We start from the raw sequence: 72,089 nt of genomic DNA on the forward strand, positions 1-72,089 counted from the left end.
GACGAAAAATACCCCTTAGCGGACGATTTTGAGACGTTGTCTATCAGAACTTTTCTTGTAGTGCATTGCCGTGCGTGATTGTTTGACTAGTTGAAGTTATCAAGAATCTTCATCCGTGCATAGTGCTTAATTCTATATACTTATCCTATGCCTTTTATTGTGAAGTTGATCCTTACTATCATTGTCAATACTCCACCGGAAATTATTTCCAATATACTCATTGTCTTTGACAATTGATAACCTTGTATGTGGTTGAATTTTTTGGATCATCTTCACCTTGGATTGTTTCTTACTTCCTTATTTTATTTCCAAGAAATCTTTATAGCTCCCATATGTTTTCCTTGTCCCTTTGAAAAATATTTTGATAAATCCCCTTGATTCATATCAAGTGTTTGTTTTGGAATACATACCTTTTCCTTACGGTACATTGTGCCATTGTGAAAAGTGTAGTGGGTTTGGTTTATTTGTTCGAACCTTGCTCCTTTGGGAGTTTTGCTATCTCATTCCTTCTTCTATGCGTTATTTGGTGAATGAGATAAATCTTTGAGCATGTTTGCTTTATTTCATCCTCTATGCTCAATGGTTTCTTCTTAGTTCGTTTGTTGAACTTTGTTGAACAAATCTTTTGTGATTTGCTTCTTTGATATAAGTTGGACAACAAAAATTTTTTGTGACACCTTTATGCCTTATTCAATTCATTTGGTGTTTTGTCCAAAGTATACCTTTCTTGGATCTTTAAAAGTCTTTGTGCGTGCTTATATGTAATTTATTTATATTTATAGCATGCTTTCTTTCTTCGATCCATTATATAGGGTATACTCCATCAAATCCTAACCGGCTAAGATGTGCATGAAATTCAAATTTCATCTATAAATATGCACATATTTATATGGAGTGTGTCCTATGTATTGTGGTTAGTCTAACCATTTTGGACCCAATAAGTTTGGGGACCAAGATGTACTTGAATAAGGTTTTAGGTACATTGGAGATGCAATGGAGGCTCGTCTCATCTATAAGGAAGGTGTTGTCACCATATGATAATTGGAGTCAAGCTAGGATGATCGATGAAATCTTATCTACTACATCATGCCATTGCTATCTCGGTAACAAGTATCTTATTCATGCACTCTCATATAGCATCCAACCTCTTGTAGGTTGTATCTTGGCATGAAATTATTTATTTCGAAAATATTGCGGTTCTTGAAAAACCCTTTTAAAGTAAAACTTCTTATTGAACATTTGAGTAATTTGAGAAGATGCATATGATAGGTTATATATATATATATCATATTTTATGATTCACCTATCACAAATATGCCCTCTAGCAATTTATTGCATATCAATTCCTCAAAGAGCTCTTGTGTGCAATATTGATGAATTTGTGAAATAAATCCGTATTTGTGATACTTGTTGCCTTTCTCAAAACACTCCAACTAGCTTTACTTCCCTTATTGTTAGTTGTGATGTTTTTGAGATTTAACTTGGTTGAAGTTCATTCATATACCATAAGTGAAAATTGGAGCCATAGGCTATATATGCTTCTTAAGCAAACATCCTTTGGTATATTTTATGACTTCATCTTGGATATCTTGTCTTATCTATTTTGTTAACCTCTTGTGTGTGCATGTTTCTTTGTGGATCCCTTTGTCCACTTTAGAAACTCATATACATAAGAGCGTTAATCCATCACCTTGATATCCTTGTTCTTTGCCGACCATCTTTTACCCCTTTGTTTTTAGTGGGTTGGTAAAGAAGATTTATGAATGCTTAGTTTATTTATTTTCTTCATGCACTCATATCTCGTAATTGTTGGACTAAAGTTGTTCTTGATAAGCATATTCTCTTTATCTTAGTTGTGTTCTAAATGATATATAGGGAGTGAGGATTCCATGTTTGTGCATATTGTATTCAAATGCAAACATTATAAATTGTGCACGAACCTTGGGGAGCTTTCTTATTTTATTTAGAGCACTATATCTCTCTTATCATGATATCTTTGTTTGTCCAATTGGATCTTTGATTGCTTGCTTTATTTGTTGAAGCTCACTTCACTATGTTATCTTTATGCAATCTTTGATCCTCAATATAGTTTGACTTCCTTCAAGTATTCGTCATTGGATATGTGCACTTGTTTCCACTCAAATTATGAAAAGTGCACACTTTGGGGAGGAACTCACATTATATTGGCCTTCTAAATTTTTCACCCATTTTGACAATCGATGCCAATGGGGGAGAAGTTTAGAGGGTTTAAGGGAATGATTTTATACTTAAGTTTGGTTTGTGCTTAAGTATTTTGTCCTCTCATGCATTCCATATTTATATGTCTTTCATGGTTGTATATATATAGTAGAAACTATCCCAAAGGTTAATCTTGACAATATATGCAATGAATTCATGTTCATCACATCTCCTGCATTTCTTGTAGTTGTGTGAGTAGAGCCGGTTTTGATATGGGCTAGTAGCTTTGTGTTACTTGACCATATCAAATACAACCTCTTGTATACAACTTATTCTCGGATAAGTTGCGTACTTGTTTCTAATATTCATTATATAAACCCTCTTATTGTGGTTGTCATCAATTACCAAAATGGGGGAGATTGTAAGGGTACATTGCCCCTATGTGTGTTTTGGTAATTAATGACAACCCCTATGGACTAATGTTTTCATTGAGCTTATATGAAGGAATATTCCATATGTACTACTTGTATTCCATGTGTTGGATTCAAGTATGGATGCCATGAAGATAAAGGTATACTTTGTGTATTGGCATCAAGATCATCGGTTTGAAGATATATATGTGATATGATCAAGAAGAAGAAATGAAGATGGAGTTCTGTTATCACCAGATTTTGGACAAATCCAGAGGTGGGCCGTAAGGGAGATGGGCTTGGAAGACTACACGTGAAAGATCTCTGAAGCGGCCTTGCACGGAGAATTTGGGCTAGTTTGCCCGTGTATCTTTAATTATAGTAGATTATGTTTTAGATCAAGATTAGAGTTTGTATCGTGCACGGTGGGATATTCCCACGTTAGAAAGTCCCCTGGACTATAAATATGTATCTAGGGTTTATGGAATAAACAACTCACGTTCAACCCAAAACAAACCAATCTCGGCGCATCGCCAACTCCTTCATCTCGAGGGTTTCAATCAGGTAAGCGACATGCTGCCTAGATCGCATCTTGCGATCTAGGCAGCACAAGCTCCACGTTGTTCACGCGTTGCTCGTACTGAAGCGTCTTTGATGGCGAGCAACGTAGTTATCATAGATGTGTTAGGGTTAGCATAGTTCTTCGTATAACATGCTTACGTAGTGCAACCCTTGCATGTCTAGCCGCCCTCACGCCTATCTCGGGTGTGGGGGCGGCACCCTGCTTGTTCATCATCTAGTAGATCTGATCCGTTACGATTGCTCCTTGCTCTGCAAGGATTAGTTTAATATCTGCAATAGTTAGGCCTTACAAAGGGGTGGAGGATCCAGCGGCACGTAGGGTGGCGTTCGCAAGGCCTAAACAGGATGTTCCGAGGATCAACGTCATGTTGGTTTTTAGGCCTTGTTTAGGATCGGCTTATGAGCACCGTGCGTGGCCGCGAGGCCCAACCTGGAGTAGGATGATCCGATTATGCGGTGAAAACCCTAAATCGTCGTAGATCTCATTAGCTATATCTTGATCAAGCAGGATCACCAAGTATTCGTGCACCCCGTACGAATCATGGGTGAATCGGCTCTTTGAGCCAATTCACAGGATAACCTGAGAGCCGATCGAGGCTCGCATTTAATGTTTACGTGTATGCCATGCAGGAACTAAGCGAGGCATCCCCATCACCTTCCTGACCAGGTATAGGTCAGGTGGCACGCCCTTGCACTTCGCATCGCCGCGTGTGACCAGAAGAGCATTGCGGGCCGTCGCTCGGAGGGGTCTCAGCCAGCCGCAGCTCTAGGCTCTTCCCGGCTCTCCACTGTGTTGACAGGCCGCTGCCCGCCGGTGGGTTTTGGCAGTCAACACATTCTGGCACGCCCGGTGGGACAATCGTCTACATCAACCACATCGCCATCTACATCTGAGATGGCGGCGGACGGCACGCCGCCACCTACGAGGAGCTGCTCGACGAGCTCAAGAAGAGATATGACGAGATCAAGGTCACCCTCGGCTTCGACCTCATCGGCTCTTTCGTAGAACCCGTTCCCATGGCATCAGATGGAAGGGATTCTCACCGCAAGGTGCACTCGATGGGATAGATCTCTCTGCCCCGTCGGAGGAACGCACCAGGGGCCTACGGCAAGAGATCAACTACTTGGTGGCTCACTCACTACACCGCCACTCTGAAAACTTGGTCAACGTGTTGGAGCGTCTCGCTCTGCGCGTGATCCAGGAGATCATGAGCCACCAGTACTCGCCGTCAGGACCAGCTCTCGGGACGCATCAAGGAGAGTTGCCACTCCAGTCCCGTCCACCGCTGCCATATGCGTTGGCAGCACCACCTGAAGTGCCGGCTACACCGGCATTCGTCGTCTACAAGATTGGTGGTGACCCTAGTGACTACCAGTTCTTGACTGAGGCGCCTAAGGAGATCCCTCAAGGATACGCGTGCACGTATGTGCCAGATTGTGGCAACTGGGCACTCTCGAACCAGGCCACAACATCAGGGACTCCGGCGAAAACAGGAGAAACGTCAGCAACAGAGCTTGAAAAGCAGACGTGGCTAGCTAAGTACGCCACCCCGACGAAACTCCAGAGCCCAGCTCCTGCAGTTGGCTCAGAGCTGGAAAAGCAAACATGGCTGGCTAAGTACGCCACCCCGGCGAATCTTCAGAGTGCAACTTCTGCAGCACGACGGATCAGATCGGTACCATCTTGAGAGACCAGTTCGGCATGGTGCCGAAAAGAAGGGCAATCGGCTATTCCAAGCCGTACCCCGACGAGTACGAGATGATCCCGCTGCCACCTAAATATCGGCTCCTCGACTTCTCCAAATTCAGTGGATCAGATGGCTCCAGCTCCATCGAGCACATCGGCCGATATTTGGCGCAACTAGGACCGGCTTCAGTGTCGGATCAGCTACGCGTGAGGCTCTTTTCACAGTCCCTCACGGGATCGGCTTTTGGATGGTACACCTCTCTGCCAGCGAACTCCAACCAGTCTAGGAAGCAATTGGAAGAACAATTCCATACGCAATACCATTCGAAGCTTCCGAGTCTAGCATTGCCGATCTAGCACAACTACGTCGAAGCGCGGAGAAACGGTAACGAGTACATCCAGCGCTTCAGGAATCTTAGGAACCGATGTTATTCGGTTCGTATAACTGAAAAGGAAGCGATCGAGTTGGCGTAGCCGGCCTTGCAACACAGCTCAAGGACATGGCCTCCCAAGCAGATTATCCCTGTTGGCGCACATGGTTCAGAAACTATCAGCATATGAACAGCGCCACCTGCACTGTACCAAGACAAGTTCAAGCGTGCAGATAGTCATGGTCGATACAGAGGAAGGTGAAGTGCTGCGGGAGACCAAGAAGTAGCGATGGCTGAGTGGACTCGGGGAGGAACCCCGTGTCCTGCAAATGGGTAAAGCCACTGTGGCCGCCAGGGGATTTGATTTTGACGTGACCAAGACTGAACAAATCTTCGACCTCCTGCTCAAGGAGAAACAGCTTGACGATTCTGAAGGTCTCAAGTTCCCCACGGCGCAAGAGCTAAACGGAAAGCCGTCGCAAATTCCACAACTCGCTTTCCCATGCCACCAACGACTGCAGGGTGTGGCGTCAGCACATCCAAGCGGCGATAGAGAAGGGGCGTCTAATTTTCAACCAGTACGCCATGAAGGTCGACACCCAACCCTTCCCCGCCGTTAACATGGTAGAGGTCATCTACCCCGAGGGCTGCCAGCCAGGTCCCACGTTCAGCATCAACATGGTAGGACCTGGGAACCACTCTGGCAAAGATGGAGATGAGGGCAGCTGCTCTCATAGCAAGGACACAGAGGAGGCCGCTCCACGCGATCGGCTCCATCATGATGGCAAGCGCTACGTCACAGAGGGAGAAGTGAAGAATATAAGATATCAACGACCTCTCTCTGACCACCTCCTCAACAAATATGTGAGTCAGTATGACCAACGCCGACGGTCCAACTATGATGATGAAGGAGATCGTCTGGCTAGAGAAGCCAGAAGACATCGTCGGCAGGATCGCGATGAGGAGGAGCACGAGCGCCGTGCCACGGACAAGTCAAGGGAGCAAGATGACAACGCCAGACACTGGGACTGCCCTTTCTTCAGACACTGCTGGGATTCAGGAATGAGCCGATTGCCCACAATCGGCAATTGCCCAGAATGCAACAAGAAGAAGAAGGAGGCAGCCAACGTGTCTGTGTTCGAGCGCTTAGGGCCTCTCCCGCCACAAAGCAAACGCGCTGAGTCAACTCGTTGGGCAGATCTTGAGGATTCCGAAGACGAGGGACCAGAAGAAGAAGACAGGTACCACCGTCCAAGGTGGTGCCCTGACGGACTCAGCCGTTCACAAAAACGCAGGGTTCAGCGGCTGCGCGGCCTGGAGGAAGCCGAAAGGTTATACCTGCATACACTAAGGAAGGCACGGCCGGATCTGGCTGCAAAGGTTCAGCAAGCCCTGGATGAAGAGGGTCGTCCACGGAGAATGGAGTGGCGTCCCAAGCAAAAGAAAGCCGATGATGAAACATCGGCTGGCACAAACATGGTGCTCGTCTTGCCGACAGAGCTTAGTGCTCCACGATTATACGATGCACTCAAGGTGGACGACAGCAGGCGCGTCAAGTCAGAGGTTGGGTTGGTTTTATCCAGCCTAACCGAATAGCAAGATTAAACCAATGAGCAAACCGGGTGAGGCTGATCCTTGTGATCGGCCCCAAAAAATTTATGGAGGGACATTACAAAACCTTCATCGAACAAGCAATGTGGAGGCCGATTCCGGCAATCGGCCAAAGTTATTTTTTGCACATATTCTGCTTGTGTTCAGCAACGATCTACTGGGCAGCGGCCACGTCGGCAGATGAAAGTCAGCATGAATCTTTGCGAAGCCGATGTGCAAGTGCAGTGCCCTGACTAACCATGAAAGCCGATATCTGCAGTCATTTGGCAGATTCGGCTCGGGGGGCATATAGTCAGATGAACATATGCAAATAAAACATGTGCAGACATGCGTGCAGTGGAATATTGGGGGCCGATTAAGAAAAATCGGCCAAATAAAACGTGCAGTGGAATATTGGGGGCCGATTAAGAAAAATCGGCCAAATAAAAAAAAAATTCGCACGAAGCAAAGCCGATGTGCGGCCATCGACTCTAGTACGGACCAAGACCAAAACCAAGACCTACTGGCTATCGCAAGATGTGCTTAAGGCTCACGTTTTCGCTAGGATGGTTTTCAGTTTGGTGTTTCATCTACAACATCGGCGTTCAGTGAAGGGGAGCTGATCAATGACATGTACATCCTCGCCGGTATTCTCGCCTTGATTAAGGCTTGTGGGGCGGCTCACCCTAGAAAGATCTTTGCCCTGAAGAGCCGATCTGGCCAGAATCGGCTGGTTCTGTGTTCTAACTGAGAAGCCAGTGGCAGCTCGCCCCGAAAGTTCTTGGCCCTGGGGACCCAATTTGGTTGGAATCGGCTGGTTCTACATCACAGTTACCCTGAAGAGTGGTGCCTTTGGTATAGGAGTGCCAGTCTCACCATCCAAGCTGATTCAGCGACAGTCCCAGGGTCCTTTTGAAGCTTATCAGGAACCAATGCGTCGCCAACAGTCATTGAGCTTTGTTTTAGTTAACAGCCGACGAAGTCAGAAGAGGTGAGGCTCGGGGGGCAGCAAGCTTGGTGGATGCTCTATTCAGGGGCTGATGGGGATACCATCGGCTAGACCTTTATGGCGACCTTCTTCACAAAATGATGAGCGTTCAAGGAAGATTAGTTGGTCTGGTTGGAAGAATTCAAAGGCGTTCCAGGAGACTCTATTTTGCCCACCAGATCTCAAGATCATCAGTGAAGAATCAATGGATAGTAAAATGTGGAGGCCGGTACACGAAATCGGCCAGTAAAAAAAAAAGTTTTTGAAACAGCCGCTGCACAGACATCGACTTTAGAGTTGCAAATGTTGTGGTCAGATATCAAGTTGCAGTCTGAATCGAGGAGTGTTTGCTTAGATATCTGTCCGATTTGGGATTTAAGTTCGGCCTTATGGGCGTGTGAGGGTGAAAAGCCGATACGTTGCTATTGGTTCTTGGTGCATTGACCTGTTTTGGCAGTCGGAGGATTCGATATTGAACCAATGGAGAATCACATTGAAAGAACAATTTTCATTGATTCGAAGAGGGATTTTTACAAGGAAGAGCCGATGGCTCTCAAAAGATCATCCGATGCCTAATGCACTACTACTACTAGCCCTATGCTACTCCCTGATCTAAGGGCCATCGCCGCCCTCGTCGTCGCCATCGTGGCTGCCGTCGGCGCTGCTGCCGATGGGCTCCTCGTCGCTGTTGATGAAGCCGCCGGTAGGGGCTTCATCTTCCTCGTCATCGTCGTCGTCATCCGACCAGGCCCAGCCGCGGAAGCGCTTGGCCGGCGGGTATCCCGCGGAGGAGGAATCGTCTTCCGACTCCTCCGCTTCTTCTTCCTCCTCGTCGGAGGAGAGGACTGCCTCCCATGGGAAGAGGTCGTCGTCGCCCGCCGGTACCAGCTCCCCGTCAACGAGGAACTGGAGGTCCCCCTCCCCTTCGGTGAGGGGTTCGTCATCTTCCGATTCGAGGGAGAAGTCCCAGTCCCGCGCGTCCCAATACTCTGGGGCACGGGCCTCGTAGATGGCCATCAGATTGACCTCCTGCTCGGGCTTGCTGGAGGAGGAGGACTGGAAGGACAGGCTGGAGGAGGAAGAGGAATCCATGGTAGGCCAAGAAGGGTTTTTTGTTTGCCGAAGGCTACTGCGGAACAGGAGGATGAAGAAGCAAACCGCTCGACGCGGTTAAAAATAAAGGGGACGGGGAGGTTTAATGCTGTGGTGATTTCCGAGGAGGTGGTGCCAAAAATGTCAAATCGTGCAGCGAAGTTGGGAAGGTAAATTGTCATGATGAAAACTGCTGCGACGGTTTTGCTCTGCCACGACATGACCCGACGAAAGAGAAGCGTAATGATTTTGGAAATGTCATTTCCAAAACCAGGGGGGCATGTGTTATCACCAGATTTTGGACAAATCCAGAGGTGGGCCGTAAGGGAGATGGGCTTGGAAGACTACACGTGAAAGATCTCTGAAGCGGCCTTGCACGGAGAATTTGGGCTAGTTTGCCCGTGTATCTTTAATTATAGTAGATTATGTTTTAGATCAAGATTAGAGTTTGTATCGTGCACGGTGGGATATTCCCACGTTAGAAAGTCCCCTGGACTATAAATATGTATCTAGGGTTTATGGAATAAACAACTCACGTTCAACCCAAAACAAACCAATCTCGGCGCATCGCCAACTCCTTCATCTCGAGGGTTTCAATCAGGTAAGCGACATGCTTCCTAGATCGCATCTTGCGATCTAGGCAGCACAAGCTCCACGTTGTTCACGCGTTGCTCGTACTGAAGCGTCTTTGATGGCGAGCAACGTAGTTATCATAGATGTGTTAGGGTTAGCATAGTTCTTCGTATAACATGCTTACGTAGTGCAACCCTTGCATGTCTAGCCGCCCTCACGCCTATCTCGGGTGTGGGGGCGGCACCCTGCTTGTTCATCATCTAGTAGATCTGATCCGTTACGATTGCTCCTTGCTCTGCAAGGATTAGTTTAATATCTGCAATAGTTAGGCCTTACAAAGGGGTGGAGGATCCAGCGGCACGTAGGGTGGCGTTCGCAAGGCCTAAACAGGATGTTCCGAGGATCAACGTCATGTTGGTTTTTAGGCCTTGTTTAGGATCGGCTTATGAGCACCGTGCGTGGCCGCGAGGCCCAACCTGGAGTAGGATGATCCGATTATGCGGTGAAAACCCTAAATCGTCGTAGATCTCATTAGCTATATCTTGATCAAGCAGGATCACCAAGTATTCGTGCACCCCGTACGAATCATGGGTGAATCGGCTCTTTGAGCCGATTCACAGGATAACCTGAGAGCCGATCGAGGCTCGCATTTAATGTTTACGTGTATGCCATGCAGGAACTAAGCGAGGCATCCCCATCACCTTCCTGACCAGGTATAGGTCAGGTGGCACGCCCTTGCACTTCGCATCGCCGCGTGTGACCAGAAGAGCATTGCGGGCCGTCGCTCGGAGGGGTCTCAGCCAGCCGCAGCTCTAGGCTCTTCCCGGCTCTCCACTGTGTTGACAGGCCGCTGCCCGCCGGTGGGTTTTGGCAGTCAACAAGTTCTTATGTGAAACTCAATATTAGCCATGCTCTATCTTAAGTGAGTATGAGAAGATACAAGGTTGAGTTGGGCGAGTTCAAGATGAGCATCTTGAGTGGATCATATGCTTGAAGCTTGCCGTCTATTTGGTGATAATGGACATGTGAAGATATGCATCAATGGAGCTTTCCCATCATAGTGTATGGGGGAGCATTTGTGAGTCTTCACTAAGCAACATTGATCAAGTGAGGCATTCCGGTTTGAGTAGAGCTTGAAGAGTTATCATCAAGATCAAGCGGGATGCGCAAGGCAAAGGTATGGCCTTGCTAGGTTTTCCTTTTACTGGTCTCAAGGTGGTTGTTGGGAGACCGGATTATAGGATAGATAGCCGCACTATCAAGAGTGGCTTTCGGTTGGGTAACTTGATCACATCGTCTTAGGGAGCTCAACCCTTTGCATACTTTGCATATCCTTATTGCTTCTTGGTGTTTCTATGTGTAAGGTTCTTGAGCTTGTTGCTAGCGTTACAACAAGCCCAAGTTCATCGAAAACGGAGTTCGCATGCATCTTTTATTGCGTTTTCGAGGTTGGGTGATTTTATCAGTTATTCATGATATAAGGTTCTACCTTTTATATTTATGATAAAATCCCCTCCTACAGATTCTTGTGTTTTCACTTTCCATAGGATAGCATTTGTTCTTATCTCTCAAACAAAATTGGTTTCATTCGAATCGGAGTTCGGGAGCATTTGTTATTAAAGAAAAGGTAAAAGAAGAAAAAGAAAAGGGCAGGGGCCAGCCGGCCGACCGGCCCAGCCACCGGTCCACCCGGTCCACCACCGGGCGCCAACCGGCCCGGGCCAGGTGCCGGCCCACCCGGCCGAAACCGGCCCAGGCGCTTAACGCCGACCGGACGGCATTCTGGGCCTCTCCCGTCCTGGTCCGGCCCAGGGTCCGGTAGCCTACCGGGCTGCCGGCGTCGGCCCCGGCCAGGCCGGCCTCCCACCGCCGGGCTTCCTTCGCCTCGCGCGCCCAGCCCAGCTCCCCGCGCGTCCGGGCCTTATCCGCCGCACAGCGCGGCGCGCGCCCCGCCCAGCTGCAGGTCCGGCTGGGCCGGACCCCAGACTGGCCTGTCCAGCCTCAGCTCCGGTCAACCGGCTGGGGCATTTTCTCAGCCCGTTTTTCTTGCTATTTGCTCTGTTTTTTCCCCCAACGGTTCTATTTCCCCCTTAGCTATAAATACCCTTCTTCCACCTTGAGCTAGGGTAGTTCTTCCCCTTTCTTCACCTCCATTGTTGCTCTTGGTAGAACTTGCTCTCCCCTTTGATTCCTCCAACCATTCTTGCTCATTCTTGAGGATTTGAGAGAGGAGATCTAGATCTACACTTCCACCAATCCATTTCTTCTCTAAGTGAGGGAATCTCTTGGGATCTAGATCTTGGAGTCTTTGGTTGACTTTCCCCTTTGTTCTTCCTCTCCAATCTCATCCTAGCATTCGTTGCTTTGGTGGGATTTGAGTGTGAAGGACTTGAACACCTCTAGTGTTCTTGCTTTGCATCATTGCATAGTGTTGAGCTCTCTACCACGATTAGTTCGAGTGAGAGACCGTGAGCTTGTTACTCTTGGAGGGAGACCTCCTAGTTGGCTTGGTGATTGGTGCTCCGGTGATCTCTTCAAGAAGATTGTGAAGAGGCCCGGGCTTCTCCTTCGTGGAGCTTGTGAAGTGGTTGTGGAGCTTGCCATCTCCGGAGCGGAGGAAAAGCTAACCATAAGGAAATGGCCATTATCCTTCGTGGGTGTGGTTCGGAGAATAGGGTGAGCCTTCGTGGCGCGGGGAATCCTTCGTGGGACCTCCACTCCTCCAAACGTGACATACCTTCTTGCAAAGGAAGGGAACACGGGAATACATCCTCGTCTCCGCGTGCCTCGGTTATTTTTATACCCGAGCTCTCTTTCCTTGTGATAGCAATTGTGCTTGAAGTACATATATCTTGCTATCACTTGTGCTACATATACCTTGTGCCTATCTTGCTTAGCTCTAGTTGCTATTGTTACACTTAGTTGAGCTTAGCATATTTAGGGTTTGTGCTTGTAAACTAAACGATAGTTTAATTCTGCATTATTACAAGACAAATCCGCAAGAGTTTGTAATTGCCTATTCACCCCCCTCTAGGCGACATCTCGATCTTTCAGTAGGCTCTATCATGTATGCCATGATGTGTACCAGACCGGATATCGCAAATGATGTTAGTTTGACCAGCAGATATCAAAGTGATCCAGGAATGGAACACTGGACAGCGGTCAAGAATATCCCGAAGTACTTGAAAAGGACTAAGGATATGTTTCTTTGTTATGGAGGTGACCAAGAGCTCGATGTAACCAGTTGCACCGATGCTAGTTGGAACACTGATCCAGATGACTCTAAGTATCAGTCTGGGTACGTGTTTATATTGAATGGTGCTGCATTAAGCTGGATGAGTGCCAAGCAGAGCGTGCTGGCGAAATCTTCCACTGAATCAGAATACATAGTGGCTTCGAAGGCTTCATCGGAAGCGATATGGATGAAGAGGTTCATTACTGAGCTTGGTGTGGTTCCTAGTGCATTGGACCCATTGACCATCTATTGTGATAACATGGGTGCCATAGCCAATGCGCAAGAGCCAAGGTCACACAAGAAGCTGAAGCATATCGCTACGTTTTCGTGTGATTCGCGAGTATGTCCAAGATGGTGACATAAAGATTTGCAAAGTACACACATATCTAAATGTGGCAGATCCGATGACTAAAGCTCTCCCTAGAGCAAAGCATGACCTAGACCAGAATGCCATGGGTGTTATGTACCTTACCATGTAATCTAGATTATTGACTCTAGTGCAAGTGGGAGACTATTGGAGATATGCCCAAGAGGCAATAATAAAGCGGTTATTATTATATCTTTGTGTTTATGATAAATGTTTGCATCCCATGCTATAATTTTATTAACCGGAAATATTAATACCCGTGTGTTATGTAAACAGAAAAGAGTCCCTAGTAAGCCTCTTGTAAAACTAGCTTGTTGATTAACATATGATCATGGTTTCCTGATCATGAACATTGGATGTTATTAATAACAAGGTTATGTCATTGGGTGAATGATATAATGGACACACACCCAAATAAGCTTAGCATAAGATCAAGTCATTAAGTTCATCTTGCTATAAGCTTTCGATACATAGTAGCCCAGTACTTCGACCATGAGATCATGTAAATCACTTACACCGGATGAGTAATTTGATTACATCAAACGCCACTGCGTAAATGGGTGGTTATAAAGATGGGATTTAGTATTGGGAAAGTATGAGTTGAGGCATATGGATCAAGAGTGGGATTTGTCCATCCCGATGACGGATAGATATACTCTCGGCCCTCTCAGTGGAATGTCATCTAATTAGCTTGCAAGCATGTGACACGTTCACAAGAGATGACATACCATGGTGCGAGTAAAGAGTACTTGTCGGTAACGAGGTTGAATGAAGTATGGAGATACCGATGATCAAACCTCGGACAAGTAAAGTATCGCGCGACAAAGGGAATCAGTATCGTATGTTATGGTTCAATCGATCACTAAGTTATCGCTAAATGTGTGGGATCCATTATGGATCACCAGGTCCCGCTGTTGGTTATTGATCGGAGAGGAGTCTCGATCATGTCCGCATAGTTCACGAACTGTAGGGTGACGCGCTTAAGGTTTGATGCCGTATAAGTAGAGTCAGAATATGAGATGCAGACCGAATGTTTTTCGGAGTCTCGGATGGGATTCAGGACATCACGAGGAGGTTCGGAATGGTCTGGAGAATAAGATTCATATAAGGAAAGTTAATTTCTAGGGTTCGGAAAAAGTTTGGGATTTTCCGGTGGAAGAACGAGAAGGTTCCGGAGGGTCCCCTAGTGGGCCCACGACCCTAGGAGGGGCCCATGGGCCAGGCGCACCAAGCCCTCAAGGCCCAGGCCGACCACCCCTTTAGGGTTTCCCCAAAACCCTAGTGGGGGGTGACTTGGGGGGAAGATTTCTCCCCCCCTCTCTTTGGCCGCCGGCCACAAGGCTTGGAGGAGGGGCGAAGCAAACCCTGGCCAGCCTCCCCACTATATAAAGAGGGGACGGGGCAGGGGGCGCAGCCCTCCATCAATCCCTAACCCTAGCCGCCCCTCTCCCTCCACCGCAATCTGCTCCGGCTTAGGCGAAGCCCTTCAGAAACATCTCCTCCACCACCACCACGTCGTCGTGCTGCTGGGATTCTGAGGGGATCTACCACACCTCCGTTACCCGCTGGAACGGGGAGAGGAAGGACTTCATCGACACTGTACACACGACCGAGTACGGAAGTGTTGTCGGATTGCAGCACCGGACAATCTAGTTGGCTCTTCTAGATTGGATCTTTGTTTTGTTCTTGTTCGCGGTAGAATATTTTTGTTTTCCATGCAACGAACCCATCAAATCTGCATATAACCAATAATGTGTCCCACAAACGTGTAAAATATTAATTTCAAATACTTTATATTTTAAGCTACAAAAAAAGACAAAAGTGCTGATATGAGTAGTCATTTTCAAATCTCCAAAAACATGTCAAATTTTGTTATTTTTGTTTAGCATAAAGTAAAAAGAATTTTGGTTTGAGATTTTCATGATTGTGAGATGTATCACCGAAAATCTACAGAATTATTTTTTAGATTTTTTTATAACTGATAAACATTTTTTTTATTTTTTTTAAATGGCGAGAGCACTGGAGCTCGAAAGCCAAAAGCAATTTTCGGGATAGATGATAGAATCTATGATAACATATATTTAATTGTAAAAAGCATCCCAAGCTTTGGTGGAAGCACATTGCAGAGAAAAATAGACTGATATAGGAAAGACAGATGACAAAATTCGTGGTAAGTTATATTTCATAATAAAAAAAGCAGTTTATAAGTTAACAACTGAAACGAAACCTACATAATACAATATGAAAAGCTATACTATGTCTTCCCTCACTCAACTTTATCACCACAATGGTGCTAGCAGGAGATGAATGACGATGCAGCCGGAGGTATGAACCACACCGAGCTAACACTCTATGTTTACGACTCACCCTTGTACAAAAGTCGTATGTCAAGAAACATTTAAGAACAAATTGAGAAGAATAGAGAGTATTGCTATGTTATATCTTCCAATTTTACACATATAATCATTCAAATGAAAATAAGCATAAAATAGAAAATAACTACGTTGAGTATCCATTAGCGGTGGTCTAGGATGATGCAAACCTCTCTGTTGGGTTCAATAGCCTTGATCCTCACTAGGTGCATAAACCACTCTCAATTATTGTTGGAAAATGGCTAAGAACCTTTGCTCCACTTGGGGTAGAGCCATGCTACTAAGTTTGGCTCCACCTAAGATTGTGTCGTGCTTCTAACCTTAGCTCCACCAAAAAACAGAGTCATGCTACTGAGTTTGGTTGCACCTAATTAAGGCGCCAAGGCGGTGCCGTGCTTCTCTGCTTGGCTCCACCTTGGACGGAGCCATGCTACTGAGCATGACTCCGTCTGATGCGTAGCCAAATAAAGTTATTTTGTGAAATATTTTCAGAAACAAATTATTTTATGAGAACCTTCCGGATATTGGTTAGTTTTGTCAAAATTTGACAAATCAACAAATCCCACGGGCAGTTTTAAAAATCCCGTCCTGCCCTCGGGAGCTGGTGCATTGACTCCTCAGTCGCGTCAAATAGTTTTGGAGCCCGGTTTTAAAGACGCGGCTCGGATGCTTCAAACCTAGAACTGAAGGTGGGCTGAACATAATCTGTCTTACGTATTCTCTAATTGAGTCATTTTTCATAGAGTGCACAATTGTTATCATTTGGTTGGCCTCAGGAAAAAAAGATATTTGTTTCTGAATTGCAAAACAGATAGATGTTGCATCGTCCTCTTCGCGAGCCGGCAAGTCTTGTTTTCTTGTTGTCCAGAGCCCAGCTATGAGCTGTACAAGTACAACCGCAGATAGGATATGATACGCCTTGACTGCTCAGTCGCGTCAACACGGGCGTGGACGCCAAAGTCGCGCACCAAGAGAGCCCCGACCATTTTTTTTACCCTAGCCGATACCTTCACCGCAACGAAACCGAAATTTCCACGAAGCACAGGTAGGTCACGATCTGCTGATCGTATCGAATAGCACTGAGCAGACACGCTAGTGGGCGCCTCCATCAGCTGATCAGCCATGTACGCCGGTGTCGCGTCGACCAGCGACGAGCTTCAGGCGACCCGCGAGGCGTCGAGGCGCCGGCTGCGCGTCCGCGCGAGCGCCGCCCGTGCGCAGCCGACGCCGCTGGCCGACGTGCTGCGGGAGCACGCGCTGGTGCACCTCACGCCGGCGGCCGCCGCGCGCCTCCGCCTCGTGCACCCGTCCTGGGCGCGCCGGATCTCCTCCCCGATCTTCGCCGTGGCGCACGCGGCCGCCCCGCGCCGGTTGTCGGGGCTCTTCGTCCCCTCGGCCGGCTTCCTCCCGTTCGACGGGGCAGACGACGCCGTGCCGTCCCCGTCGCTCTCCTTCGCGCCCGCCTCATCCGACGTCACGGTGCTCTCCTCGTCGCACGGGGTCGCGTGCTGCTTCTCCCCCGCCGACGACGCGCTCTTCGTGTGCAACCCGGCCACCGCGTCCTGGTCCGCCGTCCCGTCCCCGCCGTGCCGGACCTGGCCGCGCCCCGCCGTCGTCGTGCTCTTCGACGCGACCCCGTACAACTTCCGCGGCGACTATGCGCTCGTATGCGCCGCTGAGTGCGATCCGGGATCCGGCGCCTACTGCTTTCAGGTGTTCACGTCCGGGACGGGCTCGTGGCAGTTCGCCGACGCGGTGGCGCCCGCCGAAGGGCTCGTCGCGGCGTCGGGCGTGGCGGCTGGAGGGACGGCATGGTGGCGGACGAGCGTCGGCACTGCCGTGGGGTACTGCCCGGAGACGGGTCGCGTGGAGGTGGTACTCTGCCCAGGTGACAGCGCCAAATGGGAGATCGGGTCGGCCGGCGGCAAGCTCCACTGCGCGGTACGCGATGGTGACGGCGTCGCCGTGTACCAGCTTGGCGAGCACGGGTGCTGGGAGGTGGCAGCCGCGTGGGTGCCAGTCGAGGAGCTGCTGCCGCGTTCGCAGATAAAGCCGGCGCAGCACGAGAACGCAGAGGGCGAGGCCGACGGCGAGGCGACCGGGAATGAATTGGTTGCGCAGTCTCCTGTCATCGTGGAGAGCGAAGTGCAGAAGCTGGACGACACCGTGCAGCTTCTGGGCTTCCAGGGAACTGGGCTGGAGGTGGTGGTGCTTGCCGGGAGGCGGCTGGTGGCGTTCGACACGGAGACGCGGCGGCGGCGCGAGGTCAGGGTGCCGGTTCGAACGGAAGAGAAGCAGAAACAGTGGGACGGCGACGAGTACGCCGTCCACACCAACACGCTTGCGCTGGTCGCGCCCGCCGTGCTCGCTGGCGAACCGGTGCTCGTGGAGTCGCCGGATGATGAGGTGGTAGCATTTCCTTGAACGGATTTCGTGGAGTATATGCTTTCACGTGAGAAATTAACACTTTGCTATTTGTGTATATAACGGTATGAACTTTCCTTTGATTTCTAGTTGGTGTTACTGTCTGGACACGCATTGAAAGAGATTATCGGATCATAGGGAAGGCGCATAATTTATGCAATCAGTTAGACTCCATAATTTTCTTAGCAAACTCTCATTTGGTGAGGGTCCACGATAGAAAGTTAGATCATCTCTAGCCGCGTCTCATAAAGCGTCAAATGGATTTGCGGCACATCGGACAAAAAACGCTCATAGCCGCGTGTCCCAAAACTTAATTTTGTCCCGCGCGACCCAATACGGTGTCCGGCACCCCAAGTCTATCCCCGTTACAGAGACGCTCCGGGCACGCCGGACACAACGAAAAGCGAGGCGAGGGTCAGCGGCACATTAAAGTTTAACCTAACCGTCGCCTACCTCGCGACGGTGCAGTTCCCGCAGAGGCGCAGCGAAGCGTCTCGTCGCGCCTAGCTCTGCGTGTCGACGTTAATGAGCGCCACCGCTCCTCTGCCTCCCTCCGGCCTATAAAAAGGGGCTCTCTCTCATCGTCTCTCACACACAAACCCTAGCGTCTCTCTCCCAAACCCTAGCCGCCAACATCTCAAGAGTCGACGCCATGGCTGGTAGAGGAAGAGGCCGAGGTCACGGTCGTAGTCGTGGTCGTGGTCGCGGCTGCGGTAGAACTGCACGCTCGCCGTCGCCTGTGACGCCGTCGTCTTCATCGTCGGACCTGCAGGAGGAGGAGCAGGAGGTGTTGTTCGAGTTCGTCGTCGTCCTCAAGGGTGACGCACTCGCCATCCAGAGACTAGAGACTGCCAGACAAGTTCACCGACTTCGTCGCCGGCAACAAGCCGGCCTCGCTGCATCTGCGGGGGGCTGCCTGCGACTGCTGCCGGCTGCCGGTGGAGGTGCTCTTCGACGGGCGCGGTAAGATATACCTCCACACCGGCTGGGAGAAGTTCGCGCGCTACCACGACCTCGAACCCGGCTACGTGCTCACATTCTCCTACCTTGGCGAGGGGGATATGAGTGTCGAGGTGTTCGAAGAGACGCGCTGCCACCGGAACTACCACAGCGACACCGACAAGGAGGACGACTGAGTGTTGTTTCTTCGCAGCGAAAATAGGCACGCATGTTTTTGGATGTTCTTCCTCGAAAGGACCAACAGAGCTATCATCACCAACTTGATTTTCCAGTTTGGATGACTGGGAGTGCCTGAGTGATAAGGGATTAACTTGTCAATGCCTACAGATTGTAGACTTAGGGTTTCGCGGAAAGTAGAGGGCAAATAGATCTCAAAAGTTCAGCCGGAAAGGTGCTCGACTATGAAAACTAGGGTGTATGTTGACAATGGATTCGATCCTTTCTTCACCCCTCGGCTCCCCTTTATATATATAGGAGGGAGAGTCGAGGGATCTCTTGTCGTACAAGTTACAAACTCCGGGAGACTATCCGAGTCTTTCCTGTACAATTACATGACTCTCAATTCCTAGTATAACTCTATCTTCCATATTGATGTTTGCTGGACTTCTGGGCCTTGAAAGCTTCGGGTCGTGCGCCTCCAAATATCCTCGGGTACCTTATTCGGTAGGCCCATTCGGTATGCCTATGTCAGTAGCCCCGAGATTTTGTTTGAATCGTAGAATTGAGCAAAATCTCCAACATAGAATCAAATCATGTTTTTACATACCAACGAGTCGAATATTTTTGTTTAACGTCTATTTTGTACAGGGATACTGGTAGATGGGGCTGGTTCATCTGACAGATCAGGTACCAGTTAACTGCTCTTGTGGGAAACCCGCATAAACCTACTTCAAGCTCAAGTCCCTAGACTTGAACTCGGGATGCTGGCGTAATTCGACACGCGCCGCTTAAGGACTTATCGTGAATCGAATCCCAGATATGTTTTATCGAGTAGCTAACGCGTCCGCTAGGATTTTTCTTCGTATCTGTTGATACGGATAAAGTAGTAGAGCGCATTTGGGTGCGATACCACGCCACACAGGATGGATCCTGGGGACTTACCTTCATAAAATATTACGGCATTCAGAGTTTTTACCGCGGAGGACGCGCTCTGAGAATATATTATCGAGTGCCTTTGTCGGCTGCTGGAATTTCTAATTTCTCCGAGTTGTTCAATGACAATATCTTGATCTCCCGATGGGAGTACATGACGAGTTATGTTTCACTCGAAGATGTACAACGATAATTCCTCATATGCACTTATATTTTTGTCTTGTCATCCTCTTGTTTTTTTTATATTTCATCGGGAGCGCGACCAGCGCTCCCGATGGGAGTAGCCCCCGAGGCTACAGTCGAGTGTTTGCACTTGGCTGTAGGCTCAACTTTTGCTATTTTGACCAACCCTGTATTTTTGTCTTTCGCCTTATCCTCTTATCAGAAGTATAGACAATGCTTCTGATAAGAGTAGCCCCCGAGCATATGAACAGATGCTTGCATTTGATCATAGGCTCCCGAAGTTTCTCTGTTTGAGGACTCGAAGTTTTGTTGTTACTATATTTAGTTAAACCACTCGAAGCTTTCTCGGATGATGTCGATGTTGACGATAGCCACGATACCCACCTTGGGAAGCCACGACTCCTGTCACCTCACTGTGTTGTGGGTCCAAAATTCTGCGCCATAAACACGTCGCGCAAGTGGGGGACACACGTCCTTCGTAATTTCCGGCACGTGCGCAGTAACTTCCGTCCAGTAATTTCAGAATGTTAAGACCTTTTTACCCTTTGGACACGCGTAGGCTTAAAACACTCCCCCTTTTCATCCAACGGCTTGGCGGATCATCTTCCCTCTATAATTCGTCGTGTCCTCGTCATTCGTCCCCTTCACTGCGCCGCGCATCTGCTCTCTCTCTCTCCGCCATTGCCGTCACTTCAAGCTCCTTGCGCACTTGCTCATTTTCCTCTTGTTCTTCCACCAAACTACTCCCCATGGCTCCGCGCACCAAGCAAGGCAAGAAAAAGGCTCCGGGCACCGACGAACCCGCAGAAAAGGCCAGGATTTCGGGTTGGGAGCGCTCGAAGATCTCCGCCCAAGAGTAGAAGACGTTGAAGAAGATGGGCCTGCTGAAGAAGGAGGCCCTGAAGATGCCCGGAGATGAGAGCTCTCCTCGTCCTCCAACCGGATTCTGGATAACATTCGTCGACTTTCTCGTTCGTGGCCTTGCCATTCCGGTCCACGAGTTTCTTCGTGGCCTTCTGTTTATCTACGGGATTCAGCTACACCAGCTGACCCAAAATTCTCTTCTCCATATTTCTATCTTTATCACTCTTTGCGAGTGTTTCCACGGCATCCATCCTTATTGGGACATGTGGAAACGCATCTTCTATCTCCGGCGCAACAACTCTAGGAACGTCATCTACAATGTAGGTGGCGCTTGTATCTGCGTTCGCCCTGATGTCGATTATTTCGATGTCAAATTCCCCGACTCCGTCCAAGGTTGGCGCAAGAAGTAGCTATATATCCAGGATGAGTACGCCCTTGATACGTCTCCAACGTATCTATAATTTCTGATGATCCATGCTAGTTTTATGACAATACCTACATGTTTTGTTCATACTTTATGATGTTTTTATGCGTTTTCTGGAACTAACCTATTAACAAGATGCCGAAGTGCCAGTTCCTGTTTTCTGCTGTTTTTGGTTTCAGAAATCTTACACAGGAAATATTCTCGGAATTGGACGAAATTAATGCCGACGATCTTATATTTCACGGAAGCTTCCAGAGATCCAGAGAGGGACCAGAGGGGAGCCCTGGGGGCCCCACCCCACATGGTGGCGCGGCCAAGGGGGGGCGCCAGCCTATGGGGGGGCCACCCCCTGGCTCCTCCGATGCTGCCCTTCCGCCTATAAAGTCTCCCAGACATGAAAACCCTAAAAACAATAAGCCACGATACGAGAAAAGTTCGAGAGCCGCCGCCATCGCGAAGCCAAGTTCGGGGGACAAAAGTCTCTGTTCCTGCACGCCGCCGGGACGGGGAATTGCCCCCGGAATCCATCTCCATCGACACCACCGCCATCTTCATCGCCGCTGTTGTCTCCCATGATGAGGAGGGAGTAGTTCTCCCCCGAGGCTGAGGGATCTACCGGTAGCTATGTGGTTCATCTCTCTCTCCCATGATGTGATCTATATGAATGTGTAGATGTTACTCTTGTCTATTATGCACTCTAGAGGTTACTTTGAATATGAACTCCGGATGTTGTGGAGCTTGTTTACTCTGGCTTGAGGGAGCTCTTGTAGCCCTACACAATGAATGGTGTTTGTCATCCAACAAGAGAGTGTTTGAGAGTAGTACTTATTTGTTCATCTATGTGATCGTGAGCTTTGCAATCTAGATGTCTTATGCTATGCAAGTGGATTTTACTTATGTGATCTCCGGAGACTCCTTGTCCCACGTGTGTAAAGGTGACAGTGTGTGCACCGTGTGGGTCTCTTAGGCTATATTTCACAGAATACTTGTTCACTGGGTTATGATTTGAGTTGGATGTCTCTATGAAATTGTGGTGTGTTAGTACCTCCTATGAATGCTCAAAGTGACAGCGTGGGGTGTTTATGAGTACTTGGGAATACATCTTTATGGTTTGCTTTTGCAGCCCTACATGGTGAATTAGTGTTCGTTATCCCGCCAGAGAGTAATTCGGAATAGCATAGTGAAGTGCTTATTTATATTCAATTATGATTGCAATGTTGAGAGTGTCCACTAGTGAAAGTAGGATCCCTAGGCCTTGTTTCTAAGCATTGAAACACCGTTTCCAACAAGTTCTTCTACATGTTCGCTTGCTGCCATATTTATTTCAGATTGCAATTGCTACTTACAATCATCCATTATACTTGTATTTCACTATCTCTTCACCGAACTAGTGCACATATACATCTGACAAGTGTATTAGGTGTGTTGGGGACACAAGAGACTTCTTGTATCTTAATTACAGGGTTGCTTGAGAGGAATATCTTTGACCTCTACCTCCCTGAGTTCGATAAACCTTGGGTGATTCACTTAAGGGAAACTTGCTGCTGTTCTACAAACCTCTGCTCTTGGAGGCCCAACACTGTCTACAAGAATAGAAGCACACGTAGACATCAGCCCTCACCCAAGAGTATGGTATCGCGCCTTTTGATGCTGCCGAAGAAATCCAGAGGCGCAAGTCTTGGGACACAGAAGCCACTGCCGAGGAAAAAGTGGCCACCGAATCTCTGATGACCCGAATCCATCAACTTCAAAACATCGACGAAGAGGAACTCTCGGGTGTGCAGATAATTGCCTACTTCCTCCGGATTCGAGTGCAGCCTCTGCAGGCTCGCAAAAATCCTCTTTGGATGTACTTGGGAGCTAAGGATGTCCACCGTTTTTCCAAGGATCTTTCTGTGAAGGACTTGGAGAAGCTCGTCCGATGTTTTACCTCCTTGAACAAAAGCCACAAAATTCCTTCGTCCTGTCGAGTGGAGCCGTACAGTGCTAGCCACGCTCTTCCCTCAGTAAGTGTTTTATTTCGGGTTGAGTACTCTATTTTTTGACTGATGTTGATTTCCCTTGTGTGCTCAATTTCTTATCCTCTCTTTGTTTTACACCTTGCAGGATCACCAAATTCTTTCTTCTCTTTCCCCACAGCCTGAAGGTGGGGAGGTGGATGGTCGAATCGTTGTTACCAACGATTCGCAAGAATCCTCTCTTCCTGAGAGTGAAGGCCAATCGACGAGATCAGGTTGGACATGTTTACCTCCGTCCATCGCGTTACTTTCTATCGACGATTTTGACGATGTTGACGATGCCATCGACATCGGCTCATTGTCGCCTCCAATTCCCACAGACGGCGCCAATTGACAAGGGATTAACTTGTCAATGTCTACAGATTGTAGACTTAGGGTTTCGCGGAAAATAGAGGGCAAGTACATCTCGAAGGTTCAGCCAAAAAGGTGCTCAACTACGAAAACTAGGGTGTATGTTGACAATGGATTCGATCCTTTCTTAACCCCTCGGCTCCCCTTTATATAGGAGGTGAGCCGAGGGATCTCTTGCTGTACAAGTTACAAACTTCGGGAGATTATCCGAGTCTTTCCATTACAATTACATGACTCTCAATTCCTAGTATAACTGGATCTTCCATATTGACGTTTGCTGGGCTTCTGGGCCTTGAAAGTTTCGGCTCGTGGGCCTCCAAATATCCTCGGGTACCTTATTCGGCAGGCCCATTCGGTATGCCTATGTCACTGAGAGTGTTCTTTCTTGGCAGCGAACACACGAAATCTATGATGCCAACACTAGTTAGGTTTCCTCATTTTCCAATTCAATAATTTGTGTCAACCATGGTTCAAACTCTATATTAGTTTGTGGAAACCATGTTCCAAACTATGTCGTAGTTTGTGTAAACCATGTTCCGAATTATGTATTAGTTTGTGGAATATTTCTTCTCTCTATTGACACAAAAATGCAAAAAAGAGCGTATTTTAATGTTTAAAAAAGTTTGGGAGCGGCGTTTGGGGGACGCGGCTAGGGAGCGACGTCCCCCAAACGCAGCACGAATAAAACACGTCCCCCAAATGCTCGCTCCGGCGTCGTTTGGGGGACACTTTGGGGGGCGCCGCTGGAGATGCTCTTACACTAGGGTGATTGGGATGCGATCGCGTAGAAGCTAGGGTTTTCCCTTTGAGGCGGTGTGTGAGTGGCGGGGTAGCTCTCGACGACGAGATCTGGTATGTGCGGTGGAGCGTGTTGTCTCTTTACTTCATGTGTCTCGTGGAGGGCAGGTGGAGGGCAGGTACGAGAGGTTCACCGCGCCTCCATCTCGTTCAGGGGCATAGGATCTAATTGTTGGTCTGTCGGTAAAGATGGGAGATCTTCTACTTACAGACAAGGACGCCACAGGTTTAGTGATATGTGGTGTTAAATCTGGAAACATCCGCATGCCAAGGTGGGTGGCAGTGGGCAAGGTGTGCTCACCCACGGAAGTTGATGATCAGCGCCATGGGATGCGCAATGCTAAGAGCGTGGGGACTACACGGCCATGCCCAATTCAAGGATATAGGGGACAACAGATTCGTGGTCAGCTTCACATGACTCGAAACATGCTATGAAAAGTAGCTTGTGGCAATTTGATTTCCATGCGATCTTGTTGCAGGAATATGATGGTATTGTCCATATTTCCAATATAGTGTTGATACCTTGGATATCCAAGTTAGGATTCTAGATTTTCCTATGGACATGATGAAGATAGTTGACGGTGAGTTAATCGATGGATGGATCGACAAATTCATATATGTGGAAGTTGATGCTGGGAGAACAGAGTGGGGTGAAGAGTCGTGGATCGGGGTGGCGGTCCGAGCTGATTAACCGCTGCTATGTGGTGTAAGTCTAAAAGAATCAGAATAAGTTGGGGAGGGCAAGTGGTTTGATCTCAAACACGAGAAGATGCCTCTTTTTTTTTGCTTTGCCCATGGATGTTTAGTTCATGCTTACTGTTATTGTCGGAGGCGCGTACCGATCCTAAGAGGGCAGGCAACACCGATATTTGATAACATGGTTCAGCGACGAACTTCTACATCCACATGACATGCTTAATGAGCTTAATGAGCGCTCTCCCATATGTACTACTACCTCCATTAGGGATTATAAGACTGACGCATACCATTAGGTAGCAAATTTTATCAACATAATGCATCGTATATATTACAAAACATATATCAATAGGAAGTTCAGATGTTCTACTTTCTAATAATATAATTTTGTGCCGTACACATCACGTTATGTTGATCAAATTGACGATCTAGGAATATGAGTCGGCCTTATAATCCCTAACGGATGGAGTAATCAACATAGTACCACCAAGTGTCGTGGTATTGATCAAAAGTATGCCATAGAGGTTACCTCACGGCACTGAGAGAGATAAAGAGAGAAATAGGGGAGAGGGAGAGAGAGAGTGTGTGTGAGAGAGATCTGGTGGACAAGACGGTGTGTAGGGTTACAATTGTGAGTGTAGAAGATTACGAAAGCGTTTCTACTCGATAAACAACATCGAGCCGCATCTGGTATATTTATACGTGGTGATGCATTGCGGCATCAAGCTGTTACACGGTGTAGTATAGGTGCAGGTTTCCTATCTGAACCCAACACGTTTTCTGAATACTACAACACCTATTACTGAAACTATTTCTAACACCCTCCCTTAATCACAACATTGATAAGTTGAGATTATGTTTAAACTCTTCGAATGTACGAGCTGGGAGAGGTTTTGTGAATCCATCCGCAACTTTATCCTTCGAAGGAACAAATCGAATTTTCAGTTCTTTGTTGAGAACTCGCTCTCTAACAAAATGAAAATCTATCTCAATGTGTTTAGCTCTTGCATGAAACACAGGATTCGCTGACAAGTATGTAGCTCCCAAATGGGTGGCTATTTTTGCTTAACTCCAAGCTCTTTAAGCAAGGACTGTACCCAGATTATTTCAGTTGTAGCATTTGCAAGGGACTTGTATTCGGCTTCTGTTCTAGATCTAGAGACTGTGACTTGTTTCTTTGCACTCCAAGAAATTAAGTTCGGCCCATAGAAAATAGCAAAACCTCCAGTTGATCGTCGATCATCTAGACAACCTGCCCAATCAGCATCTGAAAAGGCACTAACCAATGTAGACTGTGATCTCATGAAAGTCAGTCCAGTATTGGGTGTATGCTTAATGTATCTCATAATTCGCTTGGCGGCAGTCCAATGCAAAGTAGTGGGAGAATGCAAATATTGACAAACCTTGTTAACTGCGTAAGAAATATCAGGTCTTGTGAGAGTTAAATACTGTAAGGCACCAACCATGCTTCTGTATTTGGTGCTATCCTCTGGCCCTAACAATTCTCCCTCATGAGCTGTGATCTTTTCTGAAGATGACAAAGGAGTTGGAGAGCTTTTACAATCCAGCATACCCACACGAGAGAGAACATCTTTAGCATACTTTGCCTGATTTAACACAAGTCCATCATTTACTTTCTTGACTTCAAGGCCTAAGAAAAAATGAAGATCCCCAAGATCTTTGAGAGCAAATTCTTTGCTCAAATCCTTGAGTAAACCATTTGTTGCACTTTCCGAAGAGCTGACAACTATAATATCATCAACATAGATAAGCATGAAGATAGTGACACCGAACTTACGATAGATAAATAATGAAGTATCAGACTTTGATGCAACAAAACCAAAGTTTGTCAACTGAGCGCTCAAACGGGAATACCATGCTCTCGGTGCTTGTTTTAGTCCATATAATGCCTTGTCAAGCTTGCATATGTAAGTCGGCCTTCTCTCATCTTCATAACGTGGCGGCTGTTTCATATAGACCTCCTCTTCCAGAACACCATGTAAGAACGCGTTCTTTACATCCAATTGTCGCAGGCTCCATCCCCTGGAAACAGCAATTGCCAAAACAAGCCGAATAGTAGCAATCTTGACAACATGACTAAAAGTATCTTCATAGTCTAAACCATAGCGTTGTTTGAACCTTTTTGCTACCAACCTTGCTTTATGTCCGTCAACAGAACCATCTGCCTTTCTCTTTATTCTGTAGACCCAGCGACAGTCTATGATATTTGCTCCACGCCTTTCAGGGACTAAATGCCAGGTTTTATTTCTTATGAGTGCGGAGTACTCTTCGTCCATAGCGTGTTTCCATTCTGGTTTTGCAAGTGCATCTTGCAGATTTTCCGGTTCATCCAAAGAGGAAGATAGACCCCACTTGACTGTACCATCTTTATACTCTCTTGGTTTGACAATACCTCTTGAGCCACGTGTAACCGGGCGTGACGGAGGAGCAACAGGGCGTGATGGAGGAGCTGACACAGACGAGCCTTGTCCATCCGCAGGAGATGCTGGAATCAGTGGCGGAGCTTAGTGTAAGTCAGGGGGGGCAACTGCCCCCCCAGCTTTTTGCAAAGTTGTGAAGAAATTTTTTTTAGAGAGTGTTTAGATGCTGAAAAATTAGCATTTCGCCCCCCAAACATCAACATTTTATCTTTTGCCCCCCCTGATTTTTGGTGAAGCTCCGCCACTGGCTGGAATTGGTGTGGAGCTTGGTGTGGCCACCGGTGGGATTTCTTCATCATGTGCATGATCACTTTGACCCGTAGAGGATCTGGAGGAATCTTGGCCTGGCGCTGCACGATGCATGGCTGAATCTTGGCCTGGCGCTGCTGCATGCTCACGATGCATGGCTTCTCCTGGATCAATACTTGACGCTGATACGCGCCCACGCTCGCCAGCGTGCTGGACAGTCCTGTCCAGTTCGGTACGCACCTGATCCGACGCAGATATTTGTGATCCCGAGGTGGAACCAGCAGGAGAACCACCATCGCTTTCTGTGTCCATGCTGTCTTCTTCCGAACTGTTTGCGGCACTGTTTTGAACACTGTTTTGAGGTAATTCCACCAGTTTGATTAGTACTTTGCCCTAAACAGGTCTGGCAACCATATTAGTAGGATTAGCCAATAATGAATCATCAATAAATTCTCCCCCATGTTAAAAATTGTGAAGAGAGGAGTCAAGTAAAATAATGTCTTTGCGAAGTTGAGCGCCGGCATTAGGATGAAGAAGCTCAAAAGGAAAGACCTCTTCATCAAACACAACATCACGTGAGATATAAACTCGTCCAGTGGATACATCGAGACATTTGGCACCTTTGTGCATAGGACTGTATCCTAAGAATACACAACGTTTGGAACGAAACGCAAGTTTTCTTTTGTTGTATGGACGAAGGTTTGGCCAACACGCACATCCAAAAACTCGAAGAGAGGAGTAATTGGGAGAAGTTTTAAGAAGACGATGAACAGGTGTATCATTATTAATAACCTTGCTAGGAAGCATATTGATGAGATATGTAGCGGTAAGGAAAGCTTCATCCCAAAATTTTAAGGGCATAGATGCGTGCGCAAGAAGTGCTAGGCCAACCTCAACTATATGACGATGTTTTCTTTCTGCTCCACCATTTTGTTGGTGTGCATGTGGACATGACACATGATGTGAAATTCCTTGAGTTTGGAAGAAGTGATTGAGCTTGACATATTCGCCTCCCCAATCAGATTGAACTGTAAGGATTTTGCAATCAAGTTTACGTTCAACTAGTTTTTGAAAGTTGACAAACGCAGAAAAAACATCGGACTTTTTTTTGAGAAGATATATCCAAGTAAACTTGCTATAATCATCGATAAAGCTTACATAATAATCATGACGTCCAACAGAGGTGGGAGCAGGACCCCATACATCAGAAAAAAATTAACTGAAGAGGGGCAGTGGATACACTGGTGGACACAGAATATGGAAGCTGGTGACTCTTAGCCTTTTGACATGAATCACAAACAGATTGAATACTAGAATCTCGACTAAAAGGAAGTTTATTTTTACTAAGGATTTGTCTAACAATTGCAACCGATGGATGTCCTAAACGACTATGCCACTTCTCATGGGATGGTTTGGCGGCAACAAAAGCATGCTTCGGGATCCTGGAGGAAGAGACCAAAGACGAAATAAGTGGATAGAGACCACGAACACACCTCCCTCTATGAATGATTTTCTTCGTGACCTGATCCTTAATCAAGAAGAAGAAATGATGAAACTCAATGAAGACTCTATTATCATATGTGAATCGATGAACAGAAAGGAGATTTTTTGATGCATGGGGAACATGTAAAATATTCCGAAGATGGAAATTTTGAACAGGGTTATGAATTATTGAATGACCAACATGGAAAATTTCCATACCTTGCCCACTGGCGGTGTTCACCTTGTCACGTCCTTTGTACTTGTCCCGAACGGTAAGGTTGTTGAGCTCACCAGTAATGTGATGTGTGGCACCAGTGTCGGAATACGAGTTGGTATCAACACCATAGGAGGCAGCGTGCACCTCCTTGTCCTCATACGAGTCATCATCGTCATCATCCTCAAAGCGCCACCAACAATCCTTAGCACGGTGGCCTTCTTTGGTGCATATTTGGCAGGTCACGTCTTCCCAAGGAGAGGTTCGGCGACGGCCGCGGCCGCGGCCACGTCCACCTCCTGCAGGAGTTCCTCGGCCGCCCCCTTTGTTGTTGTAGCGAGGGCGGTCATCGCGCCGATCATCTCGGGCACGATCATCACGAGCACGATCATCACGAGTGCGGGAGGGACCCTTGCCACCACGTGGTCGGCTGTAGCCTCCACGCCTCATAGCAGCGTTGGCAGAGCTTTCAAAACTGCCACCATGTGTCCCAGAGAGCATCTCGTCACGCTCATCTTTGGCAAGAACCTGAGCGTACAATTCATTGACAGAAATTGAGGTCGTCATGAGGCCGATGGCCTCGACAAGTCCGCTGTAGTCATGGCCTAGTCCGGCCAAAAGGAAAGAGACGAGTTCTTCCTCGTTAACGGGGCGCCCAGCAGCAGCAAGGGAGTCTGCAATGTTCTGCATCTTTGCAAAGAATCCTGCAGTACTCATGTTGAATTTCTTAGTGTTTGCGAGGGCGATCCGTAGGTTCGTGACCTTGGAGCGACTTTGAGACGCAAACATGGCCTCCACCGCTGCCCAAACGTCAGCGGCGTGTTCAAGGCGAAGAACATGTTGAAGAATCTCCGACGAGAATGAGTTGAGGAGGTAGGCGAGGACGAGTTGATCTCGGCCAAGCCAGGCTGCATATGCTGGATTTGGCGCCGGCGGCTTGTCAGCGTCATCTTTCTCCTGCGCTAGATTTTTCGGCGGCGCGGCATCAGTGCCGTCAAGGAGTCCCATCGCCATGGCCCCGCGAATAGCAGGCAGGACTTGCACTCTCCAGATTGGGTAGTTAGCCCGGGTAAGTTTCTCTGACGGAGGTGCACCGAGGTTCAGCGTCGTCGACGTAGAAGACGACATTGTTGATCGGTAAGGCTGGGTGGGTGGTTTGATCGTAGATTGGATCTAGGAAGAGGATTACGAAAGCGTTTCTACTCGATAAACAACATCGAGCCGCGTCTGGTATATTTATACGTGGTGATGCATTGCGGCATCAAGCTGTTACACGGTGTAGTATAGGTGCAGGTTTCCTATCTGAACCCAACACGTTTTCTGAATACTACAACACCTATTACTGAAACTATCTAACAGTGAGATTACTCGTGCCTAGAAGCTACCCGGGCCCGCTTATACACTATGACCGGTCTAGAGTTAACACCGTAAGTCCTAACCTACTGTTACATAGATTCATATAAGGCGGTAAGTATTCGTCGACGTGCGCTCCAAGCCTTCCTCCTTGGGCTCCTGACTGGACCCGTTATGGGTTTTTACTAGAGACTAGGCTTCCATCTTTGTCCAATGGCAGGCGGTCATCCCTACTGGCTTAGCCGCTTCACTTCTTATGGGCCACTCTAGTCCGCCGTAATTTGTGTATGATGTGTCCAACTATGTCCTCCATAGTTGGCTTGGACTCGACGAGGACATCAAAAATGAATCCCACAAAGTTATGTGTTGACAAAAAAAAGATGACAAGGCAGTAACATTTAAGTTGCCAACCTTGTGTAAAAAGTTACTCTTATTTAGTAACTTTCAATACGAGTACCATTACCATGGCAAATTTATTGATTTTTTGGTGGCAACTTTGAAGCAGAGAAAAGTCGCTGAAACACACCATTATGCGGTTTAGTCTTGACGATCTCATCAAGACAGAAGCTAGAGGAAGCTAGAGTGAAGACGAATCAATCAGATTTCCGGTTCAAAAGACAAAACATTTTTGATTTATCAATTGAAAGAAAGGTCAGTAGAATAATCATTTTGTTTTGCTATTGTTTGCATGCATCTACGGCACTTGATTCATGCGGTTGACTAAAGTGCACACACTCAGGCATTATTAATGCCTAAATATTACCCCGAAAAAATCGCCAATGTAATTTTTCCAGAACAAAAACCCAACGATGATGGCAACTACACTAACTCGAGAAACAACGGTGATGGCAACCACACGTTCGTGGAAAGGAAAAGATTATAGCAACTTTCCCTTGTTTTTGACAAGTTGTCATTGGGTTGCACCCAAAAAAAAACTCGTGCGTAATTTGGTCCAAAACATAGAGAAGTCCATAATCAAAACTTTAAAAAATAAGTACAAAATAAAATATAATTCCTCTTACTCCTACTATGCAAGCGCAGTGTGAGTGTAGTCTAGTTAGCTTCAAATGGTTGGTTTGGTGCACTACCGTTTTTTTCTTTTTTGAACTTTAGTGCACTACCGTTTGAACATGTAGGTTGTTAGGGGCAGGATCCAGCCTGCAACGTGAATACTTGAGAACATATATGATGGGGTAATATTAGCTTTTATGAAAGTGATACATCGTATTTTTGCGTGGTTGGAGAAGAAAAGAATGAAGGAATAGAAGACTGTTTTCTTTTAGCTGTGGGATGATCGATTAAAAATATAAAATAAATTAATATCTTCATTGTATCATATGTCTTTTTATTATAATATATTTTTTCTACTAATATTTAATTAATTCTTATTAATTGTTAGGATCTTATGGAGTTCATAAAATATGTAACACATACTACTCTCTTATAGGTTTGGTCAAAATATTTTACATTATAGATGTTGATATTTCTACCTAGATATTTGGTTAAACTTTACAAAGTTAAATTTTAACTAAATCTAGAAAGAGTTTCTCTAGATGACATCTATCTATATTTTATACCAGTATAAAAGACCTAGAGTGAGGTGGTCCAAATGATCTTAACCATATAAGAGCATCTTCAACAGAGGCTCTAAAATTTGGCGCTGTAAAAGTTATTTGGAGCACGCTCAATCCGGATATAGCGCGCGGCGCCAACGCGAGCTCTTCACCAAAGGCTCTATTTTACAGCGCAACGAAGAAGCTAAAAACAACCCTTCACCAGAGACTATAAAATAGAGCTCCATAAACAAATTTCTTCAACATGCATACAACAAAGAAGATCAAACATGCCACAAATAAACCTAAAAAAATCAACTAAATTCACAACTATACGGCGCATCTAGCTAGCAATCGATATAACAAACAGAGAGAGCAAGCTAGCAATCAATTCAGAACTAGTCAATTCCATGTCGCGTGCGGCAAGGTAGCAATCGATTGAGAACAAGTCCTTTTCATGCGCGTGCGGCTACATCAAGCAAGCGGAGGTGGAGCTCGGCGGACGCCCAGGCCAGGCCAGTGAGGGATTCTCTTGATGATGAAGGGAAGGGTGCTGCAGCGGAGCGTCACGCTGGCGGACCGACGGTGGCCGACTCCTGCAACCTCCGCGGCCTCCGCAAGCTGCGGGACGTGGACGACGGCCGCATCCTCGCGTCCGCCAAGCAGGCCGACCGCGACGGGCGGAGCTGGGCAGGCTAGGCCGGCGGACCTCGTCGTCGCAGCGCGGAGAGCCAGGCAAGGCCGGGCGCGGCCGACGGAGCTCCTCGTCCTCGCAGCTCGAATAGGCAGGCGACATTTTAGACTCGTTTTTCCTCGCGCCGTGGAAAGGATCGCGGTGTCACTTTACAGCGCGCTAACCGGCGCATCAGATATACCGTTTTGGATAACGCAAACTGTCGTACGCACTAAAATATTTACAGCGTGATCGACTTTACAGCGTCTGCTGGAGGGCGAAAAACGCATTTGGCGCTGTATATTGATGGTTTTTTTAGCGCAGCGCTAGTTTAGCTCTAATACTACAACCAACAGTTCACCTAGCATCCATGTTTCACGGTAAAATACTGTCAGTCAAAACATATTTTATGTCAACCTGACTAATCTGACTTTTGTAAATTTTTACCTTCAATGACCATTCATGCTCGTTTTAATTAGGGAGGTCACCAACCTAAGGTTGAGTGGTTAGGAGGGTGGTTATACCCCAGCGCTACAGGAATGGGACAAGGCGTTGACGGCCAAACTGTACGCCGACGACCAAATGTCGGGGCTGTCGATGTACGCCCTAGCCAGGGCAGCCCACAAGGACGGTCGTCGACCGTCGACAGGTTGTCAGTGTAGAGATGGCTACACCGACGGTAGCCCTCGGCGTCCACCTGGCTGTTAGCGTAGGGCATGGCTCGCGTCCCCTCTCGTCCAGGCCTTGACGGCGCGGCCACGGCGTCACCCGAGACACCGACGGCTGCCCTCGGCATAGCGCCGCCCCCTCCTATGCCGACTGTTGGAGATATGCCCAAGAGGCAATAATAAAATGGTTATTATAATATATCTTTAAGTTTATGATAATGTTTACATACCATGCTATAATTGTATTAACCGAAACATTGATACATGTGTGTTATGTGAACAACAAAGAGTCCCTAGTAAGCCTCTTGTATAACTAGCTTGTTGATTAATAATTGTTATTTTGCTCTGGTCAAATGAAAACAATAAGTTGTTCAAATTATGACATTACTCCATGTACGATGGATAAGTTATTATAAATCTTAATGGTGAAACACACATACATAATACTGACGCTAAAATGCTATAAGGCAAATGATTTGAATTTCACTTATTTGTGGAACCGCAATTTAGGTCATATTAGAAAGGAACGCATGAAGGAACTCCATGCAAATGGATTTTTGGAGTCATTCGATTTTTGAATCGTTTGGCGCTTGCAAATCTTTTCTAAAGAGAATGACTGAAATACCGTTCATAGGCCAAGAGTTGAACGGGCAACTAACTTAGTGAAAAATACATGATGATGTATGTGGTTCACTGGGCATAGGTTGTGCGGGAGATTCTGCTACTTCATAAAAACTTCCAACAATGAATTGAGTATATATATGTGGATATATTCGATAAGGAAGAAGTTTGAAACATTTGAATGGATTCAAATAAATTTCAGCATGAGGTGGAAATCATCGTAATAGAAAAGTCAAATATCTATGATTGGATCATAGTGGAAATATTTGAATTACGAGTTTTAGCGAACATCTAAGAGAGTTATGAAATTGTTCTACAACTCATGTTTCTTGGAGTATCATAGTGATGATGGAGTATCCGAGAGATGTATCCAAACCTTGTTGGGTCAATGATGAGATAAAATATTGATGCTATTATATTTTTGTGGATTATGCTTTAGTGACTACCGCTTTTACACTAAATAGAGCATCATCATGATCCGTTGAAATGACACCATACGAGTTATGGCATGGGTATGAACCCTAATAGTCCTTTCTTAAATTTTGGAATGCATAGCATAAAGTAAATAAGTTTACAACCAAAATCGGATGAATGTCTTTGTTGGTTATCCCACAAAATTGATTGGGAATTCTTTCCACTATGGAGACAAAGACAAAAGTGTTTGTCGATGTTTGTTACTTATTTCCAAGAAATTGTTTTTAGCGAAGTATTTGAGTGGGAGGACAATAAAACTTGATAAGGTTTATGAACCTGAGCATAATGATCAGAGTAGCGCAGCATTGGAATTGGTTCCGGAAGCGACCACGACGATCATGGCTCCCATGTCTACAAAATGTTATAGTCATGGAGATCGAAGTACTTATTGAACCTTGTAGGTATGGTTTACTTTGTGATCAAATAAATGATTTGTGAACAAAGGATTGTTTTTGAACAATGATAAACCAACTACATACAAAGAAGTTATGATGGGCCCTGACTCCGTTAAAATGGCTATACGTCATGAAATCCAAGATAGATGAATACTTTTTGAAAGTAAACGGATCTATAAAATTGATGGACTTGGATGGAATATCCTTGAAAAAGCTCGACTTGTCGAAAAGTTGTTTACAACAAAGTTCAAAGAGTTGACTACGATAAGATTAGATCTTCCGTAGCAATGCTTATAGTCTATGTGGATTATTCTAGTAATCGCTACATATTTCTTTCATGAGATATGATAGTAGGATGTCAAAATACATTACTTAACAGAAGTGTGTATTAAAGGTGTATACAAGATACAACCAATTGTTTTGCTAGTCCATGGAATACTAGATAGGTAAATGAACTTCAATTGGATGAAGTGAGTATCACGGAGTTGGAATCTTCACCGGATGAAATAGTCAAAAAGTTTTTGATTTCATCAGAAACGATGAAGAGGCTTGCATTTGCAAAAAATTAGTGGGAGCGCTGAGACATATTTATAATAATTTATGTAGATACATATAGTTGGTTAAGAATTAACTTCAATGAAAGGATATGGACTGAAACATATTTAGTGTCAAGATCTATGAAGATAGATTGAAACACATAATAAGTTTAAGTCAAAGTACATAGAAAGGATATTGAAGTAGTTCAATATAGAAATATTAAGAAAATGTTCTTGTCATGTGAAGTTTTAACAAAACTTGAGTGTATCTGACACTCAATGAGTAAAAACACATGAGTGATTTAGATCACAATTAATATGTACACAATCAGATGTCCTGTGCTCTAAAATGTTAAGAGCATATACCAGAATGATTCATGTGATGATCATTGGACAACAAAGAAGAATATCCCTGTGTACTTTAGAAGAACCAAGGATATATAAATAGTTTTGTATGGAGAAATGACAAACAAATCGCTGTAAGGTGTTGCACCGATATTGGTTTTGTCACATATAAAAATAAAATTTCAATCTCTAATTAGGCTAAGTGTTGTTTAAAAGGTAGCACAATGCTAGATTTAGAAGAGTTCTAAATATTGTGACGGATTCTACAAAAGAAGGCAGAGTTTGTCATTGTTTTGACAATGATTGAAGATGTTAAAGTCAAGAAGTTCTTTGAGAACTTGGTGTAGTTCCGATAGTGTCAGAACTTTGAAGCTATATTGTGTATGACAATATTAGTGACATATTTCAGACCGCGGAATTAAGGTTCCACCAGAAGACCAAACATATTTAATGCCGACTCATTTAGAAAATGAGTGATGCGTTGAGACGCAAATGAATTGCAAAATACATACGTTTCTGAGCATGTCAGATCCGTTGACTAAAACTTCTCCCGTAAGCAAAACATGATAAAGCACCGGAAGGCCAAGGTGTTATATCTCTACAAATGTAAACTAGATTATTGACTCTAGTGCAAGTGGGAGACTGTTGGAGATATGCCCAAGAGGCAATAATAAAATGGTTATTATAATATATCTTTAAGTTTATGATAATGTTTACATACCATGCTATAATTGTATTAACCGAAACATTGATACATGTGTGTTATGTGAACAACAAAGAGTCCGTAGTAAGCCTCTTGTATAACTAGCTTGTTGATTAATAGATGATCAAGGTTTCGTGATCATGAACATTGGATGTTATTAATAACAAGATTATGTCATTATATGAATGATGTAATGGACACACCCAATTAAGCGTAGCATAAGATCACGTCATTAAGTTATTTGCTATAAGCTTTCGCTACATAGTTACCTAGTCCTTTCGACCATGAGATCATGTAAATCACTTATACCAGAAAGGTACTTTGATTACATCAAACGCCACTGCGTAAATGGGTGGTTATAAAGGTGGGATTAAGTATCCGGAAAGTATGAGTTGAGGCATATGGATCAACAGTGGGATTTGTCCATCCCGATGACGGATAGATATACTCTGGGCCCTTCTCGGTGGAATGTTGTCTAATGTCTTGCAAGCATATGAATAAGTTCATAAGAGACCACATACCACGGCATGAGTAAAGAGTACTTGTCAGGAGACGAGGTTGAACAAGGTATAGAGTGATACCGATGATCAAACCTCGGACAAGTAAAATATCGCGTGACAAAGGGAATTGGTATCGTATGTGAATGGTTCATTCGATCACTGAAGTCATCGTTGAATATGTGGGAGCCATTATGGATCTCCAGATCCCGCTATTGGTTATTGGTCGGAGAGAGTACTCAACCATGTCTGCATAGTTCACGAACCGTAGGGTGACACACTTAAGGTTTGATGTCGTTTAAGTAGATATGGAATATGGAATGGAGTTCGAAGTTTTGTTCGAAGTCCCGGATGAGATCCCGGACATCACGAGGAGTTCCGGAATGGTCCGGAGAATAAGATTCATATATAGGATGTCATTTTATGTGATTTAAAATGATCCGGAAGGTTCTAGAAGGTTCTAGAAAAGTCCCAAGTGGACTCCCCACCATGGTGGCCGGCCACCCCACCAAGGAAAGGGGGGGAGTCCCACTCCCCCTAGGTTTGGATACTTGGAAGGTTTTATGTTGGGGTCTTATTCGGACACTTTGACCTAAACCTTGGGGCTTCCACCTATATAAAGAGGGGGAGAGAGAGGCTGGCCGGCCACTCAAGCCACCACCATGGCCGCACCCCTCAAGGGTGCCCTAGCCGGCGCCCTCTCCCCAAACCCTAGCACCCCTCCTCCACTACTTCTCTCGCATATGCTTAGCGAAGCTCCGCCGGAGATCTCCATCAACACCGCCACCACGCCGTCGTGCTGCCGGGATTCCGAGGAGGATCTACTACTTCCGCTGCCCGCTGGAACGGGGAGAAGGACGTCGTCATCAACACCGAACGTATGACCGAGTACGGAGGTGCTGCCCGATCGTGGCACCGTGATCAAGATCTTCTACGCGCTTTTGCAAGCGGCAAGTGATCGTCTACCGCAGCAATAAGAGCCTACTCTTATAGGTTTTGGAAATCTTCAAGGGTGAGTCTTGATCATCCCCTCGTTGCTCCCGTCTTCTAGATTGCATCTTGGCTTGGATTGCGTTCTCGCGGTAGGAAATTTTTTGTTTTCTATGCAACGAATCCCTACAGTGGTATCAGAGCCGTGTCTATGCATAGATGGTTGCACGAGTAGAACACAATTGTTTTGTGGGCGTTGATGCTTATGTTGTCTTTAGTTTGAGTACTTTGCATCTTTGTGGCATAGTGGGATGAAGCGGCTCGGGCTAACTTTACATGACCGCATTCATGAGATTTGCTCCACGCTCGACATGCAACTTGTATTGCATAAGTGGCTTTGCGGGTGTCTGTCTCTCCTACTATAGTGAAGATTCAATTTACTCTTCTATTGACAACACTAGTATCACCGTTGTGGTTCATGTTCGTAGGTAGATTAGATCTTACTCGAAAACCCTAAACCACGTAAAATATGCAAACCAAATTAGAGACGTCTAACTTGTTTTTGCAGGGTTTGGTGATGTGATATGGCCATGATGTGATGATGAATATGTATGAGATGATCATTATTGTATTGTGGCAACCGGCAGGAGCCTTATGGTTGTCTTTATATTTCATGTTGAGTATTATTTCAAAGTAGTTGTAATAGTTGCTACATGAGGTGAACAACAATGAAGACGGCGCCATGGACCTTGACGCTACGCCGACGATGATGGAGATCATGCCGTTGATGATGGAGATCATGTCCGTGCTTTGGAGATGAAGATCGAAGGCGCAAAGACTAAAGGGCCATATCATATCACATATGAATTGCATGTGATGTTAATCCTTTATGCATCTTATTTTGCTTAGATCGCGACGGTAGCATTATAAGATGATCCCTCACATTAATATCAAGATAATAAAGTGTTCTCCCCTCGTATGCACCGTTGCCAAAGTTCGTCGTTTCAAAGCATCTCGTGATGATCGGATGTGATAGATTCAACGTTCATATACAACGGGTGTAAGCCATGTTGCACACGCGGAATACTTGGGTTTGCTTGACGAGCCTAGCATGTACAGACATGGCCTCGGGACAACGGAAACCGAAAGGTTGAACACGAGTCATATGGATGATATGATCAACATGTTGATGTTCACCATTGAAGCTACATCATCTCACGTGATGATCGGTTTTGGTATAGTGGATTTGGATCGTGTATCACTTAACAACTATGAGGGATGTTGTATTAAGTGGGAGTTCATTAGTAATTAGATTAAAACATGAACTAATTATCATAAACATAGTCTGAGTAGTATTTTGAATTAATTTTGTAGTATTGGCATCCGTTTTCTACCATGCGCTAGTCTTGTTATTGAGATAGAAATACTGTTAAAATCTGATAAGAAACTTTACGGATTGGTACCGTATTGTTAAAGAATCAAGAATTGATTAAGTCCTATTGCAAACTTTTAGTAAACCTCACATTGTTGATTCAAAGAGCTATGGTTTCAATTAGTACCTAAATTTATCTTGTCTCCGTGAAACTTGAAGTTCAAATCTGTTTGAAAAGTAAGGAGCTGAAAATTTAGTTTTCAGAAATAATCAAGGTATGAGATATATGTGATATCTAAGACCTTATTGCAAGATGATAGAATATAAATTTGGTGAGACTACATAAACTCATAAGTTTTATGGGAATGTATGAAGGTTGAAGACGCCAGGCGTCACAATCCTCCAACTATTGGGGCACTAATAATATTCGCATATCCATGAAGTTATCGTCCTTAGTATGCACCGTTGCTAAGACTCGTCATTTCGAAGCATCACGTGATGATCGGGTGTGATAGATTCTACGTGTGCATACAACGGGTGCAAGCCAGATTTGCACATGCGAATACCAAGGTTAAAACTTTACGAGTCTAACATGTACAGACATGGTCTCGGAAAGTCGTCATGATATAATGGATAAAATTATGAGTGAAATTGTTCATCATATTACAAAGTTACTAATAGTGAAATCTGAAACACTTGTCATATGATGATTAACTTCAAAGTAAGAACCTCAAGGTTATTGGTATTTGACCAACAAACCTAGAAGTTATTGAAGGTGAAGTATTTTCTGAATAATGAGAAAAGCTAAAAGAGAAACTACAAAAGATATTTTGGCAGAAAGAAAAGAGAAGACTAGAAAGTCTAGCTCAGGTGTATATACATGATATACATGTTATGGTTGTATTCCTAGTTTGTTCACACAGTGAAATTCTTGGGTATTAGTACCATATTGGTTGGTATGAAATGTCATACAAAACAACGCAATACAAGAATACAATGGCCTAAGTGACTGACAAGGAATATGATAGGAATGCACTTCTGGAACAAAAATAAAGTGTTATTATGTTCGTCATTGGCATCCTATCTAGCCCTTAAAATTTATAATAAAGAACTTAATAATTATTATTTTGCTCTGGTCAAATGAAAACAATGAGTTGTTCAAATTATGACATTACTCCATGTACGATGGATAAGTTATTATAAATCTTAATGGTGAAACACACATACATAATACTGACGCTAAAATGCTATAAGGCAAATGATTTGAATTTCACTTATTTGTGGAACCGCAATTTAGGTCATATTAGAAAGGAACGCATGAAGGAACTCCATGCAAATGGATTTTTGGAGTCATTCGATTTTTCAATCGTTTGGCGCTTGCAAATCTTTTCTAAAGAGAATGACTGAAATACCGTTCATAGGCCAAGAGTTGAACGGGCAACTAACTTAGTGAAAAATACATGATGATGTATGTGGTTCACTGGGCATAGGTTGTGCGGGAGATTCTGCTACTTCATAAAAACTTCCAACAATGAATTGAGTATATATATGTGGATATATTCGATAAGGAAGAAGTTTGAAACATTTGAATGGATTCAAATAAATTTCAGCATGAGGTGGAAATCATCGTAATAGAAAAGTCAAATATCTATGATTGGATCATAGTGGAAATATTTGAATTACGAGTTTTAGCGAACATCTAAGAGAGTTATGAAATTGTTCTACAACTCACGTTTCTTGGAGTATCATAGTGATGATGGAGTATCCGAGAGATGTATCCAAACCTTGTTGGGTCAATGATGAGATAAAATATTGATGCTATTATATTTTTGTGGATTATGCTTTAGTGACTACCGCTTTTACACTAAATAGAGCATCATCATGATCCGTTGAAATGACACCATACGAGTTATGGCATGGGTATGAACCCTAATAGTCCTTTCTTAAATTTTGGAATGCATAGCATAAAGTAAATAAGTTTACAACCAAAATCGGATGAATGTCTTTGTTGGTTATCCCACAGAATTGATTGGGAATTCTTTCCACTATGGAGACAAAGACAAAAGTGTTTGTCGATGTTTCTTACTTATTTCCAAGAAATTGTTTTTAGCGAAGTATTTGAGTGGGAGGACAATAAAACTTGATAAGGTTTATGAACCTGAGCATAATGATCAGAGTAGCGCAGCATTGGAATTGGTTCCGGAAGCGACCACGACGATCATGGCTCCCATGTCTACAAAATGTTATAGTCATGGAGATCGAAGTACTTATTGAACCTTGTAGGTATGGTTTACTTTGTGATCAAATAAATGATTTGTGAACAAAGGATTGTTTTTGAACAATGATAAACCAACTACATACAAAGAAGTTATGATGGGCCCTGACTCCGTTAAAATGGCTATACGTCATGAAATCCAAGATAGATGAATACTTTTTGAAAGTAAACGGATCTATAAAATTGATGGACTTGGATGGAATATCCTTGAAAAAGCTCGACTTGTCAAAAAGTTGTTTACAACAAAGTTCAAAGAGTTGACTACGATAAGATTAGATCTTCCGTAGCAATGCTTATAGTCTATGTGGATTATTCTAGTAATCACTACATATTTCTTTCATGAGATATGATAGTAGGATGGCAAAATACATTACTTAACAGAAGTGTGTATTAAAGGTGTATACAAGATACAACCAATTGTTTTGCTAGTCCATGGAATACTAGATAGGTAAATGAACTTCAATTGGATGAAGTGAGTATCATGGAGTTGGAATCTTCACCGGATGAAATAGTCAAAAAGTTTTTGATTTCATCAGAAACGATGAAGAGGCTTGCATTTGCAAGAAATTAAGTGGGAGCGCTGAGACATATTTATAATACTTTATGTAGATACATATAGTTGGTTATAAATGATGTAATTATATACTTGATTATAAAAGGTTTCATTGAGAATTAACTTCAATGAAAGGATATGGACTGAAACATATTTAGTGTCAAGATCTATGAAGATAGATTGAAACACATAATAAGTTTAAGTCAAAGTACATAGAAAGGATATTGAAGTTCAATATAGAAATATTAAGAAAATGTTCTTGTCATGTGAAGTTTTAACAAAACTTGAGTGTATCTGACACTCAATGAGTAAAAACACATGAGTGATTTAGATCACAATTAATATGTACACAATCAGATGTCCTGTGCTCTAAAATGTTAAGAGCATATACCAGAATGATTCATGTGATGATCATTGGACAAACAGTAAGAATATCCCTGTGTACTTTAGAAGAACCAAGGATATATAAATAGTTTTGTATGGAGAAATGACAAACAAATCGCTGTAAGGTGTTGCACCGATATTGGTTTTGTCACATATAAAAATAAAATTTCAATCTCTAATTAGGCTAAGTGTTGTTTAAAAGGTAGCACAATGCTAGATTTAGAAGAGTTCTAAATATTGTGACGGATTCTACAAAAGAAGGCAGAGTTTGTCATTGTTTTGACAATGATTGAAGATGTTAAAGTCAAGAAGTTCTTTGAGAACTTGGTGTAGTTCCGATAGTGTCAGAACTTTGAAGCTATATTGTGTATGACAATATTAGTGACATATTTCAGACCGCGGAATTAAGGTTCCACCAGAAGACCAAACATATTTAATGCCGACTCATTTAGAAAATGAGTGATGCGTTGAGACGTAAATGAATTGCAAAATACATACGTTTCTGAGCATGTCAGATCCGTTGACTAAAACTTCTCCCGTAAGCAAAACATGATAAAGCACCGGAAGGCCAAGGTGTTATATCTCTACAAATGTAAACTAGATTATTGACTCTAGTGCAAGTGGGAGACTGTTGGAGATATGCCCAAGAGGCAATAATAAAATGGTTATTATAATATATCTTTAAGTTTATGATAATGTTTACATACCATGCTATAATTGTATTAACCGAAACATTGATACATGTGTGTTATGTGAACAACAAAGAGTCCCTAGTAAGCCTCTTGTATAACTAGCTTGTTGATTAATAGATGATCAAGGTTTCGTGATCATGAATATTGGATGTTATTAATAACAAGATTATGTCATTATATGAATGATGTAATGGACACACCCAATTAAGCGTAGCATAAGATCACGTCATTAAGTTATTTGCTATAAGCTTTCGCTACATAGTTACCTAGTCCTTTCGAGCATGAGATCATGTAAATCACTTATACCGGAAAGGTACTTTGATTACATCAAACGCCACTGCGTAAATGGGTGGTTATAAAGGTGGGATTAAGTATCCGGAAAGTATGAGTTGAGGCATATGGATCAACAGTGGGATTTGTCCATCCCGATGACGGATAGATATACTCTGGGCCCTTCTCGGTGGAATGTTGTCTAATGTCTTGCAAGCATATGAATAAGTTCATAAGAGACCACATACCACGGTACGAGTAAAGAGTACTTGTCAGGAGACGAGGTTGAACAAGGTATAGAGTGATACCGATGATCAAACCTCGGACAAGTAAAATATCGCGTGACAAAGGGAATTGGTATCGTATGTGAATGGTTCATTCGATCACTGAAGTCATCGTTGAATATGTGGGAGCCATTATGGATCTCCAGATCCCGCTATTGGTTATTGGTCGGAGAGAGTACTCAACCATGTCTGCATAGTTCACGAACCGTAGGGTGACACACTTAAGGTTTGATGTCGTTTAAGTAGATATGGAATATGGAATGGAGTTCGAAGTTTTGTTCGAAGTCCCGGATGAGATCCCGGACATCACGAGGAGTTCCGGAATGGTCCGGAGAATAAGATTCATATATAGGATGTCATTTTATGTGATTTAAAATGATCCGGAAGGTTCTACGGAAGGTTCTAGAAGGTTCTAGAAAAGTCCGAAAGAAATAAGGATGGAAGGTGGAGTCCCAGAGGGACTCCACCCACCTTCGCCGGCCAGCCTAAGGGAGGAGGAGTCCCAAGTGGACTCCCCACCATGGTGGCCGGCCACCCCACCAAGGAAAGGGGGGGAGTCCCACTCCCCCTAGGTTTGGATACTTGGAAGGTTTTATGTTGGGGTCTTATTCGGACACTTTGACCTAAACCTTGGGGCTTCCACCTATATAAAGAGGGGGAGAGAGGGGCTGCCGGCCACTCAAGCCACCACCATGGCCGCACCCCTCAAGGGTGCCCTAGCCGGCGCCCCTCTCCCCAAACCCTAGCACCCCTCCTCCACTACTTCTCCCGCATATGCTTAGCGAAGCTCCGCCGGAGATCTCCATCAACACCGCCACCATGCCGTCGTGCTGCCGGGATTCCGAGGAGGATCTACTACTTCCGCTGCCCGCTGGAACGGGGAGAAGGACGTCGTAATCAACACCGAACGTGTGACCGAGTACGGAGGTGCTGCCTGATCGTGGCACCGTGATCAAGATCTTCTACGCGCTTTTGCAAGCGGCAAGTGATCGTCTACCGCAGCAATAAGAGCCTACTCTTATAGGCTTTGGAAATCTTCAAGGGTGAGTCTTGATCATCCCCTCGTTGCTCCCGTCTTCTAGATTGCATCTTGGCTTGGATTGCGTTCTCGCGGTAGGAAAATTTTTGTTTTCTATGCAACGAATCCCTACACCGACGGCCACCCTCGGCATTGACTTTTTTTTCTTTTTTTTTTCTCTCAAATTTTGCTTTATATTATGTTTGTATTATTTATTTATTAGTATGAATTATATAAAGAGAGCGTGCGCTCTTCTTCCTCATCCACTCCTCCACACAAACCCTAGCCGCCACAAGCTCCACCGTAGCGCCACCTAGTCGTTCCCGCAACGCAGCTAGGCCCGCGAGGAAGTCCATGGCGGGTCCTGGTGGCCGGCGAGGCGCTCGAGGCTGCGGGCCTAGGCGCCCCCGGGGTCGGGGCAGGGCCGCCGTCGTGGAGCAGCTACAGCCCCACGATCGCCGTCGCCTGCGTCTTCCTCGTCTTCGCAGGAGGAGCACTGCTTCGAGTTCCTCCTTCGCATCGACGACGACCCACTCGGCATCAAGTGGCTCCCAGACAAGTTTGCCGAGTTCGTCGATGGCGTCGAGACGGCCTGGGCCAGGTGCAGCTACGGGAGGCCATCTCGCAACTTCGCCGGTGGCCCGTCGAGGTCTTGTTCGACGGGCAGAAGATGTACCTACACACGGTGGGACAAGTTCGCCCGCGATCTCGCGCGCCGAGCCCGGCTGCCGCCTCACCTTCCTCTACGAGGGGAACGGCGAGATGCTCGTCGAAGTGTTCGACAATATAGCCAGCCGCAGGCACTACCACACCGGCAAGTCCGCTGGAGAAGAGAAAAAAACAAGTAGAAAAAATAAATGCGCCATCCCGCTGGAGCCACCCAGGCGCAAACGGACGCGCGGACAAAAACGGTTATTTTCGCGCTCGCGGGTGACGCAAACGGACGCGCACGGATAATTTACGCGTCCGAAATGCGCGCCCCCGAAAATGTCCTTACTATCTATGAAAAATTAATTTTGGCCCGGGATGCAGCCCAAGCCCAAGTCTGGCTCAATTTTCATTTCTGCTCGCTCGATCGAGAGCCCGTGACCGGAGGAAACCCTCCTCGCTCGCACGGGACTACTCGCTCGCGTTCCTTGTTTGTGCTCGTTGTGGCCAGAAGCGCGTCGCCGTCACTAGCCACGTCGCCAGGTCGCTTGCCGCCCGTCGCCCCGTATCACCAGCCTCCTCTGCTCCCCGAACACCCGTCTCGCCATGCGCAGCTGCACCCCTCCCTGTCCGCCACCGCGGCACCACCAGTCTTCCATGCCTCGGTGACCACCTCCGATTCTTGCAGCTCCTCTACCGCCCCATCTAGTTCCTCCTCCACGCGACCATTGGCCAGGGATGCGGCCGCCGTCCAGCTGTTGTGGCTCTGCTCTCACATGAACTAAGCTAGGTAGTACTGATTTCATTCGATTGGACAAGGTTTATTTGTAATTGAGTTTTTTTTTTTTGCGGGGGGAAAAGAGACTTTATTAAATAGCAGGGTTACATTCAGATACAATAATATCAGCTATTTCTGGCAAGGGGACACCCAGAGACATCTCTGTTTTCCCCTGGACCCTACCCAACTTTGCAAGCTCATGACTTGCATTATTTGCATCCCTACTAATCTTTACTAGCTTAGTTTCTCTTTCCCCTAACAGGTCTCTTATGGCCTTGATCCGAAAGGCATGAACCGAGACATTTGGAGTATTTTGCTGAATCCACTTGATACCTTCCAAACAGTCTGATTCCACTATAAGGTTGAGTGGAGTCCAGAGTAAGGCGAGCTTGATTCCTTCCTCGATTGCCAGGAGCTCGGCCTCTAGAGCAGCTTGACAATTCCTCAGTTGTCGACACGCTGTGAAAATGACCTCTCCCTGGTAGTCGCGTAGCACCATGCCTATGCCCGCCCTTCCATCAGCTGAATACGCTCCATCTACGTTCAGCTTGACCTGACCGCTTGGCGGTGGCAGCCACCTCTGCTTCTCTCCCTGTTGCCTGTTATCTGCTTGTGGAACTCTCTTGAAGCCCCGCTGTTGATCTATCACCATCTTCCCCTTCACTATATCCGCATATGGGTTCTGTTTGATCATTAAAAGGGAGTCTACGTAGCTTACCAAAAACCTTCTTGAGCCTTCAATGGACGGGCAAGGTTTATCATGTGTGAGTTCATTATGCGCATGCCATATCCGCCATAGCGTCATGAGTGTTTTCGCCCGCTGATCTTCCGAGCATGCATGGAGCAAATTCATCAGCCAATCCTGCCCCGCCGGACGCAGCACCTCAATATTCGGCAGGTTCCATTCCTCCGACATTGCTCGCCAGAGTCCTTGTGCATGCGGACAGCGGAAGAAAATATGGATGGCGTCCTCGTCCTCTCGGCCGCAAATCTGACACACCGCCGTGGCTGCCATACCCCGACGCTTCATATTGGATTGAGTTGCTATTGCGTTTCGACAAATTTTCCAAGCCAGGTTCCGGACTTTGGGTGGAACTGGACAGTTCCAAATCAGCTTCCAACTTGTACTAGCCCCATCCGGCCTTGAACTTGTGGCACCCCGATCCTGCTGCATCATGCTCCTATGTAGTGCGAACCGATATGCACTTCTTACTGTGAACAACCCGTTCTTCTCTGGAAACCAAGCCACAAAATCATCTTCATTCCTTGTTGAAGGTTTAATGCGTGTAATGTCATTAATGTCTTCCTGGACAAAGTATTGTTCTAAACGCTCCATATTCCATGTTCCATCTGCCAGTAAGAAATCTGCCACCCACCTGTACCGACATCTTCCTTGTTCTGATCGTGGTTTATGGCTTGCTTCTCTTGGGATCCACGGGTCCCTCCAGGCTCTAATTTGCGAGCCATTTCCAACTCGCCATATGACTCCTTGTTTGAGCAGCTCGAGGCCATACTCAATAGCATGCCATGTTGAGGATCCGTTTCCTGAAAATACAGTATCCAATAAAAAACCATTAGGATAATACTTAGCTTTTAAAACTTGTGCACATAAAGTTTCAGGGTACTGTAGCAGGCGCCAAGCCTGGCGAGCAAGTAGTGCTTGGTTAAAGAGGCGCATATCTCTGAACCCAATTCCGCCATAGTTTTTAGGTCGCAACATAATGTCCCAGGAGACCCAATGTGTCTTTCGTTTTCCATTTTCCGCTCCCCACCAATAGCGCCTTATCATCTTGGTTAGCTCATCACATAGCCCAAGGGGGAGTTTAAAGACACTCATCACGTACACTGGAATTGACTGTGCTATAGATTTGATCAGGACCTCTTTTGCAGCCTGTGACTTATGATTATCATCCCATTCCACTAGGCATTTGGCTAGTTTCGCCTGAAGACTCTCAAATTTATCCTTACTCATCCTCCCGTCTGGTGTTGGCAGCCCCAGATATTTTGTCTCAAACGTCTCCTGTTGTATTCCAAGCACCTGCTTGATTTCAGCCCGTCGTACTGTGGGGCAAGCATTACCAAACATAATCGAGCACTTTGCGGGGTTGATGAGCTGACCCGTACTCGAGGCTAAGACGTTCAGTATTTGGAGGATGCTCTGCGCCTGTGTCCCTTGTGCCTTGAAGAAGAGTAAGCTATCATCTGCAAATAAGAGATGAGACACACCTGGTGCACTACGGCACACTTTAACCGGATCAATGACATTATTATCAACAGCATTTTGTAGAAGTGTTGACAGACCATCCGCAACAAATAGAAAAAGGAATGGAGAGAGAGGATCACCTTGTCGGAGGCCCCGAGAAGGAGAAAATGAATCCAGGAGATTCCCATTAAACTTTACCTTATAGCTCACCGAGGTGACACACGACATTATCAAGTCCACCCATCGGCGAGAGAAACCCATCCTTTGCATCACTTTCTTCAGAAAATCCCAATCCACCCTATCATAAGCCTTGGATAAGTCCAGCTTATAGGCGCAGAAATCCTTATTCAAATTTGTATTTTGCTCAATGTAGTGCAGGCATTCGAAGGCCACCAATGCGTTATCTGTAATTAATCTACCTGGGACAAATGCACTCTGGTTAATTGAAACAATATCTCCCAGCATTGGCCGCATCCTATTGACCATACATTTCGCGATAACCTTGTATAAAACCGTGCAGAGACTTATAGGGCGAAAATCCTTCAAGGTTTCCGGCTGATCATTCTTCGGTATTAAAACAATAGCAGTGTCATTGACACCATCCGGCATATGTCCAGTAGCAAAGAATAACTTGACAGCATTTAGGACCTGTTCTTTTATAGTGGCCCAATTCCGTTGGTAAAATCTAGCCGGAAATCCATCCACCCCTGGTGCTTTCAAAGGACCGATTTGGAATAAGGCGTCCCCAATCTCTTCATCTGTAAAGTCTCTGCATAGAATATCATTCATTTCATTAGTCACCGTTTCCTTGGTTAAGGCAATAAGATTATCAGAATTTAGTGAAGGGTCACGAGTAAACAATTCTTTAAAATATGAGGCAGCCATCCTTTCCATGTCAGACGGTGCATCTTTCCAAACACCTTCACTGTCCTTGAGTCGTTTGATTTTATTTTTACGCGCCCGCCAGACCGCCTTCTGATGGAAAATTTTTGTATTCCTATCTCCCTCCTTTAACCAAGTTACTCGGGACCGCTGGAGCCAGAGCATCTCTTCTTTGTACAAGAGTTCGTTCATTCGGTCCGTGGCTTGACGTATTTCACGTTGGTCTGCATTTGCAATCTTCAAAGCCTCTAGTCGCTTCCTTGATTTGTCCAACTCCTTCAATATATTACCGAATTTGTGCTTGCTCCAAGTCTGTAGGGTAGACATCACCCGGTCTAGGCCCTGCATAATATCAGCCAAATCATTCTTGTGCCCCGCTTCACCCCAGGTTGTTGCTATTCTCTCTGCCAAGTCAGACTCCCTTTCCCATAAAATTTCATACTGGCGCTTGGCCTGTCTTTGCGGCATGCGCACCTCTTGCTCCATTTGCACAAGGATGGGGCAGTGATCCGAGACGGGAGATGTGAGGTGTAGTACCCTAGTATCCGCATAGCGGTCGCGCCACTCCGGACAAGCCACGGCTCTATCAAGGCGGACCCGTACATTTGCTCTTCCGATCCTTTTGTTATCATATGTATACGGCACACCTGAAAAACCAAGATCAGTTAGATTACAATCATACAAAACCTCACGGAAGGCATCCATTTGGTTAACTGGTCTAAGGGTACATGATAAGTGCTCCTCCTGCCAGAGCGCTTCATTAAAATCACCCAAGACAAGCCACGGGAGATTTGATCCCATTCTAAGATTTCGGAGTTTGTCCCACATAAGATGGCGATCCTCCACCCGAGGTTCACCATACACACAAGTGATACGCCATTGAGGCGCATTTGGAGAGTCACGCACATACGCATCAATATATCTTTCATTAATATCTTGGATTTCTACACTTATTTGATCATGCCAGAAAAGAGCCAAACCACCACTAAGACCATCACTACTAATACCAGCAAAACCTTTTAAACCTAACCTATGACGCAAGCGACGCATCTTATTCGTACTTTGCCTAGTTTCACAAATAAAAAACAAACGCGGACTCCAAACTTGGGAAATAGTAGCAAGTTCACGCACTGTCGGGTTATTCCCGGCCCCCCAACAGTTGAACGAGAGACAATTCATTTCTCCTGACGAGGTCCTCCATTTGACCTCGTCAGGGTACCGGGCGCCACATGTCCCGTCGCGATCTTCCTCCTTGTTCTTGCTGCTACACTGTCCTCCGATGGCTCCTTCTGCTCCCCTGCCCCTGCTGTTGCACCCGCCTTCCTCCCTTTCTTTGGTTTCCCGCCCGAAGGTACACTGTAGTTAAGGGCTAGTGACAAGTCTAGTTTCTGACCAGGAGCTTCAGCTGCACAATCCTCAGCCGCCATCCTCTTCCCCAAGATTGAATCAGCTTCCGTCATGGATACATCAGATCCGCTGTTCTGCGACAGTCCTATCTGAGACAGACCTCTCATTGGTGGTATCATATCGCTGGAGTGCGGCCCAGAGCCGCGACTACCCTGGTCTGGCCCCAACATAGATTGCATGATCTGTATGGCATTTGGCGCCAGGACAACCTCTGTCTTGCCACTTCCTCCTCCCTGCCCATGCATAGCCTCTCCTTCCAGCACATCCACTCCCTGTACCGCACCAACACCATCTCCTGTACTCTTGCTCAGTTTCAGTTGCAGTTTGTTGACAGTGTTTGCCAAGGCAGCTTCTTCCTCCTCCCATGTCCGGCGCTCCTCTTCCTCAAAACCATCCTGGGCATCAACAGCTGGTGGGATGTCTGCGGCCACGTCCCCCTTATCTGTTTGTACTTGGCGTCCCATATTCGGCGGCATACCCAGGGAAGATGAGTTTACACTTCCCTCCGGCGTGTTAAAATTCAGGAATTTCTTTACAGCAGGCTCATCCGGCGTAGACACCGCCCGGCTCAGGAATTTTCGCTTTGGCGAGCATCGGAGTGTAGCATCATATTGCAGCGACTGAATTCCCATTATCCTTCTCTCACATTGCTCCTCATTGTGACCAATGAAGCCACAGTGAAAGCAATAATAGGGTACTCTCTCGTATCTCATGTGATAGATCATCGAACGCTGCCCCTTGGTGGTTTTAAAGCGTGCAAGCAGCCTCTGGTTTAGTGGCCAGTCAATACGCACACGCAGGTACTCGCTCAACTCCAGGCCTTCTGCATCCACATCAACCGTGACAACCTTCCCAAATTTTGACCCAAGCAACTCTCCGTACTCCTTCGTCTGTTTCTTCCATGGAACATCATAGAACCGTACCCAGAGCCGGACAGTATCCAGCACCGCTTCTGAAGGTTGTTCACTATCAACAAACGGAGCAATCAGACAGGCTACTCCTAGATGGATCCATGGCCCTCCTTGGTTAACAAACTTGTAATCTCCCTCTCTGTTGAAAGTAATGATGAAGAAATTGTCCTTCAGGGGCTTGAAAATCATCTTACCACGGATGCGCCAGACCTCTGCAAAGTGTTTGTGAATCACGCTGAAGTTCGCCGCCTTGAGGGAATAGTACCGCGCCAGCATACGCCAAACCGTGGGAGCCGCTGGCAAGGTCTCCTCTTCATCTTCCTCCTCCATACAGAACTCATCGTCCAAACTCGCGCCTCCGGACAACATCGCCTCTGGCCCCGAGTTCTTCTCCTTCATCGCAGCTCCGTCCCAGTTGCTCTCCAGATCATCGGCGGCACTCATGATCGCTAAGCGCTTATCCGGCTGCTCCACCGCAAGGATGGCACCAGTCGACGGCTTCGGGTGGGTAGGAACCTCACCGGTACCCCCATGATCACCCCCACCGCCAACCAGAGACATGCTTACCGGCGAAACAACAGCGGAGTTCGCACCTGGATCGTAGGTGGCCGATTGGTTGTCGAAGATCTTGATCAGGTCTGGGACTCGTCCTCCCTGGGGCAGATATATATCTCGTGACCTGGCGATCCAATCTGAGGAGACTTCTTGGTGAACACGGTCATATTCCTTCCCCACAACCGACGTGATCCTCCTTGACTCTTCCCCACCGTCGTAGACTCGCAAATCTCTCAAAACCGTAGCGCTCCCGTCCATGGTTTGGGTGGCGGCGGCCGATCGCCTCGGTGTCGCCATAGCCCTAACCCTAGACGTAGCGTAGACTTCACATTTGTAATTGAGTTGATTTGACAATTTTTTGTAGTCAATTTAATGTTGTAGGAACACAAGATGAAGAGATTTTTTCCATCAATCTCGGAGCAGAATGAATCAACAAATGAAAATCCTCAAACCGAAGAAACTCCTCGAGCCGAAGAAGGAGATATGGAATATGGAATGGAGTTCGAAGTTTTGTTCGAAGTCCCGGATGAGATCCCGGATATCACGAGGAGTTCCGGAATGGTCCGGAGAATAAGATTCATATATAGGATGTCATTTTATGTGATTTAAAATGATCCGGAAGGTTCTACGAAAGGTTCTAGAAGGTTCTAGAAAAGTCCGAAAGAAATAAGGATGGAAGGTGGAGTCCCAGAGGGACTCCACCCACCTTCGCCGGCCAGCCTAAGGGAGGAGGAGTCCCAAGTGGACTCCCCACCATGGTGGCCGGCCACCCCACCAAGGAAAGGGGGGGAGTCCCACTCCCCCTAGGTTTGGATACTTGGAAGGTTTTATGTTGGGGTCTTATTCGGACACTTTGACCTAAACCTTGGGGCTTCCACCTATATAAAGAGGGGGAGAGAGGGGCTGCCGGCCACTCAAGCCACCACCATGGCCGCACCCCTCAAGGGTGCCCTAGCCGGCGCCCCTCTCCCCAAACCCTAGCACCCCTCCTCCACTACTTCTCCCGCATATGCTTAGCGAAGCTCCGCCGGAGATCTCCATCAACACCGCCACCATGCCGTCGTGCTGCCGGGATTCCGAGGAGGATCTACTACTTCCGCTGCCCGCTGGAACGGGGAGAAGGACGTCGTAATCAACACCGAACGTGTGACCGAGTACGGAGGTGCTGCCCGATCGTGGCACCGTGATCAAGATCTTCTACGCGCTTTTGCAAGCGGCAAGTGATCGTCTACCGCAGCAATAAGAGCCTACTCTTATAGGCTTTGGAAATCTTCAAGGGTGAGTCTTGATCATCCCCTCGTTGCTCCCGTCTTGTAGATTGCATCTTGGCTTGGATTGCGTTCTCGCGGTAGGAAAATTTTTGTTTTCTATGCAACGAATCCCTACACCGACGGCCACCCTCGGCATTGACTTTTTTTTCTTTTTTTTCTCTCAAATTTTGCTTTATATTATGTTTGTATTATTTATTTATTAGTATGAATTATATAAAGAGGGCGTGCGCTCTTCTTCCTCATCCACTCCTCCACACAAACCCTAGCCGCCACAAGCTCCACCGTAGCGCCACCTAGCTGTTCCTGCAACGCAGCTAGGCCCGCGAGGAAGTCCATGGCGGGTCCTGGTGGCCGGCGAGGCGCTCGAGGCTGCGGGCCTAGGCGCCCCCGGGGTCGGGGCAGGGCCGCCGTCGTGGAGCAGCTACAGCCCCACGATCGCCGTCGCCTGCGTCTTCCTCGTCTTCGCAGGAGGAGCACTGCTTCGAGTTCCTCCTTCGCATCGACGACGACCCACTCGGCATCAAGTGGCTCCCAGACAAGTTTGCCGAGTTCGTCGATGGCGTCGAGACGGCCCAGTTGCAGCTACGGGAGGCCATCTGCAACTTCTGCCGGTGGCCTGTCGAGGTCTTGTTCGACGGGCAGGAAGATGTACCTACACACGGGGTGGGACAAGTTCGCCCGCGATCTCGCGCTCGAGCCCGGCTGCCAGCTCACCTTCCTCTACGAGGGGAACGGCGAGATGCTCGTCGAAGTGTTCGACAATATAGCCAGCCGCAGGCACTACCACACCGGCAAGTCCGCTGGAGAAGAGAAAAAAACAAGTAGAAAAAATAAATGCGCCATCCCGCTGGAGCCACCCAGGCGCAAACGGACGCGCGGACAAAAACGGTTATTTTCGCGCTCGCGGGTGACGCAAACGGACGCGCACGGATAATTTACGCGTCCGAAATGCGCGCCCCCGAAAATGTCCTTACTATCTATGAAAAATTAATTTTGGCCCGGGATGCAGCCCAAGCCCAAGTCTGGCTCAATTTTCATTTCTGCTCGCTCGATCGAGAGCCCGTGACCGGAGGAAACCCTCCTCGCTCGCACGGGACTACTCGCTCGCGTTCCTTGTTTGTGCTCGTTGTGGCCAGAAGCGCGTCGCCGTCACTAGCCACGTCGCCAGGTCGCTTGCCGCCCGTCGCCCCGTATCACCAGCCTCCTCTGCTCCCCGAACACCCGTCTCGCCATGCGCAGCTGCACCCCTCCCTGTCCGCCACCGCGGCACCACCAGTCTTCCATGCCTCGGTGACCACCTCCGATTCTTGCAGCTCCTCTACCGCCCCATCTAGTTCCTCCTCCACGCGACCATTGGCCAGGGATGCGGCCGCCGTCCAGCTGTTGTGGCTCTGCTCTCACATGAACTAAGCTAGGTAGTACTGATTTCATTCGATTGGACAAGGTTTATTTGTAATTGAGTTGATTCGACAATTTTTTGTAGTCAATTTAATGTTGTAGGAACACAAGATGAAGAGATTTTTTCCATCAATCTCGGAGCAGAATGAATCAACAAATGAAAATCCTCAAACCGAAGAAACTCCTCGAGCCGAAGAAACTCCTTAAGCCAAAGAAGCTACCAAAACTGAATCAACTCCCTAAAGTGGACCCTCAACTTCAATCTCAAGTCAAGGAAGTGGTTGGTAACCTTGTGGAATATTTTTTTTCTGTCTTAAAGGTATTGATTCTTCTACTGTTGATGAAGCCATGGAAGACTCGGATGAATAAAAGCATTTATTTGGTAATACCTTGAAGAAACCGATGAGAAAAACCATTGATTTGGTATTGTATCTCCGTACTACTATTTCTAGTTTTTAGTCATCCCTTGTGTGTGTTTTAGGACTGTTAATAATAGATTTGAAGATATATATATGTTCGTCTTTGCGACTGTACAAATTTTTTTTTGTCATTACAAGTGGATTTTAGTATTTATTTTTGCACTTAGTTTTTGGCCCGGGCCATGCTCCAATCCTAGATCTGCCACTGGATACATGGGTCCTTATAATCCCTAACGGAGGGAGTACATGTCATTAGAAACTTGATGGGATGCCACCGGTCAACGGCTACGTGGCATACAATGGTGGTGGGCTCTCATCCTGGAGTGCGATAGGCGGCGGGCGCCTCTTCCTCCTCACATGGTGGAAGATGAGTCAACAAGCAACATGTTTTTCTTTACATAAATATATACTTTTTGTCTGATTAATGATTCATCTAGCTTTGATTATATCTTAAAATCCATGATTACAAGTAGTGCTTCAGTTTTATGAAACACCAGATAATTTCCCGCGCGTTGCTGCGGAATAATTTAATGAAAAAAGGTTAAAATTTTATATGCTCGTAGAAAAAAAGGTACATGACTATTTTAACTACCCGTCATATAAAAATACATGTTAGAAACTTAGAATCAAATAATCATCGCCTAACTCATTCACAAATGTTGGACATGCATATATATTCTGGAAGAAAATGACCGATGTCATTTCAATATTGTTAACTTTGCGGTGTTACAAAAATGAAAAGTCCCATGTACATCTAGAACAAATGCTCTGAAGGAGACTGGCATTATTTATATTTGAGCTCATCATCTGTAACATTTGCAGTGAGGACGTAACATGATTAAGGATACAATACTAAACAAATAATCCAAGATCATTAGTCCAAGAACCAGTACCTCACAATCTGCAAGCTGCAAGAAACATGATTCGTGGAATGGATCGGGTACTCGAAGACAATGGATTATAGATGTAGGACTGTCCAATTGTCTTCTCACTATATAGTAGTATTAATGTTTATCACAGTATAAAAAACTACAACGTTACTATTTGAGCATTCTTAGATCTGAAGATTAGTGAATGCACATCTAGCAAGCTATATCTATTAGCTAATATTTTCAGAAGATCTTTCGATAACAGAAAAAGAAAACTGTTCATAGTTCTACCCTGAACTAATTTGTTTTGGAAAAAGCTCACCGTAGACATAATGAAAAATGGGAAAGTTCTATGTATTAGAGATGTAATACTGATACGTACACGAGATGATGTAGTACACCACTCGTATACGTATCCAACTATGTAATGCCCTACGAGGTGCTATTTCTCGTCTATATTAACACGAAACCGGTGGACCGAAAGGTCACACCGTTCCATCCAAAGATTATTCTCGTTAACATGGTATCAGAGGCCCGTCCTCTTTCCCTCGTCTAGCCGCCGCCGTCGACCTTCCTCGTCGGCCTACAGGACCAGACCCCTGATCGCTAGATCGATCAGATCACGACATTGCTCTCGTTCCCGTCGTTCAATTCCCCGCAATTTTTTGTTCTCGCATCATCGCCAATTCTCGCCAAACACCGCCGCCGGTGACCTTTTTCACCGCTGCTGCCAGGACCAGGATCATCTCCGATCACCAGATCGATCGTACCAGGACGACGCTCTCTCCTTTCTCTACCAATTCCCCACTTCCACTTCCCCTAAAAACCCCCACCCAAAACCTTCCAAATCCGACCAGAGGCTCTCGTCAGACTCTCGATGGCGTCTTCCTCGACCACCCCTGGCGTGGGTCATGTTGGTGCCCCTCCGGCGATCAAACTTACTCGCGAGAATTTCCTCTCTTGTCAAGCCCAAGTGTTGCCCACACTTCGCGGTACCAGGGTTATGGGTCTCCTCAAGGGCACTGACGTTGCTCCGCCTGAGATGCTCGATGCTGAAGACGCAGACAAGAAAAAGATCTCTGTTCCTAATCCTGCCTATGACACTTGGATCGCTCGGGATCAGCAGGTGGTCAGCTACCTCGTGAATTCTCTCTCCGAGGATATCCTCTCCACCGTTTATGGCCTTCTTCATGCTGCTGAAGTCTGGAGCTCTCTTCATGCGCTTTATTCCTCTCAGTCCAAGTCACGGGTCTCCACCCTCCGTGGCGCCCTCACCAATACGAAGAAGCAGGGCATGACAGTTCAACAATACCTAACCAAGATGAAGGGATATGCCTTTGAACTTGCTGCTGCTGGGAAGAAGGTTGACGATGATGAGCTCAAGGATTACATCCTGAATGGCCTTGATGGCACGTTCAACAGCCTCGTCGCTGCTGTCAATGTTGTTCCATCCACCACTCTCAATGACATGTGCTCTCAGCTGCTTTCCTGTGAGAATCGTGATGCCATGCTACAGTCAACCGACCAAGCTACTTGGGGTTTTACCTCTTCTGTTAACGCTGCATCTCGCCGTCCTCCTGCCTATGGCGCTGCACCTCCACGACCACCACCACCTCATGTTGGAGATATGCCCAAGCGGCAATAATAAATTGGTTATTATATATCTTTGTGTTTATGATAAATGTTTATATAACATGCTATAATTGTATTAACCGAAACATTGATACATGTGTGTTATGTAAACAACAAGGAGTCCCTAGTAAGCCTCTTGTATAACTAGCTTGTTCATTAATAGATGATCATAGTTTCGTGATCATGAACATTGGATGTTATTAATAACAAGGTTATGTCATTATGTGAATGATGTAATGGACACACCCAACTAAGCGTAGCATAAGATCACGTCATTAAGTTCATTTGCTATAAGCTTTCGATACATAGTTACCTAGTCCTTTCAACCATGATATCATGTAAATCACTTATGCCGGAAGGGTATTTTGATTACATCAAACGCCACTGCGTAAATGGGTGGATATAAAGATGAGATTAGGTATCCGGAAAGTATGAGTTGAGGCATATGGATCAATAGTGGGATTTGTCCATCCCGATGACGGATAGATATACTCTGGGCCCTCTCGGTGGAATGTCGTCTTATTAGTTTGCAAACATATGAATGGTTCATAATAGACCACATACCACGGTACGAGTAAAGAGTACTTGTCATGAGACGAGGTTGAACGAGGTATAGAGATACCGATGATCAAACCTCGGACAAGTAAAATATCGCGTGACAAAGGGAATTAGTATCGTATGTAAATGTTTCATTCGATCACTAAGTCATCGTTGAATATGTGGGAGCCATTATGGATCTCCAGATCCCGCTATTGGTTATTGGTCGGAGAGAAGTCTCAACCATGTCCGCATAGTTCGCGAACCGTAGGGTGACACACTTAAGGTTTGATGTCGTTTGAGTAGATATGGAATATGGAATGGAGTTCGAAGTTTTGTTCGGAGTCTCAGATGGGATCCAGGACATCACGAGGAGTTCCGGAATGGTCCGGAGAATAAGATTCATATATAGGAAGTCATTTTATAAGTTTGAAAATGATCTGGTGCATTTATGGAAGGTTCTAGAAGGTTCTAGAAAAGTCCGGAAGAAAAGCACTGTGGAAGGTGGAGTCCCGGAGGGACTCCACAAGCTTGGCCGGCCAACCGTAAGGGGAGGAGTCCCAGGTGGGCTCCACCAATGGTGGCCGGCCACCCTCCCTCAAGGAAAGGTGGGAATCCCACCTTGAGTGGGACTCCCATCTTGAGTAGCTTTCCCACCAAAGGTAGGTTTTGGTGTTGGGGTCTTATTCGAAGACTTGGACTACAACTCTTGGGGCTTCCACCTATATAATGAGGGGCATAGGGGAGGGGCCGGCCACACCTTTGGCCGCACCACCATAACCCCCCCTTGAGGCCGGCGTCCATAGCCCCCTCTCCCCAAACCCTAGCCACCTCCTCCTCCACATACAAATCCCGCAGCGCATAGGCGAAGCCCTGCCGGAGTTCTCCACCACCACCGCCACCACGCCGTCGTGCTGCCGGGATTCCGAGGAGGATCTACTACTTCCGCTGCCCGCTGGAACGGGGAGGAGGACGTCGTCTTCATCAACACCGTACGTGTGACCGAGTACGGAGGTGCTGCCCGATTGTGGCACCGTCAAGATCTTCTACGCGCTTTTGCAAGCGGCAAGTGATCGACTACATCCACCCCGAGATCTAATCTCGTTAAGCTTTGCGATCTTCGAGGGTAAGTCTCTTCATCTCCTCGTTGCTACCGTCTACTAGATTAGATCTTGGCTTGTGTTTTCGTTCTTGCGGTAGGAATTTTTTTGTTTTCTATGCTACGAATCCCATCAGTGGTATCATAGCCGTGTCTATGCATAGATTGGTTGCACGAGTAGAACACAATTGTTTTGTGGGCGTCGATGCTTTGTTGTCTTTAGTTCGAGTACTTTGCATCTTTGTGGCATAGTGGGATGAAGCGGCTCGGGCTAACTTTACATGACTGCGTTCATGAAATTTGCTCCACGCTCGACATGCAACTTGTATTGCATAAGTGGCTTTGCGGGTGTCTGTCTCTCCTACTATAGTGAAGATCCAATTTACTCTTTCTATTGACAACACTAGTATCACCGTTGTGGTTCATGTTGGTAGGTAGATTGGATCTTATGTGAAAACCCTAAACCACGTAAAATATGCAAACCAAATTAGAACCGTCTAACTTGTTTTTGCAGGGTTTGGTGATGTGATATGGCCATAATGTGATGATGAATATGTATGAGATGATCATTATTGTATTGTGGCAACCGGCAGGAGCCTTATGGTTGTCTTTAAATTTCATGTTGAGTAGTATTTCAAAGAAGTTGTAATAGTTGCTACATGGGAGTACAATCATGAAGATGGCGCCATGGACCTTGACGCTACGCCGACGATGATGGAGATCATGCCCATTGATGATGGAGATCATGTCCGTGCTTTGGAGATGAAGATCAAAGGCGCAAAGACAAAAGGGCCATATCATATCACATATGAATTGCATGTGATGTTAATCCTTTTATGCATCTTATTTTGCTTAGATCGCGACGGTAGCATTATAAGATGATCCCTCTCACTAAATATCAAGATAATAAAGTGTTCATCCTTAGTAGCACCGTTGCTAAGACTTGTCGTTTCGAAGCATTACGTGATGATCGGGTGTGATAGATTCTACATGTGTATACAACGGGTGCAAGCCAGATTTGCACACGCGGATACTAAGGTTACCTTGACGAGCCTAGCATGTACATACATGGTCTCGGAACACGGGATACCGAAAGGTAGAGCATGAGTCATATGATTGATATGATGAACACTTTGAGTGTTCGCCATTGAAGTTACATCTTGTCTCGTGATGATCGGACTTGGTGTGGTGGATTTGGTTCGTGTGATCACTAAGACAATACGAGGTATATTGTTTTGAGTGGGAGTTCACCTAGTTTTTAATTTTGTTGAATTAAAATTTGAACTCAATTTGTCATAAACTTAGTCTAAACTATTGCAAATATATGTTGTAGATCATGGTGTCCCCATCAATCAATTTTAACCAGTTCCTACAGAAAGAAAAGCTTAAAAGCAATGTAGCAACTTCACTGACTGGTTCCGTCATGTGAGGATCTTCCTGCGGAAATCTGCAATATGTGCTTGATGCACCGCTAGGTTCCCCACCACCCCCTGCAGTATCCGAGGATGAGAAAAATGTTTACGAGACTCGGGTGACTCGGTACTCTCAAGTTCAGTGTGCCATTCTGTGCAGCCTAGAGGCAGAGCTCCAAAAGCGTTTTGAGCACCATGACCCTTGTGATATGATCAATGAGCTCAAAGTTATCTTTGAAACTCATGCGGCTGTGGAGAGCTATGAGGCCTCGAAATAGTTCTTTGGCTGTATGATGGAAGAGGGCAGCTCCGTTAGTGAGCACGTGTTCGCTATGTCCGGACACGCGAAGAAGCTCAGTGACTTGGGGATTATCATCCCCAACCAGCTGGGTATTCATCGTGTTCTCCAATCACTGCCACCAAGTTACAAGAACTTCGTGATGAACTACAATATGCAGAACATGAACAAGGAGTTACCTGAACTCTTCTCCATGCTAAAATCTGCTGAGATTGAGATACAGAAAGAGCACCAAGTGTTGATGGTCAACAAGACCACCAGTTTCAAGAAGCAAGGCAAACCTAAGAAGAGCAATATCAAGAAGGGCGGCAAGAAAGCTGTTGCTCCTCCTGAGAAGCCTAAGGGTGGCCCTAAACCTGATACTGAGTGCTATTACTGCAATGGGAAGGGGCACTGGAAGCGAAATTGCCCCAAGTACTTGGCTGATCTGAAGAGCGGCCTTGTCAAGAAAAAGAAAGGTATATCTGATATACATGTTATAGATGTTTATCTTACTGGTTCTCGTACTAGTGCCTGGGTATTTGATACTGGTTCGGTTGCTCACATTTGTAACTCGAAACAGGAACTACAGAATAAACGAAGCCTATCGAGGGATGAAGTGACGATGCGCGTTGGAAATGGATCCAAGGTCGATGTGATCGCTGTCAGCACGCTCCCTCTACATCTACCTTCGGGATTAGTTTTAAACCTCAATAATTGTTATTTAGTGCCTGTGTTGAGCATGAACATTATATCTAGATCTTGTTTAATGCAAGACGGTTATTCATTCAAGTCTGAGAATAATGGTTGTTCTATTTTTATGTATAATATCTTTTATGGTCATGCGCCTGAGAAGAATGGTTTATTTCTATTAAGTCTCGATAGTAGTGATACACATGTTCATAACATTGATGCTAAGCGAATTAAATTGAATGATAATTCTACTTATATGTGGCACTGTTGTCTTGGTCATATTGGAGTGAAACGCATGAAGAAACTCCATTCCGATGGACTACTTGAGTCACTTGACTTTGAGTCACTTGATAGATGCGAAGCATGTCTAATGGGAAAAATGACTAAGACTCCATTCTCTGGTATTATGGAGCGAGCTACAGAATTATTGGAAATCATACATACCGATGTGTGCGGACCAATGAGTGTAGCTTCGCGCGGTGGTTATCGTTATGTTCTAACCTTCACAGATGATCTGAGTAGATATGGGTATATCTATTTCATGAAACATAAATCCGAAACTTTCCAGAAGTTTAAGGAATTCCAAAGTGAAGTAGAAAATCAACGTAACAAGAAGATCAAGTTTTTGCGTTCTGATCGCGGAGGCGAATATCTGAGTTATGAGTTTGGCATGCATTTAAAGAAATGCGGAATACTTTCACAGTTGACACCGCCGGGAACACCACAGCGCAATGGTGTGTCCGAACGTCGTAATCGAACTCTCTTAGATATGGTTCGTTCTATGATGTCTCTTACTGATTTGCCGTTATCGTTTTGGGGTTATGCATTAGAGACAACTGCATTCACTTTAAATAGGGTAGCATCTAAATCCGTTGCAACGACACTGTATGAATTGTGGTTTAATAAGAAACCTAAGCTGTCGTTCCTAAAAGTTTGAGGTTGCGAAGCCTATGTGAAAAAGTTACAACCGGACAAGCTAGAACCCAAAGCGGAGAAATGCGTCTTCATAGGATACCCTAAGGAAACTGTAGGGTATACTTTCTATCACAGATCCGAAGGCAAAATCTTTGTTGCTAAGAACGGAACCTTTCTTGAGAAAGAGTTTCTCACTAAAGAAGTGACTGGAAGAGAAGTAGAACTCGACGAGGTTACTGAACCTTCTCTCGTTGATCAGAGTAGCACAGTACCGGAAGATGTTTCTGTGCCGCCCGCACCGATAACAGAGGAAGCTAATGATAATGATCATGAAACTTCGAGCGAAGTAGCTACTGAACCTCGCAGATCGACAAGGGAACGTACCACTCCAGACTGGTATGATCCTTATCTAAATGTCATGATTGTGGACAACAGTGATGAGGACCCTGCGATGTATGAAGAAGCGATGATGAGCCCAAATTCCAACAAATGGCAAGAAGCCATGAAATCCGAAATGGGATCCATGTATGATAACAAAGTGTGGACTTTGGTAGACTTACCTGACAGCCCAAAGGTTGTTGAGAATAAATGGATCTTCAAGAGAAAAACAGATGCTGATGGTAATGTTACTGTCTATAAAGCTCGACTTGTCGCAAAGGGTTTCCGACAAATTCAAGGTGTTGACTACGATGAGACTTTCTCACCTGTAGCGAAGCTAAAGTCTGTGAGGATTTTGTTAGCAATAGCTGCATTTTTCGATTATGAGATTTGGCAGATGGATGTCAAAACGGCGTTCCTTAATGGTGACATTGGGGAAGTGTTGTATATGGTACAACCCAAAGGTTTTGTCGATCCTAAAAATGCTGACAAGGTATGCAAACTTCAGCGTTCCATTTATGGACTGAAGCAAGCATCCAGGAGTTGGAACCGACGCTTTGATAAGGTGATCAAAGACTTCGGGTATATACAGTGCCATGGAGAGGCCTGTATTTACAAGAAAGTGAGTGGGAGCTCTCTAGCATTCCTGATATTATATGTAGATGACATATTATTGATTGGAAATGATTTAGAACTATTAAGCAGTGTAAAAGGTTATTTGAATAAGTGTTTTTCAATGAAGGACCTTGGTGAAGCAGCGTACATTTTAGGCATCAAGAATTATAGAGATAGATCAAGATGCCTAATAGGGCTTTCACAGAGTACATACCTGGACAAGATTCTAAAGAAGTTTAGAATGGATGAAAGTAAGAAAGGATTCTTACCGATGTTGCCAGGTAAGGTCTTGAGTAAGACTCAAGGTCCGGCTACGGCAGAAGAAAGAGAGAGGATGAATCACATCCCCTATGCCTCGGCAGTAGGCTCTATCATGTATGCCATGTTGTGTACTAGACCGGATATAGCACATGCTGTTAGTTTGACTAGCAGATATCAAAGTGATCCAGGAATGGAACACTGGGCAGCGGTCAAGAATATCCTGAAGTACTTGAAAAGAACTAAGGATATGTTTCTTTGTTATGGAGGTGACCAAGAGCTCGTTGTAACCAGTTACACCGATGCAAGTTGGAACACTGATCCTGATGACTCTAAGTCTCAGTCTGGGTACGTGTTTATATTGAATGGTGCTGCAGGAAGCTGGTGCAGCTCCAAGCAGTGCACGGTGGCGAAGTCTTCAACAGAATTGGAATACATAGCGGCTTCGGAGGCTTCATCGGAAGCGGTATGGATGAAGAGGTTCATTGTTGATCTTGGTGTGGTTCCTAGTGCATTGGACCCACTATTCATTTATTGTGACAACATGGGTGCCATCGCCAATGCACAAGAACCAAGGTCACACAAGAAGCTGAAGCATATCAAGCTGCGCTTTCATTCGATTCGCGAGTACATCGAAGATGGAGAAGTAAAGATTTGCAAAGTACATACTGATCTGAATGTAGCAGATCCGTTGACTAAAGCTCTCCCTAGGGCAAAGCATGACCAACACCAGAATGCCATGGGTGTTAGGTACCTTACAATGTAATCTAGATTATTGACTCTAGTGCAAGTGGGAGACTGTTGGAGATATGCCCAAGAGGTAATAATAAATTGGTTATTATATATCTTTGTGTTTATGATAAATGTTTATATACCATGCTATAATTGTATTAACCGAAACATTGATACATGTGTGTTATGTAAACAACAAGGAGTCCCTAGTAAGCCTCTTGTATAACTAGCTTGTTGATTAATAGATGATCATAGTTTCGTGATCATGAACATTGGATGTTATTAATAACAAGGTTATGTCATTATGTGAATGATGTAATGGACACACCCAACTAAGCGTAGCATAAGACCACGTCATTAAGTTCATTTGCTATAAGCTTTCGATACATAGTTACCTAGTCCTTTCAACCATGAGATCATGTAAATCACTTATGCCGGAAGGGTATTTTGATTACATCAAACGCCACTGCGTAAATGGGTGGTTATAAAGATGGTATTAGGTATCCGGAAAGTATGAGTTGAGGCATATGGATCAACAGTGGGATTTGTCCATCCCGATGACGGATAGATATACTCTGGGCCCTCTCGGTGGAATGTCGTCTTATTAGTTTGCAAACATATGAATGGTTCATAATAGACCACATACCACGGTACGAGTAAAGAGTACTTGTCATGAGACGAGGTTGAACGAGGTATAGAGATACCGATGATCAAACCTCGGACAAGTAAAATATCGCATGACAAAGGGAATCGGTATCGTATGAAAATGGTTCATTCGATCACTAAGTCATCGTTGAATATGTGGGAGCCATTATGGATCTCCAGATCCCGCTATTGGTTATTGGTCGGAGAGAAGTGTCAACCATGTCCGCATAGTTCGCGAACCGTAGGGTGACACACTTAAGGTTTGATGTCGTTTGAGTAGATATGGAATATGGAATGGAGTTTGAAGTTTTGTTCGGAGTCTCGGATGGGATCCAGGACATCACGAGGAATTCCGGAATGGTCCGGAGAATAAGATTCATATATAGGAAGTCATTTTATAAGTTTGAAAATGATCCGGTGCATTTATGGAAGGTTCTAGAAGGTTCTAGGAAAGTCCGGAAGAAAAGCACTATGGAAGGTGGAGTCCCGGAGGGACTCCACAAGCTTGGCCGGCCAACCCTAAGGGGAGGAGTCCCAGGTGGGCTCCACCTGAGGTGGCCGGCCACCCTCCCTCAAGGAAAGGTGGGAATCCCACCTTGAGTGGGACTCCCATCTTGAGTAAGTTTCCCACCAAAGGTAGGTTTTGGTGTTGGGGTCTTATTCGAAGACTTGGACTACAACTCTTGGGGCTTCCACCTATATAATGAGGGGCATAGGGGAGGGGCCGGCCACACCTTTGGCCGCACCACCATAACCCCCCTTGAGACCGGCGTCCATAGCCCCCTCTCCCCAAACTCTAGCCAGCTCCTCCTCCACATACAAATCCCGCAGCGCATAAGCGAAGCCCTGCCGGAGTTTTCCACCACCACCGCCACCACGCCGTCGTGCTGCCGGGATTTCGAGGAGGATCTACTACTTCCGCTGCCCGCTGGAACGGGGAGGAGGACATCATCTTCATCAACACCGTACGTGTGACCGAGTACGGAGGTGCTGCCCGATTGTGGCACCATCAAGATCTTCTACGCGCTTTTGCAAGCGGCAAGTGATCAACTACATCCACCCCGAGATCTAATCTCATTAAGCTTTGCGATCTTCGAGGGTTAGTCTCTTCATCTCCTTGTTGCTACCGTCTACTAGATTAGATCTTGGCTTGTGTTTTCGTTCTTGCGGTAGGAAATTTTTTATTTTCTATGCTACGAATCCCATCACCTCAGCCATACATGCCTCCTACACCCACCTATCAGCCATCATACATGCCTCCTACACCCACCTACCAGCCACCATACATGCCTCCTACACCATACCAACCACCATACATGCCTCCTACAACATACCATGACGTGGGCATTACCCTTCGGGTAACCAATGTTGCCCTATCCTGTATTTTCCAGTTGGAGGCCCGTGAAGATACTCAATGGCGAGGTGGGCCACTAGGACGGTGCGGCGGAAGATTCCTTGAAGTACAAGACACGAAAGGAGCCGAACAAGGAAAGCTTGGAGATAGATCTACTGTAAACCTAGTCGTACTCTATTAGACCTCTTGAGACCTGGCCTCCTATATAAAGGCCAGGAGAGGGGCTGTTGGAGGACACAATCAATCTTAGCAATACTAGCCAGCAGAAGCTTAGAACTAGGTTACCCTAGCAACTAGCATCTCGACGAGATCACATCCGAACTATTTGGCACCCCATTGTAACATGTTTTCATCATAATCAAAGAACAGACAGGCAGGACGTAAGGGTTTTACCTCATCGAGGGCCCCGAACCTGGGTAAATCGCTCTCCCCGCTTGTCTATGTACCGATGTCTCATGTCAGCTTGCAGGATTCCATCAACCCTAAGCCCCTATCGGAGGGCATTGCCGAGGAGCACCCTCGACAATTGGCGCCGTCTGTGGGAACCCTGTCGGCACAAGGCAGGGCATCGGCAGATCCGATCATGACATCGGCAGCTTCGCCGGCAAATTCGCCGGCAATTTCACCAGCAACTTCGTCAACACCATCGTCGCCAATCCTGGGAAGCCCGATTCGATTCGGCTCCTATGAGTTTACTCCACACAGCGATTCCTCCTGCTCGAACTTTTCAGATCTACAAGGGAACATGGAGATGACCTTCGGCAGCGTCCACTACAACATCAACGCAGAAGGAATCCTTTGATTGCTGGAATCCCCCACCTCCGGATCGATGAGCTCAAGCGCATCATCGTCACTCGATCTATCGGCTGGTCTGACGGGATCGACGTGCTCCCCCGTGCCCTCGATTCCCCGCTCGGTGTCCTCCATGTTGGTAGGGTCGGATGATTCCTCATCTTCAAAACTAACTTCGTACTACTGCCTGAACTGCGACACCAGGCACGGGCTGGGATCTAGCGACACGCCGTTCATCTGCAACGCCCAGTACTCATCGGGAGAGGACAGCATCGACAGCACCATCCAAGGAACCACCCGAAGAACGGCGCACCATCAGGTTTACGCTGCCAATAACACGGGAAACACAAGGCGCAGAGGAGACGAGGACCATACCCCCCGTTCCAGTAGAAGGGCGAGTTTTGAAAACAGCGGCAGCAACCGCGACAGCGATTACACCATCACGGATGAGGAGTGGGCAGCGGCAAGGGCAGCAGTACTCAACAACACGCCGCTCCCCGCAGGAACTTCGGTTGGAACCCTCAATGCTTATCGCTCCATACTGGAGAAAAACCGGGAACACCTGTCGAAAGAGCAAGCCACCCTCGAGAGACGCCTATCTGCGGCGGACCGATCCAGCGAACGGCGAAGGGGCTCGCAAGGGAGTGCCTCCCGAAACACTCAGGGAACAGGCAAGCACCGGTCGAGACTATCCAGGCTTTCAGAAGATGACGCCAGGGAAATAACGTTGAATCTGACCAAATCCTTTATGACTATGGATAGCGCCGGTATGCCACGACCGAAAACCGTTGCAGGAGCAACAGCCAACCTCGCCGCATACCTCATCAACCAACGCCCCGAAGGGTCCATGGCTCAAGCTCATCGAGGTGCCCTGGAAAGTCTCGCAATATTGGGAAACAACCTAGTCCCGCCAAAGGAAAAGACCACCGTCCAAGGCAGTGGATCGAAACATCATGCGAGAGATGCTCGGGACGAAATCACCCAGAGCAAGATCGATAAAGCAAGGCGACGACGTGCCGCTAGGAAGGACGACGACAGCGATTCTTCAGATGAGGACCAGGAGTACGACGGCAAACTCAGGGGAGCCGACTGTCTGAGTTACAAGATCCGCGAAGCAATGCCACCCAAAAAGTTTAAGCCTACCCCTACCGATGCTGCCAAGTACGATGGGCAGCAAGAACCAAGATCCTGGATAGACGACTACCTGCAGACTGTGATCCTGCACAAAGGAAACCAGATAGCGGCAATGCAATGCTTACAGCTTTACTTGAAAGATTCAGCACGGGCCTGGCTAAGGGGGCTGCCGAAAGGTTCTGTCAAATCATGGGACCACCTAGTAGACGCCTTCGTTGCCAACTTCCAAGCAACGTACAAGAGGCCCGTCGGGATCGAAGAACTGCGGAATTGCCGGCAGAAGCAGAAGGAGTCGATGCGTTCATACATCGGGAGGTTCACAAAGCTCCTGAACGCTGCCGAAGACGTGTCTATCGACAGGGCAATCGACGCTTTCAGCGACGGTGTTCAGCGGGAAAGCTACATAGAAGAACTTGGGCGCAAAAAGCCAAAAACCATAACCAAACTAATGGAAATCGCCAACAGTTGGGTTGATGGTGAGGACAACGTACGAAGGCCACAGCAGCGCAGTGATGACGAAGACGACGACCAGCCGAAGCACGACTCGGGTGGCCGAAGGGATCGTCACAAGAGAAGGAAGAACCGCAACTACGATGATAATAATCTGGTAGCCGCAGGATATTCCGATCGACAAGACGATCGAGACGATAGGCACGACAGTAACCGGAACAACTCTGGGAACCGTGGTAACTATAAACCACGACAGCAGAGGACCCCCGAATTACCCTACGCTGAGCAGATCAACGCCCCCTGTTATTTGCACTCGTATGTCGATTCCAAGGACGGCAAAACGAAGTCAAGTCACCTGCTCAGGGACTGTCGGCAGTTCCTTGACATGCACAAACTCATCCAGCAATCAGGCCAGCAACAGCTACCACCACCACCCCCACCTCCACCGCAGCATCAAGTCCAGCAGACTCAACCCCATCAACCCAACGAGGCGTTCCCACCACCACGTGGGCAGATGAGCATGATCCACAGGACAGGTGTTTCGAAAAGGGAGATGAAGAAGCTCACCCGAGAGATCAACTTGGCAGAAAGCATCATGGCAAATATCCCTGAGTACGTCGACTGGTCTTCTCAGAACATTACGTTCAGTCGAGTAGATCACCCAATGACCATACCAAAACCAGGACACGCCGCCTTGGTAGTCGAAGCACAAATTGGGGGCTTCAAGATGAGCAAAGTCTTCATGGATGGTGGAAGCGGACTAAACCTGATATTCGTCGACACAATCAGAAGCATGGGGATCGCCATGAGCATGCTGGAAGAAATAGACACGTGCTTCCACGGGATCCTTCCCACCGCACCAGGCTACTCTCTTGGCAAAGTCTACCTGAATGTTATCTTCGGTAGAGCCGACAATTTCAGGAAGGAAAAAGTCGAGTTTGAAGTAGTGAACTGGGAGTCACAGTATCACGCTATACTCGGGAGGCCAGCATATGCCAAGTTCATGGCTGTGCCACATTATGCATACCTCAAGCTGAAAATGCCTGGGAACAATGGGACAAACATCACAGTCTATGGAAGTTTTTTGCGCTCGGACAATTGTGATCGCGACTTTCAGAGGATTGCTGCAAAGTTCGGGCCACAGAGAGAAATCATCGAACCTCTGCCCAAGCTGTCTTTACGAGAGATCAAGGAATAAAAAGATGGCAGGGAAACCAAGAAGAAACCAGCCGCTCTCGCCCTTAAAGCTTCGGCAGCAGAAGCTTCGGCAGTAGAAGCCTCAGCAGCAAAGGGTTCGGCAGTTGATGGCACAGAAAGCTTAGGAGAAAGCAAGACGATGGCAACCACCGCTCAAACCCCTGATGAAACCAGCAACGCTGCAGCAACTACTAACGCGGTGAAGAAGCCAGAAGAAGAGAAGAACCCCTTCCTTGACTAAGCAGTTTACTAGCCTTTATTTTCTTTTTCCTTTATTATAAACAGGGCCTTCCCCTTTTCGCCCTCTAGCATCGTGCTTACCTTATTAATAAGAACTTAAGCTTTGATTCTTTGCTAAGCATTGCTGTGAACACCAAACTTCTAAAGCCCCATCACTATGTAAAAATAGTACGAGGCAGAAGATCGTGTTCCAAAAAGCCTCTACGAGTTCTAAAACGACATTGACCTTTCCCTCTGCTATAGATGCCTCTACGAGTGCCGTAAATAGCAAGAGTTTGGAAATACACATAAACAACAACCCACGTTCGATATTTTACTTATGGAAATATCAAAGAACAACGGGCTCATCGGCAGAATCACTACACCCGAAATATTCGGGAGTGCCTGTCGAAATTTAAAACGGTTGAAAGCAAAGTTGCGCATACAACAGATTTAGCAAGACCTGCAACACGAGCTGATCACTCACATGATTTGCTAACCAACCAATATACATACATCTAAACGAGCAACTAAGATTCGCTCAAAACTTGCCAACGGCAATAACATGGTAAAAGTACATATGCATGTATCTACCGAATGAAAGGGCATCATTACATAATCCAGACACTTGGATAAAGTAGCCAAATTCTCTATTTACAAAATAGACATTAAATCCCTGAAATCACCCTTGTGGAGTTCCTCTTTCTTCAGGTACCCTTGAGTCTTCCTCGAGTCTGTCAACAACTATGTTGGCAGGCAACAATACCTTCGGGTACAGCGCCTCCAAATCTCCAGTAGCATTGGCAATCGACAGCAAACCTGCCGAAGGATAACGGGCAAGTACAAGGGCAAGTGTAAACCTGGCCCCTGCAAAAACTTGCGCACGTACCAACTCTCGGACCTTCTTGGCGTTACCAAATTCAGACATCAAAGCAAGGAGAGTTGGAGGAACTGCGTTCAAAGGGAACATTGTCTTCCAAACCACCCTCATAGCCTTATAGCACTTGTCAAAAAAGGTATGGACCTGCTGAACCCGATCCTGAAATCGCGCGACAGCCGAAGCCTTCGAGTGCTCCCGCCAGAAAATCTGTTCGGATGAGGATAGCTGGGTCAATGCATTCACACGTTCGTGAATCCGTTTGTTCTCCTCTGCACGGTTCAGAGCTATGACT

The 72,089-nt window shown here is 46.1% G+C and overlaps 3 protein-coding genes across 3 annotated transcripts; 1 reads left to right on the plus strand and 2 right to left on the minus strand.

Moving 5' to 3' along the window:
• Window positions 1–16,398: 16,398 nt before the first annotated feature.
• LOC127292607 (uncharacterized) lies at window positions 16,399–17,958 on the plus strand. The gene has a single exon (XM_051322048.1). It carries the CDS (start codon window positions 16,568–16,570, stop codon window positions 17,867–17,869), a length of 1,302 nt encoding a protein of 433 aa, XP_051178008.1. The 5' UTR covers window positions 16,399–16,567; the 3' UTR covers window positions 17,870–17,958.
• Window positions 17,959–26,498: 8,540 nt separating this feature from the next.
• Window positions 26,499–30,769, minus strand: LOC139838959 (uncharacterized). The gene is made up of 5 exons (XM_071828972.1): window positions 29,647–30,769; window positions 27,976–28,297; window positions 27,669–27,761; window positions 26,659–27,298; window positions 26,499–26,522 (listed from the first exon to the last, which is right to left on the minus strand). Exons 1-5 carry the CDS (start codon window positions 30,767–30,769, stop codon window positions 26,499–26,501), a joined length of 2,202 nt encoding a protein of 733 aa, XP_071685073.1.
• A 15,985-nt stretch (window positions 30,770–46,754) lies between these two features.
• On the minus strand, window positions 46,755–52,879 carry LOC139838960 (uncharacterized). The gene is made up of 3 exons (XM_071828973.1): window positions 50,968–52,879; window positions 47,877–50,395; window positions 46,755–47,345 (listed from the first exon to the last, which is right to left on the minus strand). Exons 1-3 carry the CDS (start codon window positions 52,877–52,879, stop codon window positions 46,755–46,757), a joined length of 5,022 nt encoding a protein of 1,673 aa, XP_071685074.1.
• Window positions 52,880–72,089: the final 19,210 nt, after the last annotated feature.

This window comes from Lolium perenne, chromosome 4 (genome assembly GCF_019359855.2).
Source record: "Lolium perenne isolate Kyuss_39 chromosome 4, Kyuss_2.0, whole genome shotgun sequence".
NCBI classification, from domain to species: Eukaryota; Viridiplantae; Streptophyta; class Magnoliopsida; order Poales; family Poaceae; genus Lolium; species Lolium perenne.

What these genes read in the sequence shown, in the direction of transcription:
- LOC127292607 (XM_051322048.1), top strand. Translation starts at nt 16,568, where the DNA reads ATGTACGCCGGTGTCGCGTCGACCAGCGACGAGCTTCAGGCGACCCGC.
- LOC139838959 (XM_071828972.1), bottom strand. Translation starts at nt 30,769, where the DNA reads ATGTCGTCTTCTACGTCGACGACGCTGAACCTCGGTGCACCTCCGTCA. An exon ending in GAACACCGCCAGTGGGCAAG is followed by an intron (nt 28,298 to 29,646) that starts GTATGGAAATTT and finishes ACCTCAAAACAG; the next exon opens with TGTTCAAAACAGTGCCGCAA. An exon ending in GGTTACACGTGGCTCAAGAG is followed by an intron (nt 27,299 to 27,668) that starts GTATTGTCAAAC and finishes TGCTGTTTCCAG; the next exon opens with GGGATGGAGCCTGCGACAAT.
- LOC139838960 (XM_071828973.1), bottom strand. Translation starts at nt 52,879, where the DNA reads ATGGACGGGAGCGCTACGGTTTTGAGAGATTTGCGAGTCTACGACGGT. An exon ending in GACGGGACATGTGGCGCCCG is followed by an intron (nt 50,396 to 50,967) that starts GTACCCTGACGA and finishes TTGGTTTTTCAG; the next exon opens with GTGTGCCGTATACATATGAT. An exon ending in AGAAGAACGGGTTGTTCACA is followed by an intron (nt 47,346 to 47,876) that starts GTAAGAAGTGCA and finishes ATGATCAAACAG; the next exon opens with AACCCATATGCGGATATAGT.